At 48.3% G+C, this 72,089-nt stretch overlaps 1 protein-coding gene and 2 pseudogenes across 3 annotated transcripts; 1 reads left to right on the forward strand and 2 right to left on the reverse strand.

The window, feature by feature from the left end:
• Positions 1-7,531: 7,531 nt before the first annotated feature.
• On the reverse strand, positions 7,532-8,793 carry LOC147992657 (uncharacterized; annotated as a pseudogene).
• A 29,936-nt stretch (positions 8,794-38,729) lies between these two features.
• On the forward strand, positions 38,730-50,512 carry LOC125532477 (uncharacterized). Of its 3 annotated transcripts, none has more exons than XM_048696530.2 (18): positions 38,730-38,941; positions 39,074-39,131; positions 39,216-39,249; positions 40,626-40,699; positions 45,412-45,503; positions 46,695-46,847; positions 46,948-47,218; positions 47,309-47,411; positions 47,490-47,620; positions 47,720-47,801; positions 47,883-48,012; positions 48,087-48,258; positions 48,339-48,835; positions 48,902-48,962; positions 49,096-49,261; positions 49,340-49,425; positions 49,510-49,595; positions 50,106-50,512. In XM_048696530.2, the coding sequence occupies exons 7-13, from the start codon at positions 46,957-46,959 to the stop codon at positions 48,509-48,511; spliced, it is 1,053 nt and encodes a 350-aa protein (XP_048552487.2). In that variant the 5' UTR covers positions 38,730-38,941; positions 39,074-39,131; positions 39,216-39,249; positions 40,626-40,699; positions 45,412-45,503; positions 46,695-46,847; positions 46,948-46,956; the 3' UTR covers positions 48,512-48,835; positions 48,902-48,962; positions 49,096-49,261; positions 49,340-49,425; positions 49,510-49,595; positions 50,106-50,512. The 3 variants fall into 3 exon arrangements, with proteins under 3 accessions (XP_048552487.2, XP_087387417.1, XP_048552486.2); XM_087531291.1 differs by having other exon boundaries at positions 46,948-47,179; XM_048696529.2 differs by lacking the exon at positions 45,412-45,503.
• Positions 50,513-51,271: 759 nt separating this feature from the next.
• Positions 51,272-57,619, reverse strand: LOC147992658 (uncharacterized; annotated as a pseudogene).
• Positions 57,620-72,089: the final 14,470 nt, after the last annotated feature.

Here is a 72,089-nt window from a genome sequence, read left to right on the forward strand (position 1 = left end):
TCAGTTTTTGCAGTGACGCCGGTCTCCCCAAACCGTTACTCCTGCAAGGAGTAGCCCCTTGCATACCCGACGAAGCTATTGGTCATCAAGAAGTATGATCCGAGCGCGACCCATGCTACCCCAACACCAACTACTTCAACGCTGTCATGACCGATGAGGCACGACGGCGAGGGCGGGCGCGGCCACCGCTAAGGCCACGCTACATGCGACGCGTGTAGCGATGAGGACATGGGCTCTCCCGCCGCCCACACACATCGCTATCATCATGCATGGAGGACGCGAAGCGAAGACGACGAAGCAGACCACACAGCTCAATCGGAGGTATCCCGTGGAGCAACCCGCGGGAGTAATTAACCGAAAGCCTTTCGAGGCCCTGGAAACCAGGAGACCGCAATCGCCACAGTGCCGCACTAGTAGGCCACAGAGCGCATTTGTTTTCTTTACAGAATCTTGTAATTTTATTTCTCCATTGAGATTAATGAAATACTCGTTTTCCGTACCTTTTTCTTTGTGTACTACGGTACACTGGCACGCCCGCATATTTACTTTCCCCTTTTCCGCGCAAGAGAGAAATACACTCCCCTTTCCTTCTCCTGGAGCTTTAGATATTTTTCTCATGTCAAACAATGCCGCCCACCGTCGATGTCGTCAAGACGGCGCCATGAAGGTCGTCATCCAGGCTCGCTCCCTCTTCGTCATGACAGCGCCGTAGAGGACGCCGACACGTAGCTCGCCGAGATGCCGCCCACTGTCGCCGACGTCGTCAAGCCGGGGTCATGGCGGTTGATGGCACGGAGCTCGCCGAGATGCCGCCCACTGTCGGTGATGTCGTCAAGCTGGCGCCATGGCGGTTGATGGCACGGAGGTCTCCATCACCGCTTGTTCCCACTACGCCACGACGCCCTTAGTAGTAGACAATGACACCGAGCCTGTCTCTACTTTGTCGATACGGAGAGACGCCATTCAAGACGGAAACTTGGAGTTCGCCCGTCATGCCCTTCGTCCTCCCACGAAGCGGGTGCACCCGCCGGTGACTCCTTGAGGTGGCCGTGTTGAAGATGGAGCCGGAGCTGTCAACTCTTCTACGTGGTGCAACGGTGCTGCCACAATGGAAGCAAACGACGCCCCAACTTGGTGCCAACACCGCGCCAGTCCCTCCTTTACCCCGCAGCAGCATTGGCGTGCAGGTCGACGGCCGGCTAGCCATCACCGAGAGACCTGGGTCTCCCTGTGCAAACATGGGAGGTACTCCCTGTGCAAAACATGCACGTACCTCGCATGTGCACGTGCATGGGCCATGCATGTACTCCATGTTGGTGGAATGGCAACGCATTTACATCAATCATAAAAAGAAATACATGAAAGAAGCTGCACACAGGAGCTACCACCTGAAGACGACGCCGGCGAAGCTTGTCGACACAACGCCTACTTCGTCATGCCCGGTGTCACTGGAGATGGGGACACGGAGCATGCCACCCCCCACTCGTCGTCCACTTCGTCCTGCTGTACGCCATTCAAGGAGTCATCCACTCGCCGCGCCGGACGCTCTAGGAAGGCCAGAGTCCGTGAAGATGGTGCCCTGCCATGGTGCCGCTGCCACCCGCGTCACACTCATTGGAGGCCAAAGCCAAGAAAGTTAGCGACATCTGAAGACAAGGCGCGGCTGCAGGGCGACTCAACGGGACTTCAACGACTGCACCTCTCCTCTACGAACTCGTGAGACGACGCCTTGACTACACCGACTGCCGCGGACTCGGCGTGTGGAGGGGCGAGGCGTCGACTACACCGGCCATGCTAATGTGAGCCACCCGATGGTCATACACCGACGCCGGTCTCCATCGACAATTACACCCGCAAGTCGTAGCCCTTTGCATACCCCGACGAAGTTTCTGGTCGTCGAGAAGTCTAAGCCGAGCATGATCCATGCTACCCAACAACAACTACTCCAACGCCGTCAAGACCAACGAGGCATGACGGCGAGGGCGGGCGCAGCCACCGCAAGGGCCAGGATACTTGCGGCGCGTGTATCGACGAGGACACGGGATCTGCCGCCGCCCACACACACATCACCATCATCATGCATGGAGAACGTGAGACGAAGACGACAACACAGACAATCGAAGGTATCCTGTGAAGCAACCCGCGGGAGTAGTTAACCGGAAGCCTTCCGAGGCCCTGGGAACTAAGAAACCGCAATTGCCACAGTCAGGCTGGTTGTGCTATAGTAGGCCACGGAGCACGTTTGTTTTCTTTATGTGATCTTGTAATTTTATTTCTCCAATAAGATTAATAAAATACAAATTTTCCGTACCTCCTTTTCTTTGTGTACATTGGTGCGCCCACATACTTTTTTTTCCTTTCCCCGGCGTATGACCAGGGCGGTTCTGAGATTTTGGAGCCCCAAGCGAGGCTAATATTTGGGGCCCTTAATATAGACATCATAACAACAAAAATGAATATATGTATATATGAAATATTACCGTTAACACTTGAATGCATCTAAAATCAGTATGCATATATCGAATAACTTATACATATTACCTTAAACATTTCTTCTAATATTCCTTGATGCAAAGTCACTTCTAATATTTCTCCATAGTGGACGTTGCATCATCTCGCAAAATGAATCTCATAATCTTCAATTCGTAAATAATAAAATATAACTCAACATCACATGAACCATCAAGAAAGGAAGTCTCTGCAAACTTGATGCAACACTCTTGAAGTTCAATATCATTCAATGATCTCAGGGTGCCCAAACTCAACAAAAAATCCGAATATTTCCTTGAACACCATGAGTTCTTTAAATCTATCTTTCAAAGAAATGATCACCATAGCAACCCCAAAAGAGACAATGTCATCTAAAAAAAGTTCGTCCGGCCCCCGCGTCGCTCCCGCAGGGGCGACTCAGGCGGCGCCAACCCTAGCCACCGCTGGGCCCCCTCCCCTTCCCCTCTACCTCGTCACCACCGGAGGGGGTCGCCGGCAAGCCGCGCGGCCACCGAGGGAGGTGGCGGCGAGGATCTGCCTGCTCCGTCGCGCGCGGGGGGCTCTGGAGGCGAGGCGGCGGCCTCGGGTGGTGGCGCGACGCCGTTCTCAGCCAGCGGCGGCCGCGGGTGCTGGCCGGCTGCCTTGGCCGCTCGGGCGGCAAGGTGGCGGCGGGTGGAGGCTGCTGGACGCCGGGCTGCGGGGGCCCCCGTCCGGATCTGACGCCTTCGCCTCCAACGCTCAGATCCCCTTTCAGATCCAGTCTTCGGTCGTCCCTGGCTGATGGCACCGTGTTTGAAGCTAGGGCTGGGGGCGGTGGAGTGCCCGGAGAAATCCAGGCCGATTCAGCCGGCCACGACGGCGGCGACGCCCGCGGGCGCCGTCCCCTACATGTAGGCGCCGTTTTGGCACTTCCCTCCCCCTTTTGCCTTTCTCCCCTGCTCGTTTCCGGGCGAAAGCCAAAATCCATCAGGATTGGGCGGCAGCGACGCCCGTGGCGCCGTCTCCTTCATGAAGGTGCCGCCTTGGGTGAGTTTTGGGGCTATGGCGAGTCTGCTCCGTTGGTAGGCGTTCGGCGGCTACGTGGTTGGAGGCTGTTTAGGCTTCCTCCATTGCAGCTTTGTCATCAACAGTCTCGCGCCGTGCATTTGCTTCTCCTCGTGTGCAGTTCCTCTCAGTGCCAAGGTTCTCCTTGTTGAGCCCGGCGCTGCAAGTTGGCGGTGCTCTGGTTTGGTCTTTCCGGTAGCTTCGGTGGCGGTTAATCATCCTAGCTCTAGGGAGAGCGTTTCCATCTTCCGACGGATCGACGCCTCGAGCCAGGCGAGGGGGCAGGGAGCCCCTTTCGGAGATGGAGAAGGGTGTATCCGTTTGGCCGCAGCCCATGGAGCTGACAACGTGTGCCTTCCAATCTACAAGTTGTGTCTTCTCAAGGCCTCCCTGGTGTCACTGAGCGATGGATTGCGATCGATGGAGGGCTTCACTCTCTTCAAGCTGCTCCTGGGCTTTAGTTTTTCTTCATCTTTGCTTGTAGGTTGCGTGAAGCTAGCTAGCTGTTGCAGAGCACCATGTATCTCTTAGCTGTTTTTTTTTCTGCTCCTGTAAGTGGGTTGTTGCTGTAATCCTGACCGGTTGATGGCTTTGTTAATTTAAAGCCGGGCTCGTCGTGAGCCTTCGTTCTAAAAAAAAAAAGCAACCCCAAAAGAATATTTAACTTGAAAAGCCCTCTCACCTTCTAGGATTTATTAGGAACCGCAATAAGACTATAGGATGTACCTCGGATGGCCAAATCGTTGGTCGATGGAGAGAAAAGAGGGGTTGTGACGACGGCCCCTGGGGAATTCACATCGGCGGACGATCTGAATTACAAATGAAAATTCGATTGAGGAGAAAAGGGAGAAGGAGCGCCGAGCGTGCAGTTGCGAAGACTACGCGTTCGCGGCCGCTGTGAAATTGGGAACCGCGGAGCGAATGTGTGCATGATGGAAGGGAACAATCAGTTCCTTTTTACACGTGCACGTACTAATCTAGGAACAAACAAATCTGAAGGATCAAACAGTTGCTTATTTTTCGACATGCACGTACAAACTACTCCGTAGGAAGGTGAGACCTCCTCCTTAGCGCCTTCAGCACCAAATAAAGGAGGCAGCGCTCGCGCGCCCCCGCTATATGGGCCAGCCCAACTTTCAGGCGAGCTATCGCACGCAATGCGCCTCTTCTCCCCGATACGCTGGTGGTTGCTCATTCAGTTACCTAAAAAAATTCGTTTCAGCAGTTAACCACTTATGGTTGACCGGTCCATCGTGGACTAGTTGACCATTTACCTTTGACTTTCTGAGAAAATGCAAAAATAAAAGAGCTAAAAATTCACAAAAAGTTCAAAAAAATTGGCAAAAGTTCGCGAATTCAAAAACTTTCATGGATTTGAAAGAAATTTGCAAATAAAAAACAGTCCATCAATTTTGAAAAAAAATGCACAAATTTAGAAAAAGACATGTACATGAAAAAAGTTCATTCAGTTTAAAAAAAGGTTCATCAAATTTTGATAAATATTCATACAATTTGGAAAAACTTCATCGATTTTGAGAAAAGTTCATCGATTTTTTTTAAAGTTCATCCAATTTGAAAAATGTTCATCGAATTTAAAAAAAGTTTACCTATTTCGAAAAAAGATCATCTAATTTGGAAAACGTTCATTGATTTTCGGAAAAAGGTCATCCAATTTGAGAAAAAGTTCATCACTTTTGGAAAAGTTCATTCATTTTGAAATAAAGTCCATCAGTTTGTAAAAAAAGTTCACTAATTCGAAAAAATTTCATTGATTCTGAAAAAATGTTCACGAATTCGGAAAAAGTTCATCAATTTTGGGAAATAAGTTCATGAAATCAAAAAAAGATCATCGGATTTTAAAAAAAGTGCATCGATTTGCAAAAAGTTCATCAATTCTAAAAAAAAGGTTCAAAATTTTGAAAAGGTTAATGGATTTTGAGAAACATTTCGTGGATTTGAGAAAAAAAGAAACTAAACGAAAAAAGAAAGGAGAAAAAGTAAGTGAAGAAGAAAAAGGGGACGAAGAGGGCTAGTATTCACAAGAGATGCTGTTACAGTGTGGTTAGTGCGCTCCATGTAGGACAAAGTGGTCGCAGGATCGAATCACCTCGCGCGCGCATGTTTTGTGCAGTTTTTCACATAAAAAACCAACTAAATGGGCCCGCCCAGCGCGGACGGCTGGTGTGCGCCGGTTTGCGGAATACAAAGAATCAGGCGCATAAGGCGCCGAATAGGAACCAGCTAGGAACGAATCGTTGGCTCGCTGTGTGCGTATGTTCTGCTGTACCACGTGAGGCCCAGCCATCCAGCCCATAGAATTTTTTTTATCACCGAAAATATGTTGGGCCATAGCGTACCTGTATATACCCTGCGGAGGGGCCCCTCGATTTTGGGTGCCCGGGGCGGCCGCCCCCCAGCACCCCCCCCCCCCCCCCTCAGGGCCGGCCCTGCGTATGAGAGAAATACACTCCCTCTTCCTTTCTCCCGGAGTAGATATTTTTCTCCACCTAAAAAAACAAAAGATATTTTCTCGCGTCAAACAGATATTTTCATCAAAAAAGGATGGTTCTGATAAAGCCTCGGTCGCCTCTGATGTCCATGTCAAGCTTAATGGATATGCGTTTCGGTTTGTGCTGAAGGAGGATGATTTCATCCCTGACGCTGACTTCATTCCGCAGGTTTGGAAAAACCATGATCATGGTGTAACCGGGATGAAGATATGCTAGATTGGGATGCGAACAAGAGAACAAAAGTATCCAATCCGTTGGTGAATATTTGGCGCCAGGGGCTCAAACACGTTCCATGTGAATATGTGATCTATGCTACAGTTCCAACCAATGCCAATCTCGTGCATGCATAACGGCGGGCGAGACGTGCCGTCTACAACTCTAGTGCAACCTGCGACTACTCATAGTCATATTGCTCGTGCGTTGTCATCGTTTGTGGCTCCTTCAGACTAGTGGCCTTCTTTGCTGCAGGTGCAGGCGTCAGTTGCCTGTGTAAATATTGTGCCATTAGCCGCGTCCTTACAGAGGGCCTAGGCTACGTCCGCACACGGCCATGCAGCGGCTGTCACCGTGCCCATGCAGGGGGCAGAGATTATGTCTGCACTTGGCCATGTAGCGGCTTCGGTCCGTGCGCAAGGTTCTACGACGCCGTCCGTCGAGACTTCTTCAGCTCCTGCTCAGGTTGCGGTGGTTCCCCTCGGTCCAGCGGCGGATCGTCCGAGTGGCTCGGCCATGACACCCGTTGCGGTCGATCGGTGGGACTTGCGGCGCGTCCCTCTTCAACGACCTATGGGACAGTTCGGACGCCGCGGAGCTCGCAGCAATCAACACCAACATCTCGACCTGAGAAACAACATAAGAGCAACTCCAATGGGCTGACCCAAATGGACGGCGCATTTGTCTTTTTTTGTCCGTTTGGGTCAACCGCCTGCCCGGTGTCTGCCCAGTTTTGCATTTGGGTCGGCAGTGCGCCCAACGCGCCTATCCATTTCATGTCCGCACTCAATTTAAAAAAAAAGGCCCGCGGCCACAGATCATGCCAGCTGCCATAGATCATGCCGGCACCATGCCAGCACCGGCATACATTGCCGGCTTCAAAAAATATCACCGTAGTTAATGCTGGCGCACTCGCCAGCGGCCGACACACATGCCAGCACACAAAAAGAGGTGAGACTTGAGTTCGACCACGCCATCGCGGCCTCGTGGTCATGCCAGCACACAAGCCGGCATGCAAAAAAGGAAGGCGCTCACGGCCACGGGATCACTCGTTGGTGAACTTGAGCATGTCGGCCTACATCTTCTCGAACCACGGCCTCTTCCTTGGCGACACGGTGTTGAGATCCACCTTCATGATTTCCACCTCGGTCATCATGCTCGCGAGAGACACTTCTTTCGCCTTGGTCTTGGCGTTGGCCGCCTCGATCTCTAGCATCTTGGCTTGCTTCTCCGCCTCCAGCTCGAACATCTTGGCTTGCTTCTCCGCGTCCATCTCAAGCCTCCTCCTTTGGATCTCCATGAAAGCATTTGCTCTTCCTTGAAACGTCGGCGCTCCTCCTCCCTGAGTCCTTCTTGTTCATCATGCCCTCCACACTTGCGATCAAGGCGTTGGATGCCGCATCCCGCTTGTCCTCCTTCTTGGAGTTGGTCTTCCCCTGCGGCCGTGCCGGCTCGCCCTCCCCAACCTCCTCCACGGCTTGCTTCCACCCACGCGACTTGAGGGCGGCATATTGTGCCTTCAACTTCTCCTCGTCCTTGATGACCCGAAAGCAATGGGAGAGGTTGAAGCACTTGCCATTGTGTTGAACCTTGAATGCCTCCAAAGCTTGAAATGCCTACAAAATGTTTCCATGCAAGCATATGGGCAAATGATATGCAAATGAACACACAAGCATGAACTTGATGACACAAAAGAGGGCGGCTTGCTAGCATACCATGTTTTGCATGTCGATACCGCTCACGGGGCGGGCCTTGACGCTCTCAAGAGTGGCACAAAACTTGTTGCACTCTTGTTGGATCACCCTCCATCACTTGGAAATGGACACCCACCCGCGCGTGCTCACAATTTGGTAAGGCGGAAACTTCTTGCGCTCATGAAACTCTCGGTGGACACGAATCCAAAAGGTTGAATGCTTTTGTTCGGCGCCCGTCTTAGGGTCTTGTCCAATGTCTCGCCAACACTCGCAAAGAAGCTTGTCCTCGGCAGCCGTGTATGCCTTCGTGCGCTTGCTCTTGCGCTTCGGCTTAGGACCAGCGGCTTGGTTGGCGAGCTCGTCCTCGAACAAAGGCTCCACTTTGATGTCGCACTAGTCCTCTTCCTCCCGTAGTCGTCTGGGAACTCGTGGTCGAGTGGGAAGCCGTCCAGGTCCATGCCGACCTGATAATGCATGAAGGCCGCCTGATCGGGATCATAGCCAGCGGCCGGCGTGAACGCCCCGCGGCCGTCCTGGCTTTGTGTCTCATCGGGATCGTAGCCAGCGGCCGGCGCACCGCCCTCGAAGATGAGGTTCTGCATGTAATCCTCTTCGATGGCGGACGACATTCCCTCGAACAGGTTGCGGGCGTCCGGGAGCACGCCGGCCGGCGTCTGCCGCGCGCGTTTCCTCGTGCCTCCGGATGAGGAGCCACCGGCCACGGGGGTGGTGTTGAGGTCAACGGGCGCGGGCGGGGGCGTGGAAGGCGCGACCACGCTCATGTCGGGCGAGCACTCCCCGGAGAGGCGGGAGGCCTGCGGGTACACGTGGAAGCCGAGCATCGGGTTGCAAGCCCACGCGCGGGGCGAGTCGGGCAGCACCATCCGAGGGAACGCCGATGAGCCGGTGCTGGCCACGGCAAAAGGCGGCGTTGATGAGGCCGTGCTGGCTAGGGTTTAACCCTGGTATGTAGAGTGCCTCTCTCGTTGCCGCCGCGACGGGGCGTTGGTGACCTCCTGCTGCGCGGCGGCGCCGACGGCGGCGTGCGCGGCGGCCTCATCCCTCGCGTTCGTGGCGTGCCTCCGGCCCTTCCTCTTGGCCGACTCCCTTGCCCGTTGTTCGGGCGTCAGCGGCTTCTTTGGCTTGGGCGCGGCGGCGGTCTTGCGCGGGGCATGAGGCTTGCCTTTCCCGGAGGGGGTGGCGGTGCCAGACGAGGCGAGGGAGGCGAGGCCAGCGGCGGCGTCGAGGTCGATGTCGTCGTCCAAGGCGGGTGCTGGGCGGGAGCACGCGCGGGCGGGAGGGTTTTGGGGGGAAATGGGGGGAAATGGTGGTGGCTGCCACCGACCGGCGGGCCCGGGGAGAGGACGCCATGCGGACGCCAAGCGGACGCGCGTCCGTTTGGGTCGGCGCGTTAGGCCGCCTTTTGTGTCCACGCCGACCCAAACGGACGCCAGCGGATGAAATGGATCACCCCATTGTAGTTGCTCTAAGACACCGATGGGTACTATGTCTGTCTGGAGGGATGGCTTCGCCCCTTCGGCGTAGTAACCGTCAGGCCATCTCTGCGGATGGTTCCTCTCCGACTGATGAACATTCACTAGCAAAGGCAATGCGTTCATAGGCCTCGAGGAATTTGGACCCACGCTAGGTACCTCGCTTGCTCAATCTTTTCTTTCATTTTCGGATACTCGCATTTCCTCCAGCTTAAAGAATGTTGGTATATCCATGGGGGAAAATGGTAATGAAAATAATCTGTCGGTTGAGTCACTTAAACATATGGAGATTGACTGTTTAAAGGTTTCTCCGAAGTGTAATAGCACCCCACCTAACCCCAAAACCGAGGAGGAGGATGAAACAGATGTCAAATATGATGTTCCGCTTATCTCCCACTTGGTTGGTGAGGGTACCGAGGTAGGTTTGGATGACGCAAGACCTGGGTCTATATTTTGTGACTTCGCAGCGTATTCATGGAAATTAAATCGCATTCCTCTAAAAAGAAACAAAAACCTCCAAGAATGTGAAATGTTCCACACCGAACTAAGTTTCCACATGAGAGGCATGTTTTGGAATAGCAGAAGTCTCTCAGACTTGCCTAAACATAAACACGTCGGTGATTGTGTGCGCAAACATGGGTTGGACTTTGTGGCAATTTCCGAGGCAGGTAAATGTGACCTCCGCCCGAATGTCCTCGATCACTTATTAGATGATTTCAACTACACATGGCATAGTCTATTAGCTCGTGGAAGGTCTGGAGAAATCCTTCTTAGAATACAGACCATGATCATGGACTTGTTGGCCTTTTTGACTGCTGAATTTCATATCAAAATTCACTTACAAAACAGAGTTGATAATCTTACATGGAGCCTGGTCGCAGTCTATGGGGCTGCCCAAGATGAGCATAAATCGTCTTCCCTTCGTGAATTGGTAAACCTGGCTAAGGATAACCCGTAGCTAATGATTATTCGAGGGACTTTAATATCCTTAGGTACCAGCAAGAGAAAAAAATGATCTCTTCGACATTCATTGGCCCTTCCTATTAAATGCTGTGATAGAAAGTTTGGATCTTCGGGAGGTCAGTTTGCCTTTGTGGTAGTTCACCTGGGCTAATAACAGATATATGCTGACATATGAGAAGCTCGATAGGGTACTCATGGACACCAAATGGGAACTAAAATTTCCTCTGGTAACCGTGCGCGCCCTAGGGCGGATCGAGGCGTTATTGGAACATGCGCCCATCATTCTGGATTCTAACTCTACAAACCCAGCAACCCGTCACCCTTTGAAATTTGAATTGGGATGGCTGCATCTGGATGGATTTGTAGAAATAATCAAGAATTTTTGGGAGAAGACCGCCATTGGTCACACACCAACGGGATATAGAAAAAAAATAAAAACAATGGCTTTCTACCATTATTGACAACCTCGACAAAATTGCAGAGACGCGCGCCTTATCTCAACAAGAGATTGAATTGAAAAATCAATCTAATAAGAAGGTTGCCCGTCTTTTGCGAGATGAGGAGATCAAATACCACCAGAGATCCAAGCTGACTTCATTTTGATGGGTGATAGTAATACATGATACTTCCAATCGATCACCAATGGGGGACATAGGAAAAAATGTATTTACAGTCTCCAACAAGATGAGGAGCGGATCGAAAGTCAGGAGGAGCTTAAAAAGAATATCACCAAATACTACAAATCTTTGTTTGGAGCACCGAGTGAGAGGAACTTCACCCTTGACAAGACCCGAACAGAAGATATTCCACAAGTCACGGCAGAAGAAAATGATATCCTCACAGCAGCTTTCTCATAAGAGGAGGTGAGAGCGGCTGTGTTCGAATGGAACACAACAAAGGTCCAGGCCCTGATGGTTCGCCTGCAGAATTCTATCAGAATTTCTGGGATATCATTAAGGCTGACCTTTTGGAGTCGTTCAATTGTCTTCATGTCAATCAACTTGACCTATTCAGGCTAAATTTTGGCGAGATTGTTTTGTTCCCAAAGATTAAGGAGGCCAAACGGATTAAATAGTTCAGACCCATTTGACTCCTTAATGTTAGCTTCAAGAATTTCAACGAAGTTGCTACGAATAGGTTAAACTCGATAGCTGACCATGTTGTCCATCCATATCAAACGACCTTCAAGCAAGGACGGAATATACTAGATGGTGTAGTAATCCTGCATGAGACCTTCCACGGGATGCACCCGAAAAGGCATGAGTGGAGTGGTATTCGAAATTGACTTTGAAAAAGCCTATGACAATGTCAAGTGGTCTTTCCTCAAACATGCCCTAAGGATGAAAGGTTTCTCCAATAAACGGCGATAGTGGATCCACAATTCTGTAACTGGAGGTAGTGTGGCTATGAAATTCAATGATGATGTAGGCCATTACTTTTAGATAAAAAAAGGACTACGGTAGGGTGACCCCATGTCCCCAGTGTTACTTAGGCCCCATTTGGTTCATGGGAAAGATGTAGGATTTTCACAGGAAACTCGTTCCTCTGAAAAGTATTTCATCCGAGTGTTCGGGACAAAGGAAAACTGAACAGTGTTTTACAGGAAAAGTTCCTTTGACCTGCAGAATCCCATAGATTCCAGAGGATTGAAAAAATCTACTCCTAGCCAATGTTTTGGCGGATGCCCGAGGCAAAGACTGGCTGTTGCCGTGTGAGCCTGATACGTCTCCAACGTATCTATAATTTATGAAGTATTAATGCCATGTTTACAATAATTTATATGGTTTTGGTATGATTTGATTAGAACTAACCCGGACTGACGCTGTTTTCAGCAGAACTACCGCGGTGTCGTTTTTTGTGCGGAAATAAAAGTTCACGGAATGGGCTAAAAATTTACAGTGATTTTTTATGGACCAAAAGAGACCCCCGAAGCATCGGAGCTGAGCCAGGAAGTGGGCGAGGGAGCCACAAGCCTGGGGGCGCGCCCTCCGAGCTTGTGGGCCCCTCGGGCACCCCCTTGACATGAGACCGATACCAAAAATTCCTATAAATACCAAAAATTCCTATAAATACCAAAAACCCCGAAAAGAACACTAGATCGGAAGTTCCACCGCCACAAGCCTCTGTAGCCACAAAAAACCAATCGGGACCCCGTTCGGAACCCTCCCGAATGGGGAAATCATCGCCGGAGGCTTGTTTCTGTTTTCTTCCTCTTTAGCCATTGCTTCCTTAATCATCTTCATCATCCCAGCGGCCACCATGATGAGGGGGGAGTAGTCCACCCTCGGGGTTGAGGGTATGTACTAGTAGCTATGTGTTTGATCTCTCTCTCTCTTGTTCTTAATTTGGCACGATATTAATGTATCGCGAGTTTTGTTGATATAGTTGGATCATATGATATTCTTCCCTCTCTACCTCCTTGTGATGAACTGAGTCTTGCTCTTTGAGGTTTGGTTATGTTGGATTAAATATTGGATTTGAGAACACTTGATGTACGTCTTGCGATGGGATATCTGTGGTGAAAATGGGATGTTCTAATGATTCACTTGATGTATGTTTTGGCACTCAACTCGCGGATTCTCGAGGTGACATTTGGGTAATCTATGCATAGTGGTTGATGCACGTTTTCGTCCTACGTTCTCTGATAGAAACTTTGGAGTGATTCTTTGTTGCACGTTGAGGGATTGCCATATGATTTAATTATGTTATCATTGTTGAGAGACTTTTCACTAGTGAAAGTATGAACCCCAGGTCTTGTTTTCAAGCATTTTCAATACCGTTTTTGCTCATTTTTGTTACTAGTTACCTTGCTGTTTTTATATTTTCAGATTAGAAAAACCTATATATACTATCCATATTACACTTGTATTACCATCTCTTCGCCGAACTAGTGCACCTATATAATTTATCATTGTATTGGATGTGTCGGGGACACAAGAGACTCTTTGTTATTTGGTTGCAGGGTTATTTGAGAGACCATCTTCATCCTACGCCTCCCACGGATTAATAAACCTTAGGTCATCCACTTGAGAGAAAATTGCTACTATCCTACAAAAATCTGCGCTTGGAGGCCCAACAAGAGTCTACGAGAAGAAGGCTGCATAGTAGACATCAGAGCCCTAATAAAATATTCCATGGGACTAAGGTAAGCCAAATAGAAAACTGCAGCATGTCCTTTTAGCTGTACACGTGAAGATGGTTTCCTATGCTTGTTTTCCCATCGATCCGAACACTCCTCGCGTGGTTTCCTCTGCCGTTTCCTGTGCTCATCATCTCCTCTGTTTTACAGCAACGTTCCTTTCCTATTCCCCTAGTTCTTCATGTTCATGTGTTTTGATTTCCGGTGAACCGAACTAGGCCTTAACATTGTTGTTGACATGTTGGCTATTCAGATTGAGCGCGCCAAGCAGGACGACCAGATTGCAGGAGTAGTTCCACACCTTGTGGATGGTGGCCTCTCAATTTTACAATATGTTGATGACATAATTCTTTTTATGGAACATGATCTGGACAAGGCTCGAAACCTAAAACTCTTGCTTCCAGCGTTTGAGCAAATATTAGATCTCAAAATAAACTTCCATAAAAATGAATTGTTTTTTCTTTGGAGAAGTCGCTGAGACGACGATCGATTATGCTGTCCTATTTGGTTGCGCACATGGGCAATTCCTGATTAAATATCTGGGAATAGCGATTCATTATCGGCGCCTCACCATTGCGGAGTGGAAGCATATAGAGGAGCGACTAGAGAAACAGTTGAGCAGTTGAAAAGGCAAACTACTCTCAGTTGAAGGACGATTGGTTTTGATTAACTTTGTCCTCACAAATATGGTTCTCTATATGCCTTCTTTCTTCCAACTCCCAAAAGAGGTCCTACAAAGACTAGACTATTTTAAATCAAAAAAATTAGGCAAGGAGACGGTGAAAAGAAAGAAAATACAAGCTGATCAAACGTCGTTTGTAGGTCTAAAGACCAAGGTGGCCCTGGAATTCATGACCCACAGGTAAAAAATGAGTCCCTACTCAGTAAATGGTTGTTCAAACTCCTTACTGAGGAAGGTGTTTGTCAAACCATGCTACACAACAAGTATCTAGGCCAAAAAGCGGTGTCCTAGGCATTTTGAAAACCTGGTGACTCACCCTTTTGGGCTGGCCTAATGGCGGCAAAGAAAATTTCTTTCTCTTTGGGTCTTTCACGATAAAGGACGGCTCAAAGATTTGTTTTTGGGAAGACATCTGGCTAGGCAATGTCAGTCACCAAGAACAATATCCAGCCATATACAACATTGCTCGCAATAGGAATAATAATATTACGCATGTGCTCAGTTCATCCCCGCTGAATATTTCGTTCGGGCGGGATTTGATTGGCTCCAGACTTGTCATGGCATAATTGTTTATCCCAGCTGGATTCGATTAACCTGACACATTCTAAGGTACCAATGAGTAATAACAAGAAAATTTGGAAGTCCAAGATTCGACTAAATTGAAAATCTTCATGTGGTATCTTCCTAAGGGAGTTGTGTTAACCAAAGGCAACCTTGCATGATGCAACTGGCAAGAGAGTAAGAAGTGTTGTTTTTGTACTCATGCCAGTCACCTCTTTTTTGAATGTAAGTTTGCATGTTCTACATGGTCAGTCATCCAAATAGCATCAAATTTGTATCCACCCACAAGTGTTTCCAATATTTTTGGTCATTGGTTGGATGGTATTTCAAATAGGTTCAAAATGTTAATAAGGATGGTAGCGTATGCCTTAATTTGGTCGCTTTGACTATGTAGAAATTATATATTTTTTAATGAAAAAATGTTTCTCCTTTGCAGGTTATTTTACAGTGTACGCAGTCGCTACATACGTGGTCTATGCTACAACGACCGGAGTACTAACTGTTATTCAAGGTGGTGTGTACGCAATTGGAGCTGGCTACAGAGATTGTTTTCCAACATGGGTGGTAGCATAACCTTCGGATCGATCCACCATATCCTTCGACATAGGCATAGTATCGGTCTATAGTACTCTATTGTTGCTGATTTGTCGGTTTTTATTTCATGAATTTGTCGGACTTTCGGATTTGATTGTGTGCATTCTAGTTATGCAGAGACTGGATGTTACTCATAATACTTTTGTATCGGCTTGATGCTGTATTTTGAGATAATAAAATCACCCTTTATTGAAAAATTAATCCAGAGGGCTAATTTTAAATTGGTAGAGAGGAAGATGTAACCTGGAAGTTAGGAGAAGAATTATCTAGATGAAAAGGTCCCCTATAACCACTGCAAATCCCACAGAAATTCTGAAACAACCATAGAACGACAAGTATCAAACATCTGGCATTTCGCTCTTCAAAGAAGATAACGTCCATCTAATTAGAGCATGAGAAGCCTTCCTGCAATTAGTACACACACTAGCAATGCCCGCGCGGCGGCACGCCGTGCCCTATCGATATGATACGTATGTATATGTTATTTTTTGGCTTATGTGATGAAAAATTAGGGCTTCACTATTTTTGGTTCATGTGATGGGAAATAAGGGTTTCACATGGTTAAGCTTGTCATTATAATTCCGTAATCACAAGAAAGCAAGCTATGCATAGGAACAATTTCAAAAGGAGTCATGCTTTCTATTGTAAAGTAGGTCGCCACATTAAAATGGCAGCTGAAAACTCACTAAGTGCAAATGAGCCACATTTAGATGTTGTAGTACTTTCTTCTGACCAAAAGTACATTCTCACAATCAACTTATACTGTTAATGAAGTTGAGGTACTCCTGTTATTAATTTAACTGAACACATAAACCAAGGCAAGCACTACTGCTTTTACAAACCTTGTTCAGGCCAAGCCAAACCAATAAATTGAAGCCAGTTTGGGTTAACTTAGTGCGGTACAAACTAACGTAAGTTATACAATTTCGCAAAACTATATATTTCTAACACCATGAGAAAGAAGATCCAAACTGCACAGAAGAAATTAGATGTACAAATATCTAGTTTTTATGTGATTGTCCACTTCACTCTGTATATATAGCACAAACCATTTTCCTTCTTGCTGCGGATAAATGCCAGCTTGCTTGCAATTTTACAACCTAGTTGTGCACCAAACCCAAAAAAATAGGATAATTTTCTGTAATATTTATCACGAGGCCAAGTATCATGAATCAATAATTGCGGGACAAACTGGACAAAGAGAGATAAGGAAATCAGAAACAAAAATATCAAAGTCATCTCCTAAATCTAATCACACTTCAAAAATTGATTAGGATAGTACTTCAGAAAAATATTCATGTATAATTTACCTACTGGACACCAGATGTGACCCTCAGACGTATGTCGAACCAAAACATAAAAGTTAGTGGGTAACAGATCAATCGAGCCCCAACAGATCCCCCCCCCCCCCCCCGCGTCCCCCGCGTCGCCCTCCCTGGCGGCGGCGGGGGGTCCGTGTTGGGGAACGCAGTAATTTCAAAAAATTTCCTACGCACAAGCAAGATCATGGTGATGCATAGCAACGAGAGGGGAGAGTGTTGTTTACGTACCCACGCAGACCGACTGCGGAAGCGTTGACACAACGTAGAGGAAGTAGTCGTACGTCTTCCCGATCCGACCGATCCAAGCACCGTTACTCCGGCACCTCCGAGTTCTTAGCACACGTACAGCTCGATGACGATCCCCGGGCTCCGATCCAGCAAAGCGTCGGGGAAGAGTTCCGTCAGCACGACGGCGTGGTGACGATCTTGATGTTCTACCGTCGCAGGGCTTCGCCTAAGCACCGCTACAATATGATCGAGGTGGAATATGGTGGCAGGGGGCACCGCACACGGCTAAGGAACGATCTCAAGGATCAACTTGTGTGTCTAGAGGTGCCCCCTGCCTCCGTATATAAAGGATCCAAGGGGGAGGGGCTGGCCGGCCAAGGAGGGCGTGCCAGGAGAGTCCTACTCCCTCTGGGAGTAGGATTCCCCCCCCCCCCAATCCTAGTTGGAATAGGATTCCTTAAGGGGGGGGAAGAGAGAGAGGGGGGCCGGCCACCTCTCCTAGTCCTAATAGGACTAGGGGAGGGGGGAGGCGCGCGGCCACATTGGGCTGCCCCTTTCTCCTTTCCACTAAAGCCCACTAAGGCCCATATAGCTCCCGGGGGGTTCCGGTAACCTCCCGGTACTCCGGTAAAATCTCGATTTCACCCGAAACACTTTCGATATCCAAACATAGGCTTCCAATATATCAATCTTTATGTCTCGACCATTTCGAGACTCCTCGTCATGTCCGTGATCACATCCAGAACTCCGAACTAACTTCGATACATCAAAATGCATAAACTCATAATAACTGTCATCGTAACGTTAAGCATGCGGACCCTACGGTTCGAGAATAATGCAGACATGACTGAGACACATCTCCGGTCAATAACCAATAGCGGGACCTGGATGCCCATATTGGCTCCTACATATTCCACGAAGATCTTTATCGGTCAGACCGCATAACAACATACATTGTTCCCTTTGTCATCAGTATGTTACTTGCCCGAGATTCGATCATCGGTATCCAATATCTAGTTCAATCTCGTTACCGGCAAGTCTCTTTACTCGTTCTGTAATACATCATCCCGCAACTAAATCATTAGTTGCAATGCTTGCAAGGCTTATGTGATGTGCATTACCGAGAGGGCCCAGAGATACCTCTCCGACAATCGGAGTGACAAATCCTAATCTCGAAATATGCCAACCCAACATCTACCTTTGGAGACACCTGTAATGCTCCTTTATAATCACCCAGTTACGTTGTGACGTTTGGTAGCACCCAAAGTGTTCCTCCGGCAAACGGGAGTTGCATAATCTCATAGTCATAGGAACATGTATAAGTCATGAAGAAAGCAATAGCAACATACTAAACAATCGGGTGCTAAGCTAATGGAATGGGTCATGTCAATCAGATCATTCAAATAATGACGTGACCTCGTTAATCAAATAACAACTCTTTGTTCATGGTTAGGAAACATAACCATCTTTGGTTAACGAGCTAGTCAAGTAGAGGCATACTAGTGACACTCTGTTTGTCTATGTATTCACACATGTATTATGTTTCCGGTTAATACAATTCTAGCATGAATAATAAACATTTATCATGATATAAGGAAATAAATAATAACTTTATTATTGCCTCTAGGGCATATTTCCTTCAGTCTCCCACTTGCACTAGAGTCAATAATCTAGATTACACTGTAATGATTCTAACACCCATGGAGTCTTGGTGCTGATCATGTTTTGCTCGTGGAAGAGGCTTAGTCAATGGGTCTGCAACATTCAGATCCGTATATATCTTGCAAATCTCTATGTCTCCCACCTGGACTAGATCCCGGATGGAATTGAAGCGTCTCTTGATGTGCTTGGTCCTTTTGTGAAATCTGGATTCCTTTGCCAAGGCAATTGCACCAGTATTGTCACAAAAGATTTTCATTGGACCCGATGCACTAGGTATGACACCTAGATCGGATATGAACTCCTTCATCCAGACTCCTACGTTCGCTGCTTCCGAAGCAGCTATGTACTCCGCTTCACATGTAGATCCCGCTACGACGCTTTGTTTAGAACTGCACCAACTGACAGCTCCACCGTTTAATGTAAACACGCATCCGGTTTGCGATTTAGAATCGTCCGGATCAGTGTCAAAGCTTGCATCAACGTAACCTTTTACGGTGAGTTCTTTGTCACCTCCATATACGAGAAACATATCCTTAGTCCTTTTCAGGTATTTCAGGATGTTCTTGACCGCTGACCAGTGATCCACTCCTGGATAATTTGGTACCTCCCTGCTAAACTTATAGCAAGGCACACATCAGGTCTGGTACACAGCATTGCATACATGATAGAGCCTATGGCTGAAGCATAGGGAACATCTTTCATTTTCTCTCTATCTTCTGCAGTGGTCGGGCATTGAGTCTGACTCAACTTCACACCTTGTAACACAGGCAAGAACCCTTTCTTTGCTTGATCCATTTTGAACTTCTTCAAAATCTTGTTAAGGTATGTGCTTTGTGAAAGTCCAATTAAGCGTCTTGATCTATCTCTATAGATCTTTATGCCTAATATGTAAGCAGCTTCACCGAGGTCTTTCATTGAAAAACTCTTATTCAAGTATCCCTTTATGCTATCCGGAAATTCTATATCATTTCCAATCAGTAATATGTCATCCACATATAATATCAGAAATGCTACAGAGCTCCCACTCACTTTCTTGTAAATACAGGCTTCTCCGAAAGTCTGTATAAAACCAAATGCTTTGATCACACTATCAAAGCGTTTATTCCAACTCCGAGAGGCTTGCACCAGTCCATAAATGGATCGCTGGAGCTTGCACACTTTGTTAGCTCCCTTTGGATCGACAAAACCTTCCGGTTGCATCATATACAACTCTTCTTCCAGAAATCCATTCAGGAATGCAGTTTTGACATCCATCTGCCAAATTTCATAATCATAAAATGCGGCAATTGCTAACATGATTCTGACAGACTTAAGCATCGCTACGGGTGAGAAGGTCTCATCGTAGTCAACCCCTTGAACTTGTCGAAAACCTTTTGCGACAAGTCGAGCTTTGTAGACAGTAACATTACCATCAGCGTCAGTCTTCTTCTTGAAGATCCATTTATTTTCAATTGCTTCCCGATCATCGGGCAAGTCAACCAAAGTCCATACTTTGTTCTCATACATGGATCCCATCTCAGATTTCATGGCTTCAAGCCATTTTGCGGAATCTGGGCTTACCATCGCTTCTTCATAGTTCGTAGGTTCATCATGATCTAGTAGCATGATTTCCAGAACAGGATTACCGTACCACTCTGGTGCAGATCTCGCTCTGGTTGATCTACGAGGTTCAGTAATATCTTGTCCTGAAGTTTCATGATCATCATCATTAGCTTCCTCACTAATTGGTATAGATGTCGCAGAAACAGTTTTCTGTGATGTACTATTTTCCAATAAGGGAGCAGGTACAGTTACCTCGTCAAGTTCTACTTTCCTCCCACTCACTTCTTTCGAGAGAAACTCCTTCTCTAGAAAGGATCCATTCTTAGCAACAAATATCTTGCCTTCGGATCTGTGATAGAAGGTGTACCCAACAGTCTCCTTTGGGTATCCTATAAAGACACATTTCTCCGATTTGGGTTCGAGCTTATCAGGTTGAAGCTTTTTCACATAAGCATCGCAGCCCCAAACTTTAAGAAACGACAACTTTGGTTTCTTGCCAAACCACAGTTCATAAGGCTCGTCTCAACGGATTTTGATGGTGCCCTATTTAACGTGAATGCGGCCGTCTCTAAAGCATAACCCCAAAACGATAGCGGTAAATCAGTAAGAGACATCATAGATCGCACCATATCTAATAAAGTACGATTACGACGTTCGGACACACCATTACGCTGTGGTGTTCCGGGTGGCGTGAGTTGCGAAATTATTCCACAATTTTACAAATGTACACCAAACTCGTAACTCAAATATTCTCCTCCACGATCAGATCGTAGAAACTTTATTTTCTTGTTACGATGATTTTCAACTTCACTCTGAAATTCTTTGAACTTTTCAAATGTTTCAGACTTATGTTTCATCAAGTAGAAATACCCATATCTGCTTAAGTCATCTATGAAGGTGAGAAAATAACGATATCCGCCACGAGCCTCAATATTCATCGGACCACATACATCGGTATGTATGATTTCCAACAAATCTGTTGCTCTCTCCATAGTACCGGAGAACGGTGTTTTAGTCATCTTGCCCATGAGGCACGGTTCGCAAGTACTAAGTGATTCATAATCAAGTGGTTCCAAAAGTCCATCAGTATGGAGTTTCTTCATGCGCTTTACACCGATATGACCTAAACGACAGTGCCACAAATAAGTTGCACTTTCATTATCAACTCTGCATCTTTTGGCTTCAACATTATGAATATGTGTATCACTACTATCGAGATTCATCAAAAACAGACCACTCTTCAAAGGTGCATGACCATAAAAGATATTACTCATATAAATAAAACAACCATTATTCTCTGATTTAAATGAATAACCGTCTCACATCAAACAAGATCCAGATATAATGTTCATGCTCAACGCTGGCACCAAATAACAATTATTTAGGTCTAATATTAATCCTGAAGGTAGATGTAGAGGTAGCGTGCCGACCGCGATCACATCGACTTTGGAACCTTTTCCCACGCGCATCGTCACCTCGTCCTTCGCCAGTGTTCGCTTAATCCGTAGTCCCTGTTTCGAGTTGCAAATATTAGCAACAGAACCAGTATCAAATACCCAGGTGCTACTGCGAGCTCTAGTAAGGTACACATCAATAACATGTATATCACATATACCTTTGTTCACCTTGCCATCCTTCTTATCCGCCAAATACTTGGGGCAGTTCCGCTTCCAGTGACCAGTCTGCTTACAGTAGAAGCACTCAGTTTCAGGCTTAGGTCCAGACTTGGGTTTCTTCTCCTGAGCAGCAACTTGCTTGCCGTTCTTCTTGAAGTTCCCCTTCTTCTTCCCTTTGCCCTTTTTCTTGAAACTAGTGGTCTTGTTAACCATCAACACTTGATGCTCCTTCTTGATTTCTACCTCCGCAGCTTTCAGCATTGCGAAGAGTTCGGGAATAGTCTTGTTCATCCCTTGCATATTATAGTTCATCACGAAGCTCTTATAGCTTGGTGGCAGTGATTGGAGAATTCTGTCAATGACGCAATCATCTGAAAGATTAACTCCCATCTGAATCAAGTGATTATTATACCCAGACATTTTGAGTATATGCTCACTGACAGAACTGTTCTCCTCCATCTTACAGCTATAAAATTTATTGGAGACTTCATATCTCTCAATCCGGGCATTTGCTTGAAATATTAACTTCAACTCCTGGAACATCTCATATGCTCCATGACGTTCAAAACGTCATTGAAGTCCCGATTCTAAGCCGTAAAGCATGGCACACTGAACTATCGAGTAGTCATCAGCTTTGCTTTGCCAGACGTTCATAACATCTGGTGTTGCTCTAGCAGCAGGCCTGGCACCCAGCGGTGCTTCCAGGACGTAATTCTTCTGAGCAGCAATGAGGATAATCCTCAAGTTACGGACCCAGTCCGTGTAATTGCTACCATCATCTTTCAACTTTACTTTCTCAAGGAACGCATTAAAATTCAACGGAACAACAGCACGAGCCATCTATCTACAATCAACATAAACAAGCAAGATACTATCAGGTACTAAGTTCATGATAAGTTTAAGTTCAATTAATCAAATTACTTAAGAACTCCCACTTAGATAGACATCCCTCTAATCCTCTAAGTGATCACGTGATCCAAATCAACTAAACCATAACCGATCATCACGTGAGATGGAGTAGTTTTCAATGGTGAACATCGTTATGTTGATCATATCTACTATATGATTCACGCTCGACCTTTCGGTCTCCGTGTTCCGAGGCCATATCTGCATATGCTAGGCTCGTCAAGTTTAACCTGAGTATTCTGCGTGTGCAAAACTGGCTTGCACCCGTTGTAGATGGACGTAGAGCTTATCACACCCGATCATCACGTGGTGTCTGGGCACGACGAACTTTGGCAACGGTGCATACTCAGGGAGAACACTTCTTGATAATTTAGTGAGAGATCATCTTATAATGCTACCGTCAATCAAAGCAAGATAAGATGCATAAAAAGATAAACATCACATGCAATCAATATAAGTGATATGATATGGCCATCATCATCTTGTGCTTGTGATCTCCATCTCCGAAGCACCATCATGATCACCATCGTCACCGGCGCGACACCTTGATCTCCATCGTAGCATCGTTGTCGTCTCGCCAATCTTATGCTTCCACGACTATCGCTACCGCTTAGTGATAAAGTAAAGCATTACATCGCGATTGCATTGCATACAATAAAGCAACAACCATATGGCTCCTGCCAGTTGCCGGTAACTCGGTTACAAAACATGATCATCTCATACAATAAAATTTAGCATCATGTCTTAGCCATATCACATCACAACATGCCCTGCAAAAACAAGTTAGACGTCCTCTACTTTGTTGTTGCAAGTTTTACGTGGCTGCTACGGGCTTAAGCAAGAACCAATCTCACCTACGCATCAAAACCACAACGATAGTTTGTCAAATAGAATCCGTTTTAACCTTCGCAAGGACCGGGCGTAGCCACACTCGGTTCAACTAAAGTTGGAGAGACAGTCACCCGCAAGCCACCTATGTGCAAAGCACGTCGGGGAAACCGGTCTCGCGTAAGCGTACGCGTAATGTTGGTCCGGGTCGTCTCGTCCAACAATACCGTCGAACCAAAGTATGACATGCTGGTAGGCAGTATGACTTATATCGCCCACAACTCACTTGTGTTTTACTCGTGCATATAACATCAAACCATAAAAACCTAGGCTCGGATGCCACTGTTGGGCAACGCAGTAATTTCAAAAAAATTCCTACGCACACGCAAGATCATGGTGATGCATAGCAACGAGAGGGGAGAGTGTTGTCTACGTACCCACGCAGACCGACTGCGGAAGCGTTGACACAACGTAGAGGAAGTAGTCGTACGTCTTCCCGATCCGACCGATCCAAGCACCGTTACTCCGGCACCTCCGAGTTCTTAGCACACGTACAGCTCGATGACGATCCCCGGGCTCCGATCCAGCAAAGCGTCGGGGAAGAGTTCCGTCAGCACGACGGCGTGGTGACGATCTTGATGTTCTACCGTCGCAGGGCTTCGCTTAAGCACCGCTACAATATGATCGAGGTGGAATATGGTGGCAGGGGGCACCGCACACGGCTAAGGAACGATCTCAAGGATCAACTTGTGTGTCTAGAGGTGCCCCCTGCCTCCATATATAAAGGATCCAAGGGGGAGGGGCTGGCCGGCCAAGGAGGGCGCGCCAGGAGAGTCCTACTCCCTCTGGGAGTAGGATCCCCCCCCCCCAATCCTAGTTGGAATAGGATTCCTTAAGGGGGGGAAAGAGAGAGGGGGGGGCGGCCACCTCTCCTAGTCCTAATAGGACTAGGGGAGGGGGGAGGCGCGCAGCCACCTTGGGCTGCCCCTTTCTCCTTTCCACTAAAGCCCACTAAGGCCCATATAGCTCCCGGGGGGTTCCGGTAACCTCCCGGTACTCCGGTAAAATCCCGATTTCACCCGGAACACTTCCGATATCCAAACATAGGCTTCCAATATATCAATCTTTATGTCTCGACCATTTCGAGACTCCTCGTCATGTCCGTGATCACATCCGGGACTCCGAACTAACTTCGGTACATCAAAATGCATAAACTCATAATAACTGTCATCGTAAAGTTAAGCGTGCGGACCCTACGGTTCGAGAATAATGCAGACATGACTGAGACACATCCCCGGTCAATAACCAATAGCGGGACCTGGATGCCCATATTGGCTCCTACATATTCCACGAAGATCTTTATCGGTCAGACCGCATAACAACATACGTTGTTCCCTTTGTCATCGGTATGTTACTTGCCCGAGATTCGGTCGTCGGTATCCAATATCTAGTTCAATCTCGTTACCGGCAAGTCTCTTTACTCGTTCCGTAATACATCATCCCACAACTAACTCATTAGTTGCAATGCTTGCAAGGCTTATGTGATGTGCATTACCGAGAGGGCCCAGAGATACCTCTCCGACAATCGGAATGACAAATCCTAATCTCGAAATATGCCAACCCAACATCTACCTTTGGAGACACCTGTAATGCTCCTTTATAATCACCCAGTTACGTTGTGACGTTTGGTAGCACCCAAAGTGTTCCTCCGGCAAACGGGAGTTGCATAATCTCATAGTCATAGGAACATGCATAAGTCATGAAGAAAGCAATAGCAACATACTAAACGATCGGGTGCTAAGCTAATGGAATGGGTCATGTCAATCAGATCATTCAACTAATGATGTGACCTCGTTAATCAAATAACAACTCTTTGTTCATGGTTAGGAAACATAACCATCTTTGATTAACGAGCTAGTCAAGTAGAGACATACTAGTGACACTCTGTTTGTCTATGTATTCACACATGTATTATGTTTCCGGTTAATACAATTCTAGCATGAATAATAAACATTTATCATGATATAAGGAAATAAATAATAACTTTATTATTGCTTCTAGGGCATATTTCCTTCAGTCCGTAGATCGAGCGCCGCCGGCCCCTCCCCACCTTGCTCCCCACCTCACCGCCACCGGAGGAGCGGCCGGCGAAGCCCGCGCCGGCTCCCGGGAGGGTGGCGGCGGGGCGATTCGGCTGGATCCAGCCCCCTTCCGCGACGCGCTCCCCCCTCCCGCGCATGTTGCGGTGACGGCGGCTCCCCAGCGACGGCTCCTGGACGGCGGCGGCAACGCTCTTCACCCGTGGTGTTGTTGCCCCGGCTGGTTCCCCCCTCCCCCCTGCGCGTGGTGGGGCTGGCCCTGTGTAGGCTCCCTGGTGGCGCGCGATGCAACGGGTGCGCGGATTCGGCACCCGGACCTGCGTTCTCCAGGTTCCCCGGCTCATCGACGTCCTCCGCCGGCGCAGCTCCGACATGGGCGCTCCGAAGGCTGCGCACCTCTCCAGCTTTTTCGGCTCGCCTGACTTGCCGGTGCGGCTCCGGCCCGGCAGCCCTGGACCTGCGCTTTCCAGTGTCCCTGGCTTGCTAGCACCCCCCCGCTTGCGCAGCTCTGGCCCCGGTGCCCTCGATGGCTGCGCCCCTTCCAGCCTCGTCAGCTTGCTGGTGTCCTGCCGGACCTGTCCCATCGGCCCGGACCTGCATGCCTTCCAGGACCTGGCTTGTTGGTGATGCCGCCCGCGGCCCTCCGTTGCCAGCTCCCGTCGCCTCGCCAACCTCCTTGCCTCGTCCCCTCGCCAGATCCAAAGCATGCGTGTCCGGCGGCCCCCGGTGTCACCCTTGGTGACGGGCGCAACCCCCCTCCATGTGATGCCAGTTTCGACCTACACGTTCTTCCTCGTCTCCTGACCTCAACCCGGCGGATGTGGGATTGCTCAGAATCAGCCAGGGCAAAATCTCTGCTCGGCTTGCCGATGCTGCCAGCGGCGACACTCGCGGGTGCCGTAACCTTCTTGGAGGCGCTGTCATGGTCCCTTTCTGCGCCCCTTTGAGCATCGGGGGAAACCCCAGGTCCGTTCCTCGGATCGGACAACGACGACGCTATAACGTTGTTCCCCTTTTTGAAGGCGTTGTCTTGTTGCTCGGCGTCCCCGGTGTTGGATCTTGAGTCTTGCGAGCGATCGCGTCGGTTCGAGCTGCATCTCATGGCGTGGGCATCCTAGGCGCTATGTACGTCCTCCCAGATGCTTCTCCCATGGTTTTCGTCTTCGGCCTGGCCGGGTCCTGCACCCCACTCGCCGATCTCTAGGTGTTCTTGGTGGGAGTACGTTGATCATGTCAAGTCTGAAGCCGCGGCCATTCGAAGGTGGTGCCTTGTGTTAGTCGTGACGTGGTATGGGTGTCCCTTGCCCCGTGTCTCCTTGCCTTATGTGGCCGGAGGCCGGGCTAGGTGGGTTTAGCCATGTGTGTCCCTTGTTCAGGCTGAACATCCCTCTTCCCTCTGCTCCGGGCACCATATTCACGCCTTTGCGTTCGTGTAGTGTGTTGTATTCTATCTTGTACTTTTTCTATTCTCTTCTATCAATGAAATGATACGCAAGCTTTGCGTATTCGTGAAAAAAAACATAAAAGTTTGTGAAGTTTAAGATGTTATACTAACTGAGTCCCGGATATGTCAATTTGTTTTCTTATAATGAATCAGGGCCACCAAGCACTACATCCGATGCATATAATTGAGTTGCACATGATAGAATCTAAACTGCAATAGAGCCCACAGGGCGCGATTTTCCAATGCCTTGGGGCCAAGATGCTGCAAACAGTGGTATAAAGCATTAGCAGACTAAAATCCAGCTTCTTGAGTCAGTACAATGTCACTCCATACTGATCAAGTGACACCTCGTTGCTTCCTGACGCCATGTGCTTGTTATTTCTCTACCATGAGCAGTACTGTACAAAAATATCAAAGTTTTTTTTCTTAGAAAAAGAGGATGACTCCCGGCCTTTGCATCTCGACGATGCATACGGCCACTTTATTAATTATTCTCACAAGACCTTACAAAGTAATATCACAGTAAGACTAAAGCCGCCGTCTAAGCAACAAACTGTCGCTACACCTATCCAGTTGATGAAGGGGCGCAGATAGCCTGGGCCTAATATCAAACAGACATCGCAGCCAAACCTAACATCTAAGACCTGAGGACCCATCCAGGACGCCTGCCGGGCATGGGTCTCGCCGGTCCGGCGTGCTCTCAGAGGCCGTCGCCGCCAACTGCCACCGCTCCATCTTCAGAACTGTACTGATGCATCAACCTTGCTCGGTCTAGCTATCGTCGACGCCACCACGGCTCCCAACGGCACATCCTCCCTGCGCGCAAACAACTGTGCACGTCGCGGTCGCCACTGATACACCTCAGCACCATGCTGCCAAGTACCACCAGCCGACACAGCTTGAAGTCTTTCGAAGATCTATCGTGCGTAGCACTTGCCGACCAGGCATGACAAAGCGTAGCACCTGTCGGTCAGGCATGACTTAACATCTCCACCGAAGCTCCGTGCAAGACGAAGCCGCTCCACCTCCTGCCTCTGACTTCCAGCGCTGCTCCACAAACGATGCTCGCAAGAGAGAAACGACACTGCAGTGCCGCCATCGTCCGATCTGGAACACCAGATCCTAGGGTTTCCCCCAGAGCAGCACGAGTGGGTCGACAGTAGTTACACGATGATGCCTCCATCAAGGTAACGGCGTAGAACGCCGCCATCGCCTGCCGACGGCTCGGTTTTCACCGGCAACCATGTCTCCCCAACTCGCAGCCGGGATTAGATGATGGATCTCGAGATCCGATCACCAAGCCTCTGGCCGGCCATCTCTGACGAAGAACATGACCACCACCATTGGCCAGCGAGACGACGCGAGATGAATTAGGGCGCTGCCAGCGTGCGTCCTGGCCAGCACCACCGGCGCTCGGCCCGTCCCGGACCACGCCTCATGGCCGAGGGCAACGGCAAGCGCTGCCACGACGAGGACGCAGACCGGAAGCCCAGATCTGGCCCACCCGCGCGCCGCCACGTGGCCACCACCAAGCGCCGTTCAGGGGCAGCCCCGCCACCGTGCGGGACGCCGCCCCACGGGCAGCAGGCGCCAGCCACCGACGGAACATCGCCGCGCGCCACTGGCCGCCGCGAGATCGCCACCGGCCGCTGCGAGATCTGTGCGAGAACGACGAGGACGCCCCGCCGCCACCTTCCCTGGGGACCACGCGGGCTTCGCGGGTGTCCCCTCCGGCGGCGGCGAAGTAGGGGAGGAGCGGGGAGGGGTGGCTGGCGGCGCGGTTAGGGTTTCCCCTGTGCGCCAGAGGCGACGCGTGGAGGACGATCAAGGGGATGTTTTGCAATGTTTCATAAAATTACAATAGACGACCTTTCCATACATAGAACATGAACAACAACACCGGTTGAACGCCTCGCCGTCCCCGTGCTCACCGACCTGCAATCCTATCGCGACGTCAGACACAGAAGCTGTCGCCGCCGCCGAACCACCGCGCAAACACGCTCACAAAGCATCGCCTGGTCGATGAACACTGCCAACTATGCATAGTGCATAGTGCATAGTGCATACTCCTAATTAAGCGAGTAAATCAACAACTCAAAGAACGAAATAAACTATTGATGCAAGTCAGGAGTCTGACCACTGAATGGGTTCGAACAGCCCACGGATTACTCGACGCACGACATTTTGTCCTATACTATATCATCTATGCAGAGGAAGAAATACGTGCAATATTATTTTATTCGCCCATGTAAATTCAATATATACTTCTAGCATTATACTTTTATCACAAGGTCACACAAATCTAGCAAGTTATGTCTCTAGCAATATTAGTGTATGTGGAACATACCTTTTTTTTTTGAAGATCCGGTGGAACATACTGATCCTAAGCAATTGATAGAACAAGGATCTAATGGTCATGTCAACCCAAACTCGCTAAGCAATGCTTTGGCCATCTAGCCCAGAACCACTGTCGGACGGACGCTGCGTCCTCGGCACCAACACGGTGTACATCCGCCATGCCCAGGCCCGCTCTGCGCCTCCTGCTCGTGCCAGCTGCGTGCCAGCGCCGCTCGGTTTCTCTGCTCGAACTGCGTCTTCAAGGAGCGGCAAAAACGACAAATTTAACCTATGAATAAAAAAAATTCACAAAGTAAACTGTTGACGAAAAAATTTCACCCGGCTGACCTTTTTGTGTAGCGCCCGACAGATAGGCGCCACACTACACTGTGCAGCGCCTGACTAATAGGCGTTACACGCCTGACAGCATTGCATTTCAAACTGCCTAAAAATTGCTAAGTTAATGTGCAACGCCTAACAGCTAGGCGCTACACTGTACAGTGTAGCGCCTATAGCTTAGGCGCTGCACTAGTGGACTTTGGAATGGAATCTCGTGTCTCGTTGGGGCCAGCGTTAGTCGGTCATAGTAGTTGTATCTTCTTGGACTAAAGTCAGCTCGCAAGCAGACGCCCTTCCCACACTTCCAAATATTCACCTGCCTACTGTACAGCTCGTGACATACTGCACTTGCAGCTTGATGCGATCTTGCTGCGGTGGTGCCGATCGATCGCTTTGGATTTCGGAAAATTTGGCAAATGTTTAACCCAGCACGTTGCGCCTGGGTGACTGACTCACTGACATTGCATGTTCATCACATTTTCAGGAGCTAGCGCTTTCAGTTCAGGATTTTTACTATATGAACCCATGAATCCATCTCAAAATCAATCGTGGGATGGGATCGGTTGCTTTTTTGACTGGCTAGCTAAATCACAGCTCATCTAAAGGCCCTGTGTTCTTTTGCAAAGAAAAAATTAGTGCGTGCATGTGTACGCACGTCTCTAAACCATACAATCAGCTGAAAGAGAATAAAAAAATGATTAATTCTAAAAAAAGTGAAACAAGAAAGATTAAGACGTAATTTTTTTTAGCGTTCTATACAGACCAAAGAGAGCTTCTTTCACAGTAGCGCAGGCTAGAAGAGACAAGACACGACAGTGCTTGTACCTGCTATGCTAATTCAGATTTCTTGCGGTTGACACGACCGTAATCTCTATGTATAGTGCAGCCCAGTTTTATATGCATTTAGACAGTACTCAGATATTTTGAACATGGGGTAGCTAGCTAATCCCTGACAGGCCCCTCTTTCCATGGTACAGAATCTAAGTGAGACAAACCCTCGATTGTGCAACGCCTACGCCTTAGGCGCTACACTGTATAGTGTAGCACCTAGCTCTCAGGCGTTGCACTCTGACTTAGCAATTTTTAGATAGTTTGAAGTGCGGCGCTGATCAGGTGTGTAGCGCCTGTCGGTCAGGCGCTGCACAGTATAGTGTGGCGCCTAGCTGTCGGGCGCTACACAAAAGGGTCAGCCGGGTGAATTTTTTTCGTCAACAGTTTACTTTGTGAATTCTTTTTATTCATAGGTCAAATTTGTCGTTTTTGCCTCAAGGAGCAGCAGCATTAGGGGCTGGCGCAGCCGCCGCCGCAGAACCGTGGAAAGGTGGAGGGCAACACCTCGTGCCCCTGCGGGCTCGCGATCCTCGGCATGGTCGGCGACAAGACGGCTAGCAGGCTGGCCTCGTAGGGAGAAAGAAGGAAGGGATGCTGGCATGGAGAGCCACCGTCAATCAGAACATGAGCGCTTCCATGTCCGCCTGGTTGTGTAGCTGCACTGCGACGATGTGGTTGTCTCCATAGTAGAGCACGTCGCTGGCGAGCTGCTAATCGGCCTGTGCTTTAAATCTATACACCACACATGCAACAGCAGTATCATGCAACCCCGCGCAGACACGCGAAGCAGCAACAGGACGCGTCAGACCGCAGGCACAAACGCAACACAGAGAGGAGGAGGAGACAGGCGCCCTCAGCGAAAGGAGCCCAAGCATTTCGCGAAGGCGTGCGCCGTGGGAGCACTGAACTTCAGTGCGTGCTCCTACTTGGACGCACAAGCGGCGACCGTGCAGACACATCGTTGGGCTGGAGCTGGACGGTCCAGCGATGGTATCTTCGCTTGGGTCAAGCGAGTGGCCGCTGTAAGAGCTGCCCGCAGGCTGTGTAGGGACCCATGAACGTCGTGCTTCCTCGAGTCTTGCTGCTCATGCTGCTGTCTGTCCGAAAAGAGCATGACGGTGGCGACGGGATTGCGTTTGCGGCGGCCCTCGAAAGATGCTGGTAGCCTTGCAAACGCCTGGTTCTGCCCCTGCGTGGTGTCGCACACCACCAGCCGGTCCAGAATAGATCGCGCCGGCCCCTGCCCCTCTGTAGACACCCTGCGCCGGCGGCACCAAGGCCACGATGAAGGGCCGGTCGGCCAGGACGGGAGCTTGCGGAAGCAGTGGCGGAGCTAGATGCAGATTACGCCTGGAGCTATGCTATGTTGAGTGATAAACTTTTATGATTTTCTATGCTTTGCAGGAAGAAATTATAAGAAAGTTTTTTTTAGACCTGAGGCTATAGCCCTAGCTGCCCCAGGCCTGTCTCCGCCACTGTGCGGAAGCCTACGGCGAGGCAGCAAAGTGGGATGTGGGCGCCGCCGGAATTTAGCAAAGCAACGATCGAGGGGTGAAGTTCAGAAGCGAGGCATGGATGCTCGACAGGAAGGAAGTGATTCCTTTTATAGGCGCAAACTGCGGTGTGACGGTGGCGGCAGGGTTCAAGATAAGAAGAGACGTCTGTGATTTGATGAATTCCTTTGCGAGAGTGAGGAGACTGGAAGGACCGAGAGAAACCTGGAAGCAACCACTCAAGTAAACGCACGCCAACACGTGGTCCCATCACGGCAACATGCATCAACCAATCCAAATGACGTGCACCGTATGTAACGTTGGAAGCAAGAGACGTTGTCAAATCAATGGCAGGCACAAACAAACACAACAAAAGGAATGTCCCAGCCCAAACCACACAGAGATAAAACATGTCCAGAAAATCTGCGCTTGAACCGCCCCATACACATGCAATCATATATATCCCTTGTCCTCTTGCCGTTGGACCCATGCCCATATCGCCGCTCCCGGCCGGAAGTTCCGATTGGTCGTTCACGTACAGCCACGCGGCATGTCCCCACTCGGCCGCATGCATGCAGCACTGAAATGACTACGTGTCTCTCTCACCTCGCACTTGGACACAGACGCACACCGCCGACAACCGCTTTGCTCGTCTCTCCCCGATGTACGTGCTTCTCATGCCATGCAAACATCCACGTACACTTTTCCTCCCACATATCCAAGCCATCCTGAGCTATTGCACGCTAGAACGGCGCACATAAAGATTAAAAAGCTGCATGCTCGAGCAACTTCCATGCCAGAACGGCGCACAAAAGGAAAACAAGATGCTAGAGCCACACAATGATGAAGCAAACACGTACAAAAAATTTACAAAACAAATGTACAACCACACATGGGTTTCTACCCAGCCACATTCCAAAGAAATGCACGCGTCAACAAACCAAATGCCCATGAGTTGCTTTCATCCAAGTGGCTAACCATGAGGAAGTAAACATCCCCGAAAATAGGGGCTTGGGTATTCATATTGCTTTGTCAGTTTTCATTGCATAGTTTTCCCTTGAAATTTGGACGGATGTCCATCTAAGAGGAGCTAAGGGCATCTCTAGCCGCGCCCCCAGGAAGGCCTCCCCAGGCGTTTTTCTTGCGCCGGCGCTGAAAAATCGGCCCAGTCGCGCCCCCAGGAGCCCGATTTTCGCCGGCCTGGACCGAAAACAGTGTCGGCGGACCCAGGCCGAACCCGGCGCGCTGGGGGACGCCCGGGGGCGCCGGGCGAACTTTTTTGGCGCGAAAAAGCCGCGGGCCCGCCGCGTCAGCGACACGACTCTCTTCTCACCCCTTCGTCGTCCTCATCGCCTCGTTTCCCGCGGCGAATCAATGCCAAAGCTGCCGCGCCGGTCAGCCTGCGCCATTGATGCCTCACGGGCGGCGCAGTGAAGGCCGGACGACGCGCGTCCCTCGCCCTCCCTTGCCCGCCACGCGTACACACGGCGGCCACGCGTACGGGCGGCGTCTCGGCCTATATAAGACGCGCACCAGCGTGCTCGGCGATCACACTCTCTCGCCGTCGTTGTTCCTCCCTCTCCTCTCTCTCGCCGTCGTCGTTCCTCCCTCTCCTCTCTCTCGCCGTCTCCATCCATGGCCGAGCGCTTCCCTGGTGACGGCGCGGTGGCGAACGGCTTCGGCCGCCGCCATCTCCACGAAGACGAGGCTCGCCTCCTTTACGAGGCCGGGTACCCGGTCCCGCCGGACATGCGGGTGCCCGGCGCGTGGAGGATCAGCGCCGGTGGCGTGCCGGTGCCACCACCACCCACCGGGGCGGCGCGGCGTGCGGAGATCGCACGCATCCGCGTGTCCCTGCCGCGGGCGGCGAGGGAGGGGCCACGGTACGTCCCCGGCAGCCCGCTCTGGGAGCCCTACTTCCGCCGCCGTCATGCCGAGCAGCTCGAGGCCACCAACGGCGTCGTGCCCTCCGGCAGGCTCAACTCCAATGGCCGGCGCCGGTGGTGGGGCGTGCCCGGGCGCACGTTGGAGGCCGTCCTCGAGTACATCGAGGGCGGCAACACGCCGCGCTCGAGTACCCCGATCCCCCGTCCTTCTCACGCCACCGGGGAAGCTCCTGGACCCCGAGGCGCATGGAGACCGGGGGGTCCTCCTCGTCGTCCGGCGGCTCGCCCTGCCTCCGCCCCGTCAAGCCGGAGCCCCAGGGCACGCCGGTCAGTGCCCGCACGCGCAGCTCCGGCGTCCGCATCGGCGCCAACGCCTCCCCACCCACCGGCCACTTCGTCCTCGTCAAGCCCAAGCCGGAGCGCGGCCTCCCCGCGGAGTACGAGGAGATAGCCCGGCGCGGCATCTCCGACGAGGACGCCCTGCGGTGGGCGCGGGACGACTACTTCCGCGACAAGATGGTCCGGCAGCGCCGGGCCCTGGAGGAGATCGCCGCCCGCAAGCATGGGCGCGAGGACGAGCACGGCGTCGTGGTCCTCGACAGCGACGACGACGACGACGCCCTCGGACCGTCCAACCCGCCGCGCCAACCGGGGGAGGGATGCAGCAGGGACGGCGGAGGCGCAGGCGGGGCCGGCGACGACGATGACGACGACGACGACGACGACGGCGGCGACTACACGCAGTTCTACCGCCTCCTTGGCATGTAAACCGCGTGGGCGGGCGGCGAGGGAGACGGCGGGGGTAGCCCGCGGGAGTTTTTTTCTTCTTTTGTAAAATATGTTTAAGTTTGAACGAACTCGCCGATGTTTGCGTTAAATTTTAGTCGTGTTTGCGCCGTATTTGAATTTTAAAAAAAAACATGGGCGCCGCGACTGGGGGCCATCACGCCCCCAGTGCGCGGTTTAGCGCCGGCGCGCCCCCAGGGGGCGATCTTTTGCCCCTCTTGGGGGGCCAACGCTGGAAATGCCCTAAGTAAGCACATTTTAGTGTAGTACCTATCAGAGTATTTGAAACACGGGAAAGAAGTACCACTCGGGTAATAATCACTTCAATGAAAAAAAAAACTACAGATATAAGCAAAATCATTAATTCACCCTTCCTCAGATTTTAACCATCGTGGAATTCGGGCATGTGATATCTTTTATCAGTAACCAATCCATCTAATTTAAAGGAAAAACGTCATGCATCCATGGAGAAAACTGTGGAGAAAGTAAACTTCATCCAATACAATTACATTGACTAACAGAATAGTTTTCGGACACCACGCTGCATACATGTAAGGCAATCGGTGGAACTTCTTTACACCAAATTGACAATTCAAGACATAATCCATTGCTTAGTTTTGGAAAAATGTAACCCTTTACTCTAGGTGGATGTTCAACTTTAAACGGTCTCCACTAAAAATTTGGGTATATCAAAAACCGTGTTTGGAACAAAGAACCACATAATGTGCCTCCGAGATATGGTGTGGGGTTATTGAATTATAGATGTGTCTTCTGTCCATATTTACTCCTATAAAGGAAGGTGGAGTACCTGCCTCCTGAGGGCCATCAGCGTTTTACTCATTTTCTCTTTTTTTGTTTCTCTCTTGGTTTTCAGCGTTTTTTTTAATTCTTTGTCTCTTTATCGATTTTTACTGTTTTTTCATTCTTTTTGCATTTGTTTCTTGGTGTTTTTGTTTTTTTGGTTTCTTTTTCGGTTTTCACTATTTTTCTTTTCTTTCTTTTAGTTTTTATTCTACATTTCTCGAACATGCCGAGAACATTTTTTAAAGACACGTTTAACATTTTTTAAATACGAGTTTATCATTTTGTTTAATATGTGGCCAACATTTTTTCTATACATATTTTCAATATTTTTTAAATACTTGATTAACATGTTTCAAATGCTTGTTTGACATTTTTCAACTAGAAGATTAGCATTTTATATATTTTTCTTTCTTTTAATTTTCATTCTACATTTTCCATGTACGTCAAGTACATTTTGAAATACAAGTTTAACATTTTTTGAATGCATGCTCAACATTTTTTCTATACACATTTTCAACATTTCTCAAATGCTTGATTAATTTTTTTCAAATGCTTGTTTAAAATTGTTCAAAATACAAGATTAGAAATTTGTAATACATGGTAAACATTTTTATACATACTTAACATTGTGAAAATGCTTGATTAACATTTTTCATATACTTATTCAACGTTTTTTAAATGATTGATTAACATTTCTCATAGACAAGTTTAAGACTTTTTTTAATACATGGTCAACATTTTTTCTATAAACATTTGGCAGTTTTGAAATATAAGTTTAACATTTTTTTAATACACAGTCAACATTTTTTAGTACACATTTAACATTTTTTGAAATGTTTTATGGAAAGCATTTTTGTAATATAGAATATCTGGAAACATAAATAAAGTAAATGAAAACAAAAAACATAAAAGAAACGAGAATATGGCATGTGACATGTGGTCAGCGGCGTGATGGGCCGGTCAATATGGAGCTCGCCTTCAGGGAGACTTCCTCTTGTCTTGTCGTAGGCGAGACATATCCACGCCCGGCCGAGGAACGAGGCAAGCAGACACATTTAGGGCTCATTTGGTAGCAGGGGAAAACAGCAGGGTTCCCAGTCAAATCCCTGGAAATTTCTGCCCTTTGGCAATTGGGTCCTGGTTTTGCCACCGCGACATTTGGTTGAGAAGTGGGAGTGTCAAATCCACCCTCTTCCCCGTCAAATCCCTAGGATGAAAATAAACGCTTTGTGAGGCGTGGAAGGAATTCCCTATCTCTCTCGTGTCTATCTTGAGTAGAAAATAAACGATGCCACAGGGTCGGCCCACCCATGGATTCCTGTGCACGCGGAAAATTCTCAACTGTGGGAAGCGTCTGTTATGATTCCGAGCTCATGTGAACAGTATTTTAAAAAAAAAATCTGATTTTTTGTATGAAACTTTGACAAATGTTTGTGTGATTGCTTACAAAATTTCATCATCAAATGACATTCATGTAAAATGTGACAAAAAGGAAAACCAAAACCGATGCTCCAAAATGTTATTTTTGCTATATTTTGAGTAAATTCCGGTTTTTACCCCCTATTTTGACATTTGACACTAATTACCCAATTTAGCAGGATTTCATCCGTTTTACCCCATTTAGCAAAATTGTTGCCATAGTTTACCCTGTTTAATATTTTGTGAGCATTCTGACCGGCAGGTCCAATTGTGTTGTCCCAATTTAACCTGTTTAATATTTTTGGAGTTGGTGGTGTTCTCCTATCATTTAAAAAACAGATCATTCTCCTATTATTTGCAACAGATCATGGAAATACAATGCGAAAAAATTGTGTTATTACGACTACTTTTGCCTATTTGTTCCTTGGGTCATGATGTCAATTCATCTCCTGATCATGCACTTTTGTCAAACAGATTGTATTTATGCTTCACACTACTTTCAAAACTGATTAGCATCATCTTGTCCTCAATGGATTCAAGCAGCTATCACAAACCATAAAACTCATCCTCCATCTCTGTGCCTTACAACCACTGGAGGAGATCACCCCGAACGAATTGATTTCAGAGCAATTCTGGCAAAGGTTCAGCAAACTGAAGAAGAAAAAGAATTTCGTCAATATTCAAAATGTTGAAAAAAACATAAAATCAACGTACCTCAGTTGCAGAAGGGTGCCATGTAGACACGCGATCTTCTAATAAACATCTTAGTTATATGCACAGCCTGATGGGGTCCTTACTATGTCGCCAAACAAGGAAGAAGAACTAAGCACTACCTGATGGGGTCACGTACATGATTTGTTTTTGAAGTATATCAAATTCAGAGGACTACGCCAACGTCGGCGAGCTTGACGGAGCCATCGGATTCCACGGGGTCGTTTCTTGCCTTGATGTTCAAGCCATATAACTGTGCTCGAGGAAGTACGAAATTGCACGACCGGCCCCTCAGCACCCTCCACCGCCGTCGTCGTCGCCACTACCGCACAATACCTAATCCTAGATTCGAGCGAGCCTGACGGGTGCGTGCGGTTGGAATCCTGGATGATGCAATCGACTGGGTGCGAGCAACGCAAGCGAGAACGGCTGGAGGCGAGCATGACGCGTGGCCGACCTGGGCGTTGTGCGTTGGACGCAACGTGTGCAAGCTCCATCGGGCCGGTCCCAGTCGAGAGAAGTTGCAAGGACCGGTTCAGCAAGGAGAAAAAATAGGTAGAAAAAAATCGTCGATGTGGCATGCCAGCTGGACCTAACATTTGGGACCTACCGGTCAGAATGCTCACAAAATTTTAAATAGGATAAATTGTGGCAAAACTTTTGCTAAATGGGGTAAAACGGATGAAATCTCACTAAATTGGGTTATTAGTGTCACATATGTCAAAATAGGGGGTAAAAACCAGAATTTACTCCTATATTTTATATGAATGTCATCTGGTGATGAAATTTTGTGAGCTATCATTTTTTTTTTGATTATTTTGATTTTATTGTTCACCCGAGTTCAGCTCGGGACTAAGAAGAGCACTTTCGCTCAACCCTGGCCTTTTTACCCAGGGGTATATTATCTCCCTATAAGAACCAAACAAGGCCTTAGGGTGGGCCGTTATGTGACTGTCGATGGGCCCAACATATGTGGGCTCCACTTGACAGTGTGTGGGCCTTTTTTTTGATCGAAAAGCGGTTTCCACCCGCCCCATTTCATTAAAACGAGGCCACATAAGTCGGGCCCCACACACGAACAGTGTGCGCGGCTTCTCCCTGCCTCACTTCCTTTCACCATGCGTCCAGGTGTGGCAGCCTTTTCTTCCTCCCGCGGACCTGCCTTGCCTTCCCAATCCTCGCCCACTCGCCCGTCACTTCATCGCTCTTCACCGCCCTCGCTGCCTCCGCTTGCGTCTCCTCGTTCCATGCTTCGGTCCCCGTCATGGTGGCCGTGCCCTCGCCTGCATCGATCTTACGGTTGAGGTTTGAGCCTTCCGTCTACTCCTCGATGCCCTTTTCCTCGCTGGCGATTTTCTCAGTTTTGGCCATTCCTCTTTGCCTTGTGGTTTTCTTCCTCCGCTGCTTAGCTCACTCTTCCTTCCCTTCTTCTTACAGGGTCAATCAAGGCAGCCCTTGAAGGCCTTGATCGTCCTTCAGCTCGCTGCTCGGGGAGGTACGTTTTTCCTTGCTCGTCTTCTGTTCGATGGAATGCGCGTGAGCTGACATGCCTTTATTTCTTGTTTTGTTCCGCGTCCAGGTTCTTTGCTCCTCGCTGCGCGTCGGCGAGACAGGTTGGGCGTGATTTCCCTGCCTTTCTTTCTTGTTTGGCTATGCCTATCTATCTTGCCAACTTGTGGATTCGTCCTCTCCATTACGTCGGAAAAGAACACGCCCTTGTATACTTATGCTAGCTCTGAAGCTTATTATGTTTCTGCCTGCTGCTTTCATTAGATTGGTCGTGCATGTTACTCGCTACTTGGTTCTAGGATCCAGTAGTTCTTTTGGTTGCTGCTTGGTCGTACCTGTTACTCGCTACTGCATGCAGGTTCATTGTCAGTTTGGTGGTTGTTTTCTCGCCACACTGATTTCCACGAGTTAATTACCTATCCTAGAAATTAAGCTTGGATTTTAGGGTTCAGTAGTAGGGCAGGTTCATTGTCAGCTTCGTTGGCTATTTTGTTGCTCACCGATGCATGAAGGTTAAATGCCCATCGAATAAAATTAACCTATGGTTTCGGTGTCTTTTGTTTGCTTCCTCATGCCTGTGCCATTTTTGTTCGCTTGCGATTTCCTCTGCTTCTTCCATTCTTTTTTTCTCGCTGCCTCTCCTGACGTTCTCTTCCTTCTGCATGTCCTGTTCGACAGAATCCCTATGAGCAGGCGTAGCACCGTTTTATCTGTTTGTGCCTGTACTGCTGTTTGTGTGGTTGTCTTCTCAGTCTCATGTATTTGTGTGGTTATCTGTTTGTGCCTTTGTTTAGGTTTGATCCATGCTTCTGTGACCTTCATGATTTCCTGCACTGCCTCTTGCAGTTGCTTTGCTGTTTGTCCTTCAGGACATCCTTCTTACATGTATACACGATGGCTATACTTGCTCATTCTTACATGCAGCTTGTCGAGCCATCAAATATGGTGATACTTTGGTTTTGGTTCTTTCAGTCTAATGCCCGATGAGTCTTTTCTTTGCTTCTTATTAGTGTTGTCTTCTGTTTCTTCTTCGTAGTGTTGTCTCCTGTTTGTTCTTCTGAATGGTGAAGCTGCTACTTAGAAGCAGTTTACTGGGCACTCCATAAGCGTAAATCAAAAAAAGGTTCGATCATTTTACAAAGTACATAACTCGAAAGACAGTACTAATTTAAAAAATAGCACGAGTAACAGCTAAAAGCCATATCATATGTAGGCGCATCTAAAAAAACAGGCAAGCTGGATAGTTCCTTTTAATGTTGTCATCTACTTCTTTTTCTGAAAAGACATAAAACAGGCAAGGCTTCAAGTAGTTTTTTTATACACCATGTTGTCGAATGCAGATTAGGTTGGTTCCCAGTGGGCTTTGACGGCCCGTCTGGCAAGTTGTTTGTGCGCTTGGAAGATCTTGCTGCATTTTCTTCTCCACTTTGTTTGTATGCATCTCTTACAGTTTGTCTCCGCCTGTACTTTGGTTTTGCAGGTCCTGTTGTCAGCATCTTCAACTGCTTTAGAGTACTGGTTGCTAGCTCTTCGGTTCTCCATCTTCGTGTCAAGGTTTGCTTTCAGCCGCGGGCCCTCTGTTTTGCCGCTTTCTGTTACTGTTGATTGCTTGCTCTTTTCATACTGACCAGGCATTGCGTACGTGTTGCTGTTTTGTTCTTCCTTCTGCTGGGCGGCTTACTTTTTATACACTGCAGCTGACCTATTCATTCTTATACTCGCAGCTGCTATCATCCATGCATTCCATATTGTTACGTTCTTCTCTCATGTATTGTGCCGCTTCCTGTTCAATGCCTTTATTCATTATTGTATTAGAGCAATGTTGTTGTGCCTGCTCTCTGCTTTTTTAGTTTGGGAAATTATGCCAGTGAATAAAATAAATTGTACTTGCTACATCCCATGCACATTTTATGCCTTTGTTATTGTGATGTATTGCTATCTATCCTTTGATCTGCTTATGTCTTTTCCCCATTTGTGTCCCTTGTTTTTCACTTAAACTTGTTATTTTGTTGTTCTTTGTGCTCTGCCTTGCTGCAGTGCAGTTCTGGTTCTCTTCTTCTGGTGTTTTTGAGGGGTATGGTCTAGCGCCGACGTTTTGCCTCCACGGCGCACTGCTCCTCTCAGGGTTCCTGTGCCTCTTTTGGCAGTTAGACCCCCAAGAAGGGCCGTTCGACGCGCAGCTCCTGTGCCTGTATTGCCAGTGACACCAATTCCTCCAGAGGTTCTTGTGCCTCTTTTACCGGTGAGACCCCCGCGTCGAGTGGTGCAATGCCCAGTTCTTGTGCCTGTGTTGCCAGTACAACCAGCTCCTTTGGTCGTACGAAGAAGAAAATGTATGTTGTCTTTACCTTCATGGTCTCTCCTGCTCTTTGGTACCTTGACCTCCTTGCCTGGCCTTGACTTCTTAATTCTGCCGTGCTCTGCCTGCCAATAAGGGATGGTTTATTTCGTCTTCTTCCTCCTGATGTTACTGCACAAAACCGTAAAAGATGTAGGTTCTTCTTGAATAGGTTGCGAGCTCATAACAAGCACGATTGGTCTATAGCCCATGCTGTCATCCTTTGTTTTCCCCATGGTTCGTTCTTTCCTTTTTTTCATTCTGCCTCTGTTACCTTTCCTCTCTTCTCTTGTACACAGAGGATTTGCCTCATTCACCGCTTACACCTGATTGTGTAGGATTTTCGCCTGAGGAGGTTGAAATCTTAAAAGGTACAAAGGTTTTAGTTGTCGTCAATTGTCATGCTTTTGACTACGGGGTGCCAGTGTCATTCTGACAATAACGCTCCTGTAGCTTTCGATCTGAAAAGATCCTACTATGGGAAGCCAGAGTGTAAGTGTGGTTGGTGCCATGTTGTCTTCTGGTGGGGTGAGAGAGTACAGTCTCAGTCCGCCATCACAAAGCGTCGCGTTGTATACAACTTATGTTGTAAAGAAGGGAAGGTGTTCATCCCACCGTTTAAAAAAACCCGATGCGTTTCTAAACAACTTGCTTGCTTTTGATGGGCCTCCAGAGTCTAGGCAGTTTATTAGAAAGATACGCCAGTACAATTGCTTATTTGCTTTTACTTCCATGGGGGCTAATATAGACCGTTCGGTTAATGATGGCGGGGGACCAACTGTATTTAAGATCAATGGCAAGGTTTGCCATCTTTAGGTTCGCTTTTGCCAGAAGAAGGAAGTACTCCAAAATATGTTGAATTATATATACATGATACACAAAATGAAGTGGAGAATAGGATCAAGGCACTAGACAATTAACATGAATCTTCTGGTGGGTTAAAAGAGCCTATAGTTGAAGGGCTTATGCATATGCTGAATGCTAACAATTCATTTGTTAAGCAGTTCTGTACGACTGGCGAGATTTTAAAAGATAATAAGCATACCACAGTTTGAATACGCATTCTTGCCCCTGGCGGGGCGAGAATGATGGCCCTCAGTTCAGTTTTCCTACAACAGATGAGCTTACGGGTTTAATATATAGTTGGTAATGTTAGCTTGGAAACTCCTTCCAGGGACTTGATAATACATTGTCAAGGTCCTGGGCTACAAAATATATCTTGTTTGGACCCTTCATGTATGCCTTCGCAATACCCTTCATATATGGGGAGCAAGGGTTCCAATTAGGTGTGCATTATATTGGTGCCGATCCCAATGATACAACAAAGAGGGTTAAAATGACTATGCAGGATTATTATTGCTTCTGCTCTCATTATAGAGCTGAGCAGCATAACCCATATCTATGTTGTGGTTTATTGTCCTCCCAAGCTGTGGTTGATGCACGTGCTTGCATAGATGAGTATAGATTGCATTTCATTATAAAGGTCTAAGAGTACATGCGTGCCGAAAAGTTACAAGTCGTTGTTGATGCGGTTGACTTGGGTAAGCTTGATGGGGCATAGGTCGGTAAGAAAAATTATTGCCATCGTCTTATACCAGCGGCCGTCGATATATGGTTGAAACCTTCGAGGATGCGGTTGCTGTTTCGCATGTCCATTCCTCGCCTGATATTTTCACAACTTTCACATGTAATCCAAAGTGGCAGAGATAACAGGGTCTCTTGAACCTGGTCAGACTGCATCTGATAGGGCTGATATTTTTGTTAGGGTGTACCACATGAAACTCACCGACCTCCTTCGTAAGATAAAAAAAAGGGAAGGCTTTCGGACGTTTGTTGCTGGTAATGTTTGACACTTCTCTTTTCTCTTCATTCCCTTTAGGTTTACCTCTTACCTTTTTTGCCTCTTTGGTCTTGCTGTGCCCCAGTTTTGTACACCATAGAATTCCATAAGAGGGGCCTTCCACATGCGCACATCCTTGTTTGGAAGGCTGATGACTGGCTGGTTACACCTGCCTTGGTGGATTCCTTCATCTGAGCTGATACCTGATCCTGTGGAGGATCCTGTGGCTGTGGGGTATGCTCTTGTCACAGAGTTCATGATGCATGACCCTGCGGCAATGATGGCCCAAAATGCCCTTGCATGAAAATTGAAAAAGGGTGTCTGTTCAAAGAAATTTTCTAAGTCATTTCAAGAAGAAACTTCGATTGATGAAAGTGGCTTCCCTTTATACTGGCGGCGTGATAATGGTCGTTTCATAAAAAATAATGTCTTGATAATAGGCACGTAGTTCTGTACAACATGAAACAAGTCGAACGTTTCCAGGCCCATATAAATGTTGAGTGGTGCAAAAGACATATGTCATTAAATATCTTTATAAGTATGTCACCAAGGGTCTTGATTCTGCAAAAACTTTGTTCTTCAGTGTTAGGCAGAGTGGAGATGAGGAGGTTGATGACATGGAAGAGTATAGGGCGTGTCGATACATATGTGACTATGACTCTGATTGAAGGGTATACGGTTTTGAAATACATGGTAAAATGCCTTCAGTTGAAAGACTTCCTGCCCATTTGCTTAATATGCACATTGTGCACTTTTGTACAAAGCTAGCTTGCGTGCAGTGGCTGGTAGTGATTGGTTGCAAAAAACCATGTTGATGGAATGGTTTGTCGCAAATAGGAAATATGCTTCTGCTAGGACCTTGACTTACTGTGATTTCCCTATCAGGTGGTTTTGGATGGCAGGCACTAAAACATGGGTGCCTAGGACACGGGATAATAGGATTGGTAGGATCTACTATGTGCATCCTTCCAGTGGAGAGCTATATTATTTTAGGATGTTGTTGATGATTGTCGCAGGTGCGACGTGCTTTGCTGACGTTAGAATCTACAACGGTGTTGTATACCGAACTTTTAAAGTAGCCTGTGCAGCAGAGGGTTCCTTGGGGATGACTTGGAATGGTATAATGCTTTTGATGAGGCTTTAACCTGGGGGATGGGAGGTCAGTTGCGGCAACTATTTGTTACTATGCTGGTCCACTGCAGTGTTAATCAGGAGAGTGCTTTCTTTGAGAAATATTGGGTTTGCTTGAGTGACGATATTAAACATCGAATCCAGTCTGCTCGAGGAGGTTCTGCTCATGTGGTGCCTCCTGTTACATTGAGAGATTTATTGCTTGATGAACTTGTTGTTTTGTTTCCTAGGGATGGTTCTTCTATTTTAGATCATAGCTTGTCGTCAAAGTCCTCTTATCTTGGTCCACCATTGCAGGATGATGTGGTCAATTCCGCGTTAGACGTTGATTATGAGAGTCTCCTTAAAACAACAGGGGTGATGCACAATAGGCTAAACAGTGACCAACTGCGTGCTTATGCATCTATTCTTGATCGGATTAGGTCTAAGCAGCCTGGTTTCTTCTTTGTGTCAGGGTATGGTCGTACTGGGAAAACTTTCATTTGGAATGCGCTTGATGCCTATCTTAGAGGTCATAAGATGGTGGCGTTGGCTGTTGCATCTTCGGGAGTAGCAGCCTTGCTTTTGCCTCAGGGTAGAACTGCCCATCCAGGTTCAAAATACCTATTGATCTTGCTGAGAACAGAACCTGTGATATTAGAGGTCTACCATGCTTTCTGCCTCGATTGAGTCGGCGTCTTTTATCATATGGGGCGAAGCTTTAATGGCGCATTGAGGGTGCTTCAAAGCAGTGGATCGGTCTTTCTGTGATGTCCTGTCTGCCATTGATCCTGCACTGGCCGATGTTCCTTTCGGTGGTTAAGTTGTCGTTGTAGGAGGTGACCTAAGGCTGATTTTGCTGGTCATTGAGTGTGGCAGTAGGGCACACATTGTGGGTTCTGCAGTTACTCTATTGAGATTTTGCACCTTAACATCAACATGCGCCTAACCATGCAAACTGCATATCCTCTGTTACAGAGTGAGGTTGCTGCTTTTGCACAATGGGTTCTTATTATTGGAGATGGGACAGCCCCTGCTGTTGCACGGAAGGAGAATCGCTCCCTTCATGGGTAACTATTCCTCATGAGTTCTTGGTGCATACTACTGGTGATAATATTGATGCTATTGTCCAGGCGGTCTATGTGAATTTAGTGTCCAGGTACTCTGATCCTTCTTATTTGCGAGAGAGAGCTATCCTGACACCAACAAATGATATGGCTGAAAAAATAAATGACCATGTTCTTTCATTGCTGCCTTTGGATGACAGAGAGTACTTAAGCTTTGATTCCGTAGGAAACTCTTCAGATGGTGTACGAAATATAGATGCTTTCTATCATGTTGAGTGCCTGAATAAGATTAAGATTAACAATTTCCCATGGCATAGATTGGTCCTTAAAGTAGGTGTGCCCATTATGCTACTTAGAAATTTAAACCAGTCGGCGGGTCTGTGCGATGGCACTCGACTTATAGTAACAAAGCTTGCTGACAAAGTAATTGAAGCGGTTGTTATCACTGGCTCCAATGTTGGCGACGTCGTTTACATCCCAAGAATATGTTTGACATCCAAGCAACCTAAATGGCCATTTAATTGCATAGGCGCCAACTTTCTGTTAGGGTTTGCTATGCTATGACAAATAATAAAAGCCAGGGGCAGACCCTTGCCAATGTTGGTTGTATCTCAATTCGCCTGTCTTCGCGCATGGCCAACTTTATGTGGCCGTGTCCCGTGTGACCTCAAAGGAAGCTTTAAAAGGTGTTGATTAAAAATGAAGATGGTAGTACTGGTTCTCAGACAAGGAACATTGTGTTCCCTGAGATCTTTGAGATGGCTTCTTAAATACCATATCCATAATGCTATTGTCTTGTACATACAATTGCCTCCTCTCTAGATATTGCATTGCGTCTCTTAATCTTTTGTCATCGCTGCGTCTACATTTTGACAAATTTGTGTTTGTATGCTTGTTCTGAACGCACTATGTTTTGTTTGTGCTCAATACTACTAGGCTGCCTGTATTATGGCATCCTACTTATCTGCTGCGTCTCATGAATAATCTGTTTGCTATTAAACGTACAAGCTTCCATTTGTGTGTTGCTTTTGGCCTCTTCTTTTCCCGATGCCTCTATTACGGTGCTTCGTTGCTGCCTTTCCAGTCTCTGTGCTTTTCTTTCTTTCTTCTTAGGTGAGTGCATATGCATTTTTTATTCATCTGTTTCCTATTTTCCTTACCATTCACCCTCTCTGGTTTATGTTATGCTTGTAGATGGCCAAGAATACAATTAGCTTGCTTTCACAGATACATGACAAGGAAATCAACTGGAATGTGTGTGTGCTCCTCTCTCGTCTATGACATTATCGTGGGACAAGCGATGACGGCCCAATTCTGCATACTGACCTTGTGGTTATCGGTCAAGAGGTTCATTTCATACCCTGCTATGTTTCATTATACAGTAGCTTACTTGTCATGCTTCCTGTGCTGCTGTTTGGTTTTACTAATATATGTTTTTCCACTACAGGGAACCCACATGTATGCACAGCTTCCTCCTGAGGCATCTGAACACTTGAAGGATGTTCTAGAGGAAGGAAAGGTCTCCCTCATGAAGTTCATGTGCAACCAATTGGAGTCATCTTTCAGGACTGTTGAGAGCCCTTACATGATTCAGTTCACTCGATACAGCACCGCTGTGCCCCAGCCAGGCCTTGAGGATGCATATCCATACTGCACGTACAACCTTTTGCCTTTTCCAGGTATCCCAAGGCCAACTAGCAACACACCTCGCTTTCTAGGTTAGTTAACCTGTGTCAAATGCACAACTTGCTTGTGTTTGCATTGCTCGCTTTCACGCTTACACTTGCTGCTTTTTTTGTTGCTTTCAGATGTCATTGGCCAGATTACGGCATTGTCAGACATAATCCCTGTGCAGTCCATGTACCAGCCACAGCCTTCTGACACTAGGACTATAATCCTGACTGATCTGATGTGAGTTTCCCACTTCTTTGCATTTGCTGATCTACATTGTTTCATGCTGCTTGTTCATATGCCAGACCAAAAATGCAGGGGTAATGAGATCAAAATCCTTCTTTGGGGTGCTCGTGCTCATGAATTTGCTGCCGAGGATGTTCGTGCTGCAAGTATAGAAAGTGCTGTTGTAGCCATATTTGTAGGGACCCTGCCAAAAATGTCTCAAGGTATTCATATCTCTCAATCATAACACAGTCTATTGATGTATATACTCGCTGATTGTGTCTTCTACTTATTCTATCTTTGTATCTGCTTCTTTAAACCAGGTGTTAAATTGCTAAGTGGTAGCTCCGCCTGCCGTTGGTACATTAACGAGAATCTGCCAGAGATCAACGCTTTCCATTCTAGGTCTTTCTCCTCATTGCAAATTTCCGGTGCTTGCCCTTGTTGATCACCCCTTTACTAAATCTCCATTAGTTTACTCTCTAGTCTTGGGAAAGAGGTTGCTCCTGTTGCAGTTTATGCACCGATAGACCAAGGCGTTGGGGCGTCCATTTGTGAGCCTCCAGTTGAAATGGCTTTTAAGCAGCTTCTTGCTCTTGATCCATTAGATAATTTGGTATGTTTCTCCGCTTTCAAACACTTTGTTTTTTACTGTCCTGTCTATATTCTCTTATACCAAACAGTACACAGTTTCATTTCTGTAGGGCAAACCTTTCATTTGTAAGGTCACCATCATGCGTCTGGGCTCTGATCAGCGTTGGTGGTTCCTCTCGTGCGTTGCCTGCCATAAGACTGCGTATGTTAATGGGCCTAGGTTCCGTTGCTCAGACCAAGGTTGCTCTTCCGTTGGGGGAGAGCCGGCGTAAGCGCTTTTGCCAAGTTGTCCTTCAAGTCAGTGTGTTCTGCTCTGACTGATTAGATCTTTTGTGCTTTGTTGTTCAGATATTCTATCTGCACATTTGCAACTGATGGATCAGCTGAGGCTGAATTCAATGTTCTTCGAGAGAGCTGGCAGAACAGCAATAGGCAAACCACTTCTAACCTTGCTGCGGCAAAAGTATCCAGGGTATTCACTATTCAGAGGTTCGCGACCTTGCGCAGATAGGAGGAGCTGATGTAACCCTCCCAGTGGAAGTTACCAGAATGGTCACAAAGACGTAGCGCCTGGTGGTGGCCATTTCCAACAAAATTTTCAAGCCTACAAGCAACTAGCTATCTTCCAAGTTAATAGGATTGACCAGACCTTTCAGCCTGAGCTTGGGCCGTTAGAATTTGGTCCTGCTTCCCCAGCTTCTCGCCCTTCTTCTTCTGGTACAGGCTCAGTTGGTGTACTCTCTGGTTTCTCACTGATGTCGCCAGTTGGACCATTCACACCTTCATCAAAGGATGCACACGGCCCAGGAAGCTCTAGCCTTGTTTCTCAGTCGCCTCTTGATGAGGTGTGTTTCCTGTCGTTATCTCTTGATTTGCTTCTTTTGTCCTAACTAGGTGCTTATGACAAACAGATGAACACCCCCATATCAATGATGAAAGGGAAGGGCCAGTCCTTCATACCTCTATCACTGGGTAAGCCCATAAACTTTAAACTTCATAGTGTCAAAAAACGTCTTATATTTTGATACAGAGGGAGTACATTCCTACGTCTTTCTCTTTACTGTCCTTCTGCTTACATACCTTCTGTCTCTCTACTTTAATGCAGCAAGTCAGCCTGTCGTAAGAATGCACGTCATAAGCTGATACTCACACCCGCTAAAAGCACATAGGTTGATACACCGGCTGAAGGTGTGCCAAAGCTTTCTGTTGAGGCTGGAGAAAATGCCTCAACTGGAGATTCAGCTGGCTCTGCATCCATAGCAACGGTCGATGTATGGGCTTATTTCCTTTGCTTGTTCCTTTTTCTAGAGCACATTTTTTCTTCTGTCATAGCCATCTTTCTGTGTTAGGAGCCTACACTGGGCACTGCAGAGGCTGATGTTTCGACTTCTGGGAATGGCAAGGCTGTGCAATCTGACCAGGCAAAGACCAAGAGGTAAACTCCCTCTGGTAAATATAAATTATGCATCGTCTATTTAACTATGAAGCTCATTGCTTTGTGTTGGTTCATACAACTTAGGAGCAATGCTGGTGTCAAGAACGCTGACAATGCAAAGAAGACAAAGCAATAACTAATCTATGGTCTTGGGTGATCATGGACGTACGGTAAACCAAATTCTTCTTCCATGCCTTCTGATAGGTCTCTGTTTCTAGAGAATGCATGTCTTCCAATTATATTTGCATACATGTTACAAGAGTGCCTCTTCTAGGACAAGTTCTTTTCAAAGGTTTGCTGATGGCTGAGTGGTATTTATGCCCTTTTAAAACAAGTTCTTTTAGAGAGAGTTGCTGGTGGCTGGGTTTTATTTATGCTCTTCTTGGACAAATTGTTTTGGAAAGCTTTGCTGATGCTGTATGATACTTATAGGTCCACTGATTTGGCCATGCCTTCAGCCTTTCATATGAATGTGTTGTTAATCACTCCTATAATGCCATTCGGCTATGCCTTCTACTGCCATGACGCTTGCCCTTCTACTAGCTGATCCACAATTTGAGCCGATGACTGATGAACTACATATATGATTCGTACAATTGTACTAGCCGTTTATCCCTTGTATACTTGTGAATGCCATGTGGAAGCGCTCATCTCATGAATTTCCTTGTCTTTTTCATCAGGTTGTTCTGTATATAGACGGTCGCTACTTTGGCGCAGGCCCCTAAAGCCTACGCCAGCAAGGACAAGCCATGACTAATTCATCGCAGTTGTCTTCATGTGCCTGTCTTTGCACCCTTTTGGACACGTTCCTACTATGTTTGTTGTGTGTTTGCAAACCCAGACTTTGGCGCTCAAAGAGCCATGTCAAAGCTCTGTTGATATTCCCTATTTAAGATCTGAACCAGGCCACTTTCAAGCCTTGTAAATATCGCTGTTCGAACTCTCTGCTCTCCCCTGCCTCTCCTCATGATATTTCTGTACTCGTTGGGCTGCGCTACCGAATCTATCTATAATTATCAGTGCAATGCTATGCCTGTATATTCCCTATGTTCAACCTTTTTATTTGGTCATAAGGTTTGCTCTCCTATCACTGTGCCTTCTTGAAAATGGTTGTGTGCTTGATCTTCTGCCTGTAGTAGATTTGCTGCTTCCTTATTTTGCCTGGTGTATTCAGGTCATTCCATCATTGAGATATGTGTTTCCTAAGTACTCCCTTCATCCCATAATATAAGAACGTTTTCAAGCTATGTTAGCTTGAAAATTGTTCTTATATTATGGGATGGAAGGGGTACATGTTTACTGAGGATTACCATTTTCATGCTTATTTGTGTACTGATGCAGTTATTCATGCTGTTTTGTCGTTGTTATGATGTCTTGCATCTAATCCTTGCTTTGCCATACACCAGTGAGGTCACATATGAGTTACCTTCACCCTGTTATATATCCCACTTCAACCTGTTTTTTGGTTGGTTTATATGGAATTCTTTCAGAGAGTTCAGACAAAAGACCTGATGGAACAACGCTATTTGAAAATCATATTAGTCCAGAGTTGCAAATGGCTAGCAAAATGATATATGAATATTCTTAGCTTTTTTTTAGGCAAATGAATATATTCTTAGCTGATGTATTACATGCCATTTAACAGGTGATGGGCCGCAATGAGAAAGAAAAAGCACTGTCATCCAAAGGCCGGCCATTTTCAATTCGGCCAGAGTGTGGGTTCGTGCAACACACTGTTCTCGTATTGATTGATCTGAGTGTTACAAGATATACATGAGTGCCTTAACTAACTCACGCCAAAATAGGCCAAGGACTAGTGCTAGACTATGTAGAGAATACACGTTCGCTAACACCCCGCTGCAGTCGAGTCGTCGCTGCCTTGCAAGACGCAAAGACTGAAATGCAGATGTCGCTAAACCCTTAGTCATGATGTCGGCTAGCTGCTGTGTAGTAGGCACATGTACAATGCGAAACTCGCCGAGGGCCACCTTCTCCCTAACAAAATGAATGTCCAACTCGATGTGTTTTGTCCTCTCCGATGATGCACGGGATTAGTGGACATGTACAAAGCGGATATGTTGTCACAGAACACAACGGTGGCCTTCGGTAGAGGGCACCCAAGCTCACTAAGAAGTTGTCGAAGCCACACGCAGTCGGTGACGGCGTTGGCGACAACACGATACTCTGCTTCCACACTAGAGCGAGAGACTGTAGCTTGCCATTTAGAGGACCGGCTGATGAGCGTGTCGCCGAGATAAACACAATACCCCGATGTAGATCGTCGGGTGTCCGGGCACCCGGCCCAGTCCTCATCCGAGTAGGCGACAATGTCGGTCGATGGTGATGCCTGTGGAAGAGGCCCATATGTAGAGGTGCCACGAACATACTGCAAGATCCGCTTGATGATGGAGAGATGACAGTCGTGAGGATCATGCATATGCAAGCACGCCTGCTGCACGGCGTATGCCAAGTCTGGGCGAGTCATAGTGAGGTATTGCAGGCCACCCGCAAGGTTGCAATACTCAGAGGGATCACAGACAAGTGATCCGGCATCGGCGGCGAGCTTGGGTGACGTGTTGACCGGAGTGGAGACAGGGCAACACTGCGACATGCCGGCCCATTGAAGAAGTTCCTCGGCGTATTGGGCTTGGTTGAGGAAGAACCCACGCGAGGTGCGCTGTACGCGGATGCCAAAGAAGTAGTGAAGAGCGCCCATGTCCGTCATCGCAAACTCTCGCTGTAGCTGACCGACGACAGTGTGAAGAAGAGTGGTCGATGAAGCTGCAAGGACGATGATGTCGACGTACAACCACAGGTAGGAAGCATCATCGCCCCGCCGGAGGATGAACAACGAGACGTCTGAGCGCAAGGCAGTGAACCCGATCGTGGCGGCGAAGCGAGGGAAGCAAGCCCATGGGGGCTGCTAGAGACCCTATAGGGACCTGGAAAGATGGCAAACATCATCGCTGCGAGTGTCGTCGACGAATCTAGTGGGTTGATGGCAGTAGACCTGCTCATTGAGAACATCGTGAAGGAAGGCGTTCTTCACGTCAAGCTGGTGCACGGACCAAGCACATGAGCACGCCAAGGTAAGCACTGTCCGAATCGTCTTCGGCTTGACCACCGGAGAGAAGGTGTCACCAAAATCAATGCTCGGGCGTTGAGAGAAACCACGGGCCAACATGCTTTATAGCGTTCGAGCGAGCCCTCGGCCTTCGTCTTTTGCCGGAAAACACATTTGCCAGTGACGATGTCTGCACTGGGCGGACGAGGCACGAGTGTCCACGTGGAGTTAGATAGACATGGGACGGGGCTTGCCTGCTCCCTCGTAATGCTCCCGTCCGTGCTCCTGTTTCTTCTTTTTCCATCCGACGGCTACGCCAATTCTCCTCCCCCACGTCTCTTCTTTCTGGTAAAAAAATAAAGAACAAAGACTAGTATTTTTGCCTGCTCCTGTATATAATACTCAAACAACCACTATAATGCTATTGATTTTCTTTTCTTTTTTCTTCCAAATCAAGTTATTTCAGTTTTATATCATAGAACAAGGGTGTAAACAAATTGAAATCCAAAATGACAATAGACTTCCTCCTACCCGATCCATGACCTTTTGCAATCAACTTACCAATGTCTATTTTCATATGTTTTAACATTCGAAATGTTGTGTCTATAAAGGACCATTGTCACTTAAGATTCTCCAATGCTTGACACGTGATCTTTTGTTGTATTTTTATTCTTTTTATAGTGAACCTCGAGCAAAGGCCGCATGACGCCAGTGTATTTTGACAATTGCCTAAGTCAGTGGCCTATAACTCCTCGTATTTTATAGTTTCGTAGCAATACACGGGCATTGTGCTAGTATATTATATATATTGCAACGTCACAAAAAAATCACAGGCAAAAACTAAGATGGAGAAATACACGTAGAGCAATGTGATGAAAATATAATATATATATACAGGCCAAAACAATAATTTGACTTCTATTTACTGCTACCTTGCGAAGTTTCTGGATAGCATAGTCATCAGCAAAATATATATTTTGCATCTGATGAGTGAAAGAGAAACATGACCTTTTATATTCTAGTGTGGTGTGTCAAAGCAATCCAGATTAGCACTGGAGTTGCGCTCCTACAGCGGCGAGTGGCAAAAAGTGCTTTGGATGCAATTGATGATGGATAAGGCAGACGGGAGAGAGGAAGGGAAAAGCCAAAAAAGGAGGAAGGTTGAGAGGCCGCTCACTGTTTTGCCGGTCTGCTTCGTCGCAAGTTCCATGGTGACATCTACCTGCGTCTGTGACGCTGGGACGGGAAAGAGAACGAGGATATGGGCGTCCAGAGAGCACTCTACTAAATGGCCTGTAGGAACGGCTGGCTGATCTACTCCTCACGTTAACGACGGCAGATGAACCCCAATCGCCCACGACGCAACCCTTCCGATCTCTTTCCCTGATCGGCCGGCGAATTAATAGGTCATTCGGCGCCCTCGTCGCTGCCAACTGTCCGTTTTTTTAGGGGGGCACCGTCCGGTTAATGAAAGGCATGGGCTGCGCATTTCAGAGCAAGTCGGCCCGATTAACCAGAAGAAGCACAGGTTGGTCTCCGGAGCAGCAGCCTAGAGACGTTGGGCCCACGAGAGAAGCGGCCTGGCGTGGTAAAACGGGCTGAGTAACGTGCAGTGAGGTCATCAGTGATCTGGAGCGTTGAAACAATAGATCGAACGGTTTAGGGCCTGAAATCGCTGTGAGAGGTCATAGCTAGCTCAGCTTTACTGTTTAGTAATGGAGGGGGGGAGGAGAAGGGAGATATGTGGGCGAACATAGTGAACCAAAGTAGTGGGTGATCCCGACCGGGATCGTCTTTTCCCGATGCGCCAAACAACATTGAACAGGTTTGAGGTTGAGATTGACCAGGATCGCTGAGCACAGGGTACCGACTTCAGGGATTCAGAGTTCACGGCTTGATTTCGACCAGTTCTACAAATTCAAGGTTTAATATAGACTTTACTCTCAATGAGGCATGTAGGCGTGAAGAAGAAGTGTACGTCCGGACGTCGTCATTGAGGGTGCGGAGGGTACACTCTGCCTTGTCGTTCTGTTGACAAGTGTAGGGGCAAGTAAGGCCAAGGAGTGTATCGTGGGATGCTAGGAGGGAGCTATTGTCAAGGTTGCTGAATTCACGGCCATTGTCAGTTTGAAAGCTAGGATAGGGCGAGAAAATTGAGTTTTCACGTAGGCATAAAATAGAACAACTAGGCGGTGAACTTTGACAAATGGGAAAGGTCCATACATAATGTGTGTAGTCATCAAGAATAACCAAATAATACTAGGGCACTGCTAGGCGCCGGCGCGCCAGCCGAAATTTCGGCCGGTCGGCTGCCTAGCATTCGACCGAGCGCGTATTAACAGTCTTGATTAGCGCACAAGCTAGACCCTCCTTTTCCACAAAGGCTTGGAGAAAAAAAGGACGATCGCGGCTCTCGCCGGACGCCCCACGCTCGCCATATGCAGCTTCGCCGCTGACTGCATAGATCTGCCGCCGGCCAGACGTAGCTCCGCCCTCGTCTCGCCCCTCCCCCCGCCTCCATGGATGAGCTTGCAGTGTACCTCCTTCAGTTGCTAGTTGCAGCAAAAACGCCCGCCGGTCGTAGCAAACGCCAAAAACAGTTGCAGCAAAAAAAAGTCATCTTCGTTTTCCGTCGCTCACCGTCGCACCAACTCGGCTCGCCGGTTCCAGCAAAAAAAAATTGTTTCATCACCCAGCCATAGTAGCTTGCGGCGCTGCCGCTTGCAGCTTGCCATGCCGGTTGTAGCAAAACACGACATTGGATGTAGCAGGACGTGATGCTCATTGTAGCAAAATCCGCGACACCGTTTTGCACAATGAAGCAAAATGTGACGCCGGTTGTAGCAGTGTGGGGGCTGGTGGTAACAAACCACGACGCTGGATGTAGCAAGCTGTGACATCGATTGTAGGAAATACACTACGATGCCGTTTGCGCGATGAAGCAAAATGGAGTGCCGTTTGTAGCAGCGTGGGAAGTCGGTTGTACTAGCACTTTGCGATGTGGTTTGTAGCATGTAGCGAAAACCAGGCCGTGGGGTGCCTCGGGTAAAGCGCCAACCCGTTCTTGCTGCTCGCGGTCGCCAAGCCCGCCGTTCGTGGCGGCAGCTCCCCCTGGACACCGGACACCGTTTGTAGCTAGGGACGCCATGCAGCTTCTCAAGTTTATGGTGCGTGTGTGTGTGTGATATGGCTAGTTGGGAAAGAAGAAGGTGACGTCCAGCTCCAGGGGAGGAAGAAAGAAACGAATGGAGGACATCGATCCACGTGTAGTGCTTGGGGCCACCACCACGTGCTCTCCAAAAAAGAAAGAAGATCGGGACCCGTAGGCAGCCAGCCACACCGTAGGATTAGTGCTAATCCTATGACGCGCGCTCGGCCGGCCGAATCTTCGGCCGGTGTGTAGACGCGAAACGTTTTCCATAATAGTCGGATACACTCGTGACACGACTTGTCCATAAATCACAATGACAAAGTTCAAAGGGAAAAGTGGTGGAAGAAGTAGAAGAAGTAAATGGAAGCCTAGTGTGTTTGCCGAGACGAGAAGCGGCGCAATGGGTCGTCCAGCTCTTATTACAACTAAAATCAAAGTAGGTAGAAGCCTTGGCAAGGACGGCGGCCGAGGCGCTGGTCCCAAAGGTCGGCGGTGACGGCGGTGGTGAGGCAATGTCGTGGCGGCGCGAGGTGTAGAGATCACTGGAGGAGTCACATCGGCGAAGTACAGTCTTGGTAGCGAGGTCCTTAATAGAAAAGCCATAGGGGTCAAATTCAACCGAAATGAAATTGTCATGAGTAAACGCAGGAACGGAAACGAGATTTTAATGAGAGATGGGGAGATGAGGATTTCAAGAAGAGAGAGAGGGCGGGAGGGACAGGGAAGGGTATTGGAGCCGACAATGGTAATGGGCAGTGTGGAGCCATTACCGATGAAGATAGAAGAAGGAGAAGAGGGCTTGGGAGGGGAGTAGGGTATACCGAAGCCGGAGCTCATGTGGGAGGAGGCGCCGATGTTGAAGACCCACTCGCCACCTGGTGCAGATGGCGGGTGCACAGACATTTGGTTGAGAGCGGCAATGAGCGCCGCTTGATCCCATTGAGTCGCAGGCGTGGTCGAGGCCTGCAGTGCCTGATGCATGGCTGGGCCAGGGGGCGGGCGCCAAGCATACCCTGAAACGTCCCAGCGGCGGTGGTGGGCAGAGCGGGCGGGCGTGGTCTATGGAGCGGGCCGCCGGAGGGGCCCTAGAGCAGGCCGCTAGAGGGGCCCCCGCCGGAAGACGAGCTACCGCCGTTCGCCGGATTATGTTTGTGTTTCGTCTTGCCACGGTTGTTGGAAGCCGAGCCGCATGCGCTTGAGGAATTGGCCCCGAGGAGAGCTGGGTTGAAGGAGGTCGGGGCTGGGGCCGACAGCGGCGATGGACGTGCCGCGTAGAAGGCGCCGGCCTGGGCAAGCAGGGCCGTGCGTGCGGCGACATGCGCCTGGAGGCTAAGGCGCTGCTCTTCCAATTGAAGGAATGGCCGTAGCTTGATGAAGGTGGGCCGGCGGCCCCTGGTCATGTGCGGGACGGCATGCTGCAGGTGTTCGTCGAGGCCGCGCAACACGTTGTGGACGAGGTCGCGGTCCTTGATGCGATGGCCCAGATCCCGGAGAGTATCGTCCATTTGCTTGAGCCGATACGTGTAGTCGACGAGGGAGAGATCCCCTTGGATGAAGCTGTGGAACTCGTCGAGCAGGTAGGTGATCCGGGCGTCGCGGTTGCTGTGGAAGAGAGAGCGGAGAGAGTGCCAGAGAGAGTATGACGTGTCCTTGCGATCCTCGACGATCTCCAAGGTCGAAGGAGTCACGGTTGCGTTGTACCAGGAGACGATGGCGAAGTCGTTGAGGGCCCAATCGGAGGTGGCATGCGCCGGCGAGCCATCTATGTGATCGGTGAGGCCGAACTTGGCGAGAGCGGCGAGGAATTGATGACGCCATAGCCTGTAGTTCTCCTTCTCGTAGTCCAGGGTGACGAGGACATGATCCCGGGTGCGCAAACCTTGGATGAGAGTAGTGGGAAGGGTTTGTGTTGCGACAGGGAGGTCGAACTCTTCGTCGGAGCTCGAGCCATTGGAGGAGATGGAGGAGGAGTCGCTCATGGTCGCAAGGAGGAGGAAGAGAGGCAGCGGAAGGTGAGGATCTCAGATATCTGATACCATGTCAGAGACCGAGCGAGAGGAGGGAGAGAGGGGTTCGTGCAACAAACTGTTGTCGTATTGATTGACCCGAGTGTTACAAGATATACATAAGTGCCTTAACTAGCTCACGCCGAAATAGGCCAAGGACTAGCGTGCTAGACTATGTAGAGAATACACGTTCGCTAACACAGAGAATCTTAAAAGAAGGACTAGGTAACTTCCCGTGCGTTGCAACGGGGCATAAATATTTTGTATGCAATCAGCGTGATTTACTTATCATAGCATAGTGCACATGCTTTGCTACGGGACCATAATAAAAAGGTGCAAGGAAATAATTTTTCAAATGACTACGCATTCAACTACCATTTCTGCCTTGCCACAATGCAATGTTTTCAAATTCAATCCCTTTTAACAATCATTTCAACTACATTTGCAGTAGCTTCATTTAATAGTGGTTATAATTTCAACAGTGCGCTGAACTGCATCATACATACACATGCCAGACCATATGCATCAATCCACAAGCAACTGATTTGAAGATGTGCAAAAAAAAGCTAAAGCATTCGAAAGTGTTATTAGTTGCAACTCTTATACAAGAGTACTCATACAAACCAAAATATGTTTGCAGTTTACCTATCTAATATAATAGTTGAAGGGCAAGCAAAGACAACCGTGCCTTGAATCTTTCCTAGGAGAGACCGTGCCCTGCAAATTGCAACCCACGCGCACTTGCAGCTGCACATAATCCACGTCGGCTCCATGGTACAGGGAGTTGCCCCTGCTGAGAGAAAGAGACTACGTCAGAGATGTCCCTGGCCTGCTCCACAGGACGCTCTAATCACACCCAGCAGCAGCTGGCTTTGAATGAGCGCAGATCCTGCCAGCAACATCGATGCTCACCTGCCTGTCCCTGTCCGTGACAGAGATCCAGAACGGCAAACCATTGAATGAGTTGCATGATCAGATATTCAGATTGCAGGATAAGCCAGCCAAAAGAGAAGACGGGATGACCGAGTTACAGAGCGTATGCATCCGATCTTGCGGGTCTGCACCTGCATCTCATGACACGGGAGGCGTGCCGTCGATCCGATATTATTACCCATGGCTGGGACGGCGCCCCGTGGCCTGCGTCTGGCCTGGGTCGTGTGCGCTTGGCACTGCCCCCATTCTCTGCCGGGGATGGCGTCGCCGGTGGCACGCTGGTGGCTCCCGGTGCGAGGCTGTTGGAAGATCGAGCTCCCGGCGCGTTTTCTGCCTCAAGTGTGCTACTGTGTCGTGGTCACATGCATGCGTTCATGCCCCTGCTTGGGCGGCGATCGCTTCCGTTGGTGGGAGAGCTAGCCTCCTTGGATCGGGGGTGGGAGGGTGGGTTTAGTTGCGGGGGAGGCCGCGGCCGGCAGCCGGTGGATGAGCCAGGGGCGCGTGACTCGTGGTCGACCGCGGCGATTTGAACTGGAGTGGTTGCGGCGTGAACCAGCTCGTTCTGCCTGCCATCTACACGCGGGGGCTCCCCACATATAGATGCAGCCGGTGGAGTATATATATGCGTGGTCCCCAATCTAAATGCATGCGTGTTCCATCTTCCCCACCGGCTAAAAATGAAACGGTGCATTCTCATCACACTGATGCATTTTATATGTGAGCAGGGTGTTCCATGGAGGTGGTTGACATTACCTTAGCACTTTTTGGAAAGCGTAAAAGCTTTGCCACATTAATTAATTAAGAGAGAGTTTGTAAATCTTACAAGCGCGAAGGCCACCCCACCGGAGACAAAAGCCTACTCTCCCGGCATCAAATTACTCGAACGTCTAGCACCCGCCTTAACCCAAACACGAGCCTCCTCACGAATCCACAGGATAGAGTCCGGCCTATCTTCGATAAGTTGAACACGAGAGGTTAGGACCAAAGCTGAATGAATTTGTGCATGTGTTGAGTAGTAAGCCCTTCCGACAAGTCGATTAGCTGCACCCAAGCATCGCCGTCAAGAGCCTCTTTGACGTTGCAGTTTTTCCTTTTGGAGATGCGGAAAATGGAGGGAGCGATTTGCCTAGGCCACAGCCCGTGTTGCCGACCGTTACAATAGTGAGCACATGGAAAAGATTCATATCCGAGTCATCGCGTGGGTTGCCTATACCCAAGCAAGTTCTCTCCGACGCGACCCACTCGAGACAAGCCAGAAGTTGACCAGCATGTCAATGTTTGACATGCTCCTGGCAATGTTTTTGCTATGCCATGCAAGCTACCTACACTTGGTCCTTGCTATTATATAGATCAAGTTGCTTATATATTAAAAAAAACAGTGTTGTGCTGGGGATAAACAAGTGAAATTGTGGAAGTCGACAGCAAAAGCAAGTAGTTCTACCCTTATACTTTCCTAATTACGTAATGCTATATGTTTTTTTTTGCGGGGGAAAATTTGGGAGCTTTATTAAACGAAGGCGTTCGCCGAGCAGTCAGCCAATAGGCTGCTGATCAGGAAGCTAGGAGTGTTGTCAAGCCAACTCTCGGTTCCATCAATCGTGCAAGCATGCTTAGCACAGATATGAGCTGGACCGTTAGCTGACCTGGATACATGCTGAATTACAAAAGAAGTAAAAGTGCTAGCTAGCTCTTCAATTTCTACTAAGATGGGTGCCACAATAGAGCGAGAATCATGCCGAGTGGCCCAAAGGTTGACTACCTCCAAGCAATCTGTCTCGAGCACAACTTTCGAAAAACCCCGTAGCTTGGCGAAGATGACGCCGTCACGAACTGCCATCGTCTCCGCGATGAGGGGGTCAGTCACACCCGGGTATGGTTTGCTCCAAGCACCTTGAAAGGAACTTGCTGAGCGAGCAACTCCGCCCCCGCCACCCTTGCCGTCCTCCCTACGGATCGCAGCATCGGTGTTGACTTTTATAAATTCCATGTCCGGGGGGCGCCATCCATGCCCAGGCAACAAGATTGCGTGACGTCGAGGGATTTCCAGAAGTGATAGTGTTTCCCTGGTTCTGCGAACTGAAACAGCAGGATCCAGCTTGTCTTCCCCATGCGTCAGCTTGTTTCTAGAGTGCCAAACCGACCACATAACTGAAGCTATGATGGCTCGGTCTCTACTCGTGAATCTGTCATCACAGATTACATCTTTCGCCCAAGTATCTGGGTGTAGCCGCGGCATATGAAAGTCAAAAAGCTGCTGCGCTTCATCCCAGAATTGGCGTGCGTGTGAACATAGCAACAGAGCATGCTCCATATCCTCATCCATCGCCATGCAGATTTTGCAAAGTCCTACCTGCCTCAAGTGCCGATGCTTAAGGGTACACTCATCAGGCAGAATTCCCCTTAGCACCCGCCAGAAGAACACCTTCACCTTTGGCATCACATTTAACTTCCACAAACCATTCCACAGCCGCTGATTATCAATCGAGGATCCGGTATCCGTCCCTTCTTCTAGAGCTTGACGCTCGTTGCGAATCATAAGAGCACGGTACGCCGATTTAACGGTGTAGTTTCCTGAAGTTTCATGTGTCCAGGCAAGGAAATCATCACCCCCACCAGACCGGAGTGGGATATTGAGTATAGCCTCCACGTCTGGTGCGATGAAAGTATCACGAACCAACTGCCGCCGCCATGTCCAGTTTCCGGTATCGATGAGATCGCTTACCCAAGAAATATTGGTATTTGGAGGCCTGAACAAAGGCGCCATTGTTGTTGTAGATGGAATCCATCGGTCATCCCAGACCGCAATGGATGACCCGTCACCCACCCTCTTGATTAGTCCGGTGAGTAAAGCCTCCCGGCCAGATATAATGGCCCTCCAAGTTGCCGATGAACGTTTAGGAGCTGAGGCCTGCATGAAATCTGAGTCCGGAAAATACCTACCCTTTAAAACTCGAGCACACAGCGAATCCGGGCTTGTCAACAGCCGCCATCCCTGCTTGCCGAGAAGGGCCAAGTTGAAAAGATGTAGGTCTCGAAAACCCATACCTCCACTACACTTAGGCGTTGCAAGTTTCTTCCACGACATCCAGTGCAGAGAACGCTTATCGATAGAACTACTCCACCAGTATCTTGCCATATTGGATGTCAAACTCTTGCACACCTTCTTGGTCAGAAGAAAACAACTCATGCTGAAAGTGGGAATTGCCTGGGCAATTGATTTGATCAAAGTTTCTCGCCCTGCACAAGCAAACAATCTCTCCGACCACCCTTGCATCTTGCTTCGTGAACGTTCACCGATGTGATCGAAAGTGCCACTGGAAATCTTCCCCACAGCCGTGGGGAGGCCAAGATAACGTTCACTAAACGCCTCGACGTGCACATCGAGCGTAGTCTTGATAATCTGCCTAGTAGCAACCAGCGTGTTGGGACTGAAATAAATTGAGCTCTTCTCCCGGTTAACACACTGGCCCGATGCAGCCCCATATAATTGCAGAATGCGATTTAATCTTCCTGCACATTGACTGTCAGCTGTCATGAAAATAAGGCTATCATCCGCGAACAGCAGATGATTCACCCATGGAGATCTGAAACTGACTCGAATGCCTCTATCGACCTGCCCATAATATTTCAGCAGTGAAGAAAAACCTTCTGCACGTATCAAAAACAGGTAGGGTGACATGGGATCACCTTGCCTTAATCCACACGTGGGCGTGAAGTAGGGTAGTTGTTCACCATTTACCCGTACCGAGAAACGAACCGAAGTGACACACTTCATGATCAATCTCACTAAGTTGATGCCAAAGCCAAATTTAAGGAGGATTGCTTCGAGGTAGCTCCATTCCACCCTATCATAAGCTTTCATCATGTCCAATTTAACCGCACATGCAAAGTTCTTCCCCTTCTTCCGCCTTTTCATGGCATGCACACTTTCAAATGCAACCAATATGTTATCAGTGATGAGGCGACCTGGAATGAAAGCACTTTGCTCCTGGCTAATAATCTCATCCATAAAATCTCTCAGTTTGTTTGTGATAGCTTTGGCCGCAATCTTATACAAGACCAGGCATAGAGAAATTGGACGGAATTGAGTAATATTTTGGGGGTTTCGTACCTTTGATATAAGTGTTATAGACGTATCGTTCAAGCCCAAAGGCAGATCCCCTCCATTAAGAAATCCAAGAACCGCACTAGTTATATCATGTCGCAACAACTCCCAGTGCTTCTGGAAAAAACCCGCTGTGAAGCCATCGACACCCGGTGCCTTTGATGGCGCCATCTGAAAAAGAGCCTTGTGCACATCATCCGGAGTAAAAAGTCCGTCCAGAACCGCGTTCATCTCCGGAGTGATCTGTACAGGCACATGCGATAACACCTCAGTTGCGTCCGTCGACCCTCGCGAGGTGTATAGTTGCTGATAGAAGTTTTGTATCTCCACTTTGTCTTCGTTTCCATCAGCACAAAACGACCCATCCATCCGGCGTAGCCCGACAATTTTATTAATGCGTTGTCGCTGCTTAGCCCGCGCCTGGAAATATTCTGTATTTCTATCACCATCCCGAAGCCAAAGAACTCGAGATCGTTGTCGAACCCAAATCTCCTCCTGCCGGAGAGCTTCTCTTAACTTGATGACCGTACTCTTTTCCTCCTCATTTGGACCGCGCCCTACAGACTGGCGCTGTAATTTGTCCAACCTTTGTTGCAATTTTCGGACAGTTCTTCTTAAACAGCCAAACTCTTTCTTCCCCCAAGGATCGAGCCGCTGTTGCAAAGCGCCTAACGACTCCATGACTCCTTGTAGACCAGGTGAGTGTTGCTGATTGTGCCAACACTCAGTTACTATCCGTTCATAGTCCACATGTGTCTGCCATACATTCTCATACCTAAAAGGTTTTGACCGGCCAGTTGTATCGCACATTCTGGAACTCAAGCCTCACAAAACAATGATCGGATTCAGCCAAGCTGATATGGCGAACACCTGTGAAGCCAAACATCTGCCTGAACTGCTCGTTCGCGAAAGCACGATCAATCCGGGCCTTGACATTTGCTCCTCCCTGCTGACGATTATCCCACGTGAATGGCACACCCGTCCAGCCCAGGTCTTGAAGGGCACACTCGTCTGTTACTTCTCGAAACGCTCTCATCTGCCATTCAAGGCGAGCCGAACGACTGAAGTGTTCATCTGCGTACAACGTCTTGTTGAAGTCACCCATACAAATCCATGCATCGTGTGCCAGTGAGTATAACGTTCGAAGAAAACGCCAACTATGGTGGCGATCCTCCACTCTCGGCGCGCCATAGAAACCTGTGAAGCGCCATATATCAGATGGAGTATCAACTCTCCGCACCACACAATCTATGTGGCCGGCACTGTAATTCTTAAGCTCAACGGACACGTCCTTAGACCAAAATAATCCAAGGCCTCCACTCAGCCCTACACTGTCAACTGCAAAACAACCAGAGAAACCCAAGGAAAACTTTAGGTTCTCTACTCTTACAGCCCTAATCTTCGTTTCCATCACAAAGACAAGGGCGAGACCTTCTTGCTTCACCACATTGCGAAGCTCACGAACTGCCTCGGGGTTCCCAAGCCCCCGGCAGTTCCAACTTAAGCAAATCATTGAGCTGGGCAGGGCTGTCCAGCAGCCACTGCCGAGTCTTCAGAATTTGTTGGGGTCGGCTTCTTCTTTTTCGATTCCCGTTCAGTTCCTTCCTCTTCTTCGCCTTCCCCTTCAACAGATTTGTCTGTACGGATAGCAATAGTCCCCTGTCCATCGTTTGCTGCAGAGTTCATCAACAGGGGCATCTCCACCCTACGGTACACTTGCGTCGGCGGCCCTCCCTTCCGCTTGGGCGCCACATTCCTCTTTTTAGGTGAAATCACCTCTTTTCCTCCATCATCAGCCGTACTAGATTTCTTTGTGTCCTGCTTACTGTTACGTGCTTGCTGGCTATTTGATGATGAGCTCTCTGACGCAGCAGGTCTCCTCTTCTCTCCCCCTGGTCTCAGCCCCTTGCCAAAAGGCAAATCACCATGTTCATCTCTCGTGCTAGGTGTTGGACAGAACAAGTCGAAGTGTCCCAATCGCCCACATGAGAAGCAAAAGTGGGGTATATTTTCATATTGTATGTCATACGGATCAGTCTGCCCCCTATTTGCCGATTCAATCAAGATCCACCTTCTCAATGGCTTCACTACATCCAGTGTGATACGGGCACGCAGGTAGCCTCCACCATGATCAAAGTGGATATCAGTTGCGTTCTTGTCCAGTTGCTTAGCAATCGCTCTACTCCACGCCTCATCCCAGAGATTAAACGGGAGGTTCACAACCCTAGCCCAGACTTGAAGCTTATCAAACCTGAGCTCCGACGGTCTCATGCAATCGTCAAACTCAGAAAGGATGACAGCGTGCTTGCTGATGTGCCATGGACTTCCTTCCCACACGCGGTCCCGATCTCGCTTTGTAGCGAACTCCGCTACAAACATATTTTCTCCACCGATGCGGAAAGACAGTCCTTTAGGGTTTCCCCATGCAGGACGTAGCGCGTTGGAGATTGTCTGGATATGCAATATGTTGCGATGCAATACCTTGCCCGCGATCAGCCACTTCTCCACAGCGCCATCAACTCGATCATCAAGAACCAGCGGTGTCGCCTCCTCCTCTGAAATTTCCAGTTTCCCCAATTGTTCTCGAGACGAGCCCTGGCCGACTTGGGCGAGAGCGCCTCTCCCCCAACCCCCCCACTGCCGCTGGCGGATGGTGTGGCCATCCCTGCCCGGCGATCTCCCGTGCGCTCCGTCGATCTAGTCCACGGGCGCCGCCAAGTTCCGCCAAACCCTAATCGCCCTGGGCGCCGAAGGGTTTCCGGAAAAGAGAACTTTTTACCTGATTAATGCTATATGTGAACCAACCTACTTGCTCTTACTATTTTTTTGTAATATAATATATACACCATGTCTCTTCCTTTTTCCTTTTTCACACTACTACAAGTTTATGGTAATTATGACGAAAATAGTACTCGGCCTCCGTTTTTGTCATGCGCCATTGGCGCAATGGGTGGAACCTAGTAATAAGAAAGCATCATGGTGGACCAGGGGTGCAGGGGCACACTAAAGGGTAGGAGAGAGAGACGCCAAAGGTTAGTGAGAAGAACTGGTCAGTCTGAGCCGTTGGTACCGATCTTTTCCGTCGTGCCACCCTGCATATATATACGAACAAAACGGCAAGTGTGAGCTGCAACATGGAAGTGTTGTTGGTGGCATGACATTGATCTGATGATCCACCACATCAGCATCAATCAAGTTCATGGAAGTGTGAGGTCCGGGGAAATGCTACACTTATGTACACCTCCTTGTTACGTGCTGATGTGGCCCAAATCAATTGGGCAAAGATTAGCAGCTGGGTCTCCCCACGGTTGAAATCAGGGACTGATGGAGATGATTTAGGAAGGTTACGTAGGTTTATTACGTAGATTTACCTAGGTGCAGCATTATTGGTGAGGTCCGTATATTATGCGGAATGGTGTGCCCAGAACAGGCATAAGCAGAACGGTGTGCCCGATACAGGCATAGATAACAAGCGATGAGTGTATTGTTTTTTTTTTGGGGGGGGGGACTCCTCACCTCAATATATTTCAAAAGTATTTTGTTACAACCTAGACAAGGCGAGAAGTAAAATAGTCCTACCACAGGCCGGCGTGAACTTTGTCCTCCACCTTATGGCGATGAGACCACAATGTGAGATCCGCGATGATGCCTCTAGTAACATCATGGGGCGAGACATCTAGATCCCTAAAGGTTTTAGCATTACGAGCATCCCAAATTTTCCAAATGATGAGAAGAAGAATGAGAGGCCACACTGACTCAGGGAGACCGGGTGCCCATGCATGGGAGACCCAAAGATCTGCAAAGGGGGCAGATCAAGGGTGTGGATCAATGGCATCCCAAATGGCACGAGCTGCTAAACAGTGGAAGAAGAGGTGTGCCCGGTATTCGGACGCAACAGCGCATCGGGGGCAAGCGACAGCGTCGATGATGGACTTGTGGTGCAAGTTTGCCCGGGTGTTGAGCCGGTCAAGGTAGAAAAGCTAGCTGAACACCCTCACCCGGCTGGGGACATGCGAGTCCCAAATATGAGCAAGAGTAGGGTCTGCCAGCTGAGAAGCCATCGCGTTGTAGGCGCCCTTGGTGGTGAAGGCGGCGCCATTAAGTAGGGACCTGGCGTCGGGGACACCTGACAGACTGACATCCTGCAATAGTAATCTCAAGGAAGCAAGTTTATTGGAAGCAGTTAAGGTTAGCCGGCTACGCAAGCCCAGATCAATCCCATCCATCACTATAGTGGCTACGAATGCATTTGGCTTTGGTATGGTGTGTAAACAACGCTGAGAAAGCAGTGCACAGGGGTTCAGGGAGAACCCAACGATCTAAACAGAAGAAAGTTGATAAGCCGTCCCCAATGGTCACACACGATATCTCACGAAGAGAATTGAGGTGTCTGAAAATGGCACGACCAAGGAAGGATGCATTTTTGCCTAGTCCTATATGCATTGGAGAATGGTTGAGGAGCCAATCCTTCCAAGGAGAAAGAGGGAATTGCAAGAATTTGAATGCAAATTTCAACACAAGGCAAAAGTTTTGTGCTCGCAGGTTTTTGACTCCAAGACCACCAGCAAGATTTGGCATACAAACTCGGTCCCACGCCAGATTGTTGAATGCAAACGGAGCCTGCTGTGGTTTGTTGATTGGGCCATGTAGCACGCTATCTGGCCCATCCTGTTGCTCCGAGACTAATTCCAGATATTTAGCAGTATCTATCTATTATATATAAAAAGTATTTGATGGGTTCACCAAAAAAAGACAAATAATCTAGAAATTACCACAAAAAACAGAAAAATCCACCGTTGATTTTCTTTACTGAAATTATATAGCCATTAGATTAGACTTAAGTTAAAAAATTACCCACCATTGCCATTACAAAGGTTATAAACATCCGACCATTGAATGTTATACAAAAACACTAACACCCACACGTGTGGGCGTTATCCAACTCGTCCACACGTCCGGATCGCCGTTCACTGTCTTTTGCACGAATCTTGACACGAAAAGGTGGATTTGGTGTGCCACGTAGGACGGGGCTGGTGTGTGGGCGTTGGAGATTTTGCCCACACGCCCGCACCACGCTGTTTGCCAGCTGCGTTGTGTGGGCGAACTGCTTTTCGCCCACACAGCCACCACCTAGGTCATGCGCGTGTGGGCGAACTGCTTTTCGCCCACACGACACTCCTACCTTGTGGATGGCAACTGCACTTACGCGAACGTGGCAACTCGGTACATACACATGGCAACTGTGATTCTTTACTACACGGCAACTGCAGTTACGCGAACGTGGCAACTCGGTACACACACATAGCAACTGTGATTCTTTGCTACACGGAAACTGCAGTTACGTGAACGTGGCAACTCGGTACACACACATGGCAACTGTGATTCTTTGCTACACGGCAACTGTGATTCTTTGCTACACGGCAACTGCAGTTGCGCGTACGTGGCAACCAGATAAACATACATGGACACTGTGATTAACAATACATGGCAACTATGGTTGGACCACACGTGACAACTAGGTAAACACACATGGTAACTACTGTTTTGACCATATGTGGCAAGTAGTTAATCACACACGGCAACTACGGGTTGATTACACGTGACAACTACCATAAATTAGACATGTCAACTATAGTTAACCAAAACAGATAGAGTTGCCATGCTTTTACAACTACACTTGCCATCCCAAATAACTACATCTGCCAACCAGGATGGCAACTAAATCGTCATCCCGCGGGGTACCAAACGTAGCTGTGTCAGGACGTGTGGGCATTTTTGTTTCATGCCACATGCACGGGGTGGAGATGAGTAGTATTTGTTGGACGTGTGGCACGAAGTAGCCACGCCCACACGTATGAGCAATTCTAATGTCCGCCCACACACAGCCCGTGTGGGCTGCCTCCTACTCACACCACACACGGTGTGTGGGTGCATGTCGTATATGCCACACGTGTGGCAGTTATCAGCGTCCATGTTATAAGGACCATCTTTATTAACAGATCTCAGCCAATCAATTTCATTAAACTCTTTACCACCACCCTCCTGTCCCACGAGCATACAAGGGCAACCCTACACAAAAAAGAAGATAGCAGAAAAAAATAGGATGGTTAGGGTTGCCGCCGCCCTTCTCCACAGCCATGCTCTTGCCCTCGGCGACATACATCCTAGACACAAGGAAGAGGCCACGATGAAAAGGATGGAAGGGCACCAGCCATCCCCTCGCCGGCGGCTCGAACGTCAACATACAGAGCGCCAATCCAAAACATACACAAAGCCAGTCCGCTGCAACTGAGGTAATATGCTCAGACTTCTTTTCCAAATTCTTCAGGATCATCCACTATCTCCTTTCTGGCAAGGCTTCATCTTCGGATCTCTACCAGATTCCAAACGCATGGCGTTTGCTCCTGAGGTACGTACAGAAATTCTCATTGAGAAAGGTCAGGTACGACCGTACGAGGAAGTGCTGGAGGTGGTCTCTAAAGTTTTATTTATTTATAACAGTGTAGAAGACCCTCCAGCATATCAAAATCAGCCAGCGGACCTATCAGACATGAAGATCCTCCAGCATATGGCGGCATGCTACAAGTTATACCAACGGTTTGCGGCGGCAGGAGCCAGGTTCATTCGATATCAAGATCCCTCACATATTGACGTTCTATTCATAACCTTGCTCCATCACCTGGTATGTGTGCAAGCGGAAGTCATCTTGCCCGATTTAATGGACATGCATGCCGGAAATAGTTGGCAGGGTGTGTCTCTATGTACCTTGCATGGAGCTGCTGACCGATCGATTCAATACACGTACGGAAGCTAGAGAAATTTATTTTCTGCAACATGCCTGATTGAAGTACAGACTGTAGAGTATTTTTCTTTTCTGCGTGCTTAGGAAGGCAAGCCAATAGGCAGAGTTCGCATCTGGACGGATGAAGTGGACGCACACATCAACCAACTCACACCTCACTGAAAGCACATGAAAGTAGGAGGCTAGCGGCTCACATCACTGCTGCATATATACATCATATGTGTCGTGCGTACTGTAGTTGCAGGCTTGCAGCTCGACCATGACATGGACGCAGAGATCATCTTGATTGAGAACTACTGTCTGCAGCTTGCCGTAGACTCCATACATGACTGATCGTTTCTCTTAGCGGCTCTCTCCTAAAACTCATGATAACCTTTGGCTATCACAACAGGCCACATAACAAGCTACTGGAAAAATAAATTGATGTTTCTCTTGGCTAGCTTTGCAACTGTATGACTGATTTCACTATATTTAGCAGTATTGTCTAAAAAAAAGATATTCTGTGGCCTGTGCCACAGGGCTCTGCTCTTAAGTTTATTCCCACAACTGATTGACCTGAGGATGAATGAGGAGCTAGTCCGGGAGTTCACAGAGCAGGAGATTAGTGATCGACCCTTGAAAGCACCCGGACCGGTCTAAAAAACAATAAAAAAAAATTCTCCGGTTCATCTCACTTGGGTGTATTTGCTACTCCTTCGGTCCTTCACACCTACTAGTATAGTGTAGTAATTGGTCTCAATTCTCAAGCATGCCTAGCTACCGCGCACCGTTAGTCAGAGATGAATCGCATCCACACATAATCAGATGAGTCTATTGAACAAACGACGGAATTAACCAGACATGCAAAGTATCAGAATAACACAGAACAAAACATAGTTCTTAATTGTCCAAGACATCGAACGACTCTAAAGTTGAACCCCAAATTATTCATCACTTGAACCCTCGGTCACACAGACTAAGCAGCAAACCTGCTCTTCCTCACGGATGCATGCATACTCACTCGAGCTCGAATTCTGACGACGACGACGAGGAGCTGGCGGAATCACTCCCCGGCTGCGAGGCCGTAAAGTCCGTGCCTGACTCGGATATGCCGTGGAAGTGGAACGCCTCCTCGCCTTCTTCTCCTGCTCCCACGTCCACCGGATCCGCCGCCCCGGCGGCGGCGACCACGTCGTCTCCCGCTCCATCGCCGGCGACCTCGCCATCCGCCTCACCTTCCGCGAGGACGTCCGCTCCCGCTCCCACAGCGGCGACTCCGGCCTCCAGGTCCACGGCAGCGGCGACCACGCCGTCCGCCTCACCGGCGGCAAGCACGTGCCCTCCCGCTCCCGCGCCGGCGACCTCGTCGTGCGCCTCACCTTCGTTGAGGACGTCCGCTCCCGCTCCCACGCGGGGGACTCGCGCCTCCAGGTCCCCGGCGACGACGCCGATGGCTTGCACGCCAGCCCGCCAGGCCAGCCAAAGTTGGGGTAGCCCGTAGCAGGCTAAGATCAGCAGCGCCACTCCGAACAAGATGGCGAGCCACTTCCCGACCTTCTCCAGTACATCATTCATCCTCGGGGTGAGGGAGTTCTCGAGAAGAGAAGTGGCGCGGCGTGGATCGTGGATCGCGGCGGCGAGCTTGGACTTGGAGAGAAGCGGGGTAGAAGAGAAGTGGAGGTGTTGTTAGAGCAACGGTTGCGTGCGGTACCCTTGTACGCTCCAGCAGCAAGCACATGCATATGCATGCCGGATCAAGGCCCTGGCGCTCTCCTCGAGACGCAAAGGCTTGCTGCTGCTGGAAATAGCTCCATCCGCTGACTGCTGCTTGCTAGTAGTAGATATTGGTACGTAATGTCATCAAAGCTTTGATATTCCTAGTTTTTTGTTTGGTGCAATGCACTCCCAGCATTCTTGAGCAAAGGTGCAATCCCCAAAGATGCGTCTCAAGGTTTCTTCAGCTTGCTCATTACAGTAAACACAGTTGAAGTAGAAGCCAGAAGAAAATCTTGTGTCTAAGTCTGTTTGAAGACGATCCGGATCCATTTGAACAGGGAGTTGCTTTCATTCTTGGGCCAAATAGCTTTATACATCTTAATTGAAGAGTAGTGTTGGCCTTGTCCAATCCCCTTCCATTCATCCTTTCTTTGGTCACTCCAATTTGTGTGTGACAAGTCCTTGCAGTTCATTCAGTTGTCTGTAGGCCAGCTTAGAAAGAGGAGTGTGTAGTAATTGATGTGGGTTATCTTCTGAAATCCATGTGGCAGCCGTGTGCAGGTCATTTTTGACGAAGGAATGCAGTTTAGGGAATTTACTGGTAAGAGCATTATCAAGCCACTTGTCGTGCCATAACTGTATGGTTTTTCCATTGCCCATAGTGCACTTAGAATTTTCTTTGAACGGAAGAAGGAGCTTTAAATGGCTCTCGCAGCCCCTCATGGCCTCCTGCTATTGTTACAATAATTAATAAAATGGCTGCATGCATCATGCAGATGCAGAGACCGGCGGTAATTCTCATTTCCAAAAAAAACAATGCATACTTACCCATGATTGCTTCTTCTAACTATGATTTTCCTTTTACATATTATTCTTGGCATTAAATAATAGTAAAAGATTGATTGTAA

This window comes from Triticum urartu, chromosome 1A (assembly GCF_056163025.1).
Source record: "Triticum urartu cultivar PI428250 chromosome 1A, HENAU_Tu73, whole genome shotgun sequence".
NCBI classification, from domain to species: Eukaryota; Viridiplantae; Streptophyta; class Magnoliopsida; order Poales; family Poaceae; genus Triticum; species Triticum urartu.

Bases quoted from the DNA above. Each gene is read 5' to 3' on its own strand.
- LOC125532477 (XM_048696530.2), top strand. From the start codon at position 46,957: ATGTATGCACAGCTTCCTCCTGAGGCATCTGAACACTTGAAGGATGTT. The intron at 47,219-47,308 runs GTTAGTTAACCT...TGTTGCTTTCAG, and splicing joins CAACACACCTCGCTTTCTAG to ATGTCATTGGCCAGATTACG. The intron at 48,013-48,086 runs GTATGTTTCTCC...AACAGTACACAG, and splicing joins TTGATCCATTAGATAATTTG to TTTCATTTCTGTAGGGCAAA.